The 72,089-nt window shown below is 35.1% G+C and overlaps 4 protein-coding genes across 5 annotated transcripts; 2 read left to right on the forward strand and 2 right to left on the reverse strand.

The window, feature by feature from the left end:
- The first annotated feature begins 2,325 nt into the window (after positions 1 to 2,325).
- On the forward strand, positions 2,326 to 3,693 carry LOC114170198. Its single transcript, XM_028055683.1, has 3 exons — positions 2,326 to 2,854; positions 2,932 to 3,050; positions 3,136 to 3,693. The coding sequence occupies exons 1-3, from the start codon at positions 2,326 to 2,328 to the stop codon at positions 3,691 to 3,693; spliced, it is 1,206 nt and encodes a 401-aa protein (XP_027911484.1).
- A 27,204-nt stretch (positions 3,694 to 30,897) lies between these two features.
- Positions 30,898 to 31,779, reverse strand: LOC114170199. The gene has a single exon (XM_028055684.1). The coding sequence runs from the start codon at positions 31,777 to 31,779 to the stop codon at positions 30,898 to 30,900; it is 882 nt and encodes a 293-aa protein (XP_027911485.1).
- A 1,111-nt stretch (positions 31,780 to 32,890) lies between these two features.
- LOC114170200 (serine/threonine-protein phosphatase 7 long form homolog) lies at positions 32,891 to 34,085 on the forward strand. The gene is made up of 3 exons (XM_028055685.1): positions 32,891 to 33,516; positions 33,579 to 33,588; positions 33,735 to 34,085. The coding sequence occupies exons 1-3, from the start codon at positions 32,891 to 32,893 to the stop codon at positions 34,083 to 34,085; spliced, it is 987 nt and encodes a 328-aa protein (XP_027911486.1).
- Positions 34,086 to 38,239: 4,154 nt separating this feature from the next.
- Positions 38,240 to 41,757, reverse strand: LOC114169332 (receptor-like protein kinase THESEUS 1). 2 transcript variants are annotated; one of them, XM_028054445.1, is made up of 2 exons: positions 41,324 to 41,757; positions 38,240 to 41,209 (listed from the first exon to the last, which is right to left on the reverse strand). In XM_028054445.1, the coding sequence occupies exon 2, from the start codon at positions 41,093 to 41,095 to the stop codon at positions 38,555 to 38,557; it is 2,541 nt and encodes an 846-aa protein (XP_027910246.1). In that variant the 5' UTR covers positions 41,096 to 41,209; positions 41,324 to 41,757; the 3' UTR covers positions 38,240 to 38,554. The 2 variants fall into 2 exon arrangements, with proteins under 2 accessions (XP_027910246.1, XP_027910245.1); XM_028054444.1 differs by having other exon boundaries at positions 41,424 to 41,755.
- Between the last annotated feature and the right edge of the window lie 30,332 nt (positions 41,758 to 72,089).

Genomic DNA, 72,089 nt, shown 5'->3' on the forward strand with positions numbered 1-72,089 from the left:
TTCCAAAGACCATCTCCCAAACTCACACACAGCACACAGAGGACCAAACATGAAAACAAACAAAGCATCGCAGAAATAGATTGGTGTATAGCACCATATAGTCCTCCGAGCTGAATTGAGGCTCGGACAGCCCTTCTAGAATGTTCTTCAGCTTCAAAATGCCCTTCTGCATTAAATGTGTTATCTATGTGACTAATACTAGTCCAGATATCACTTTTTTTGTCAATTATCTTATTTGTTTCCTAACCTATTGATCTACATCAATAGCTGTCAATAGGATTCTAATATATCTAAAAGGAAACACCGTGAAATGGCATTAACCGGTAGCCGACATGGCGGAAACTGGTAGCGGTTTTCCGGTCAGCCGCCATAACAAGGCGGGAGCGAATCGGAATTTGCATGGTGGCCACTTTGCGTGTGGTGGGTGACGATGGCGGAGCGCTCGTGGCGAAAATCTCGAACAGCAGGAGAAGAGAAGAAAGAGAAGAAAGGAGTTGTGCAGCGGCGTGTTGGTTGCAGGAAGAAAGAGAAGATAGCAAAAAACTAAAAACCTAAACCTAATTGGTTTGAAATTGGGCCTTGGCCCACTTCTCCATCCAAATTTCTTTATTCCACCCATTTAATATTCATTAATATTCAACCATGATCAAACGTCCATATTTTTTCACTGTTACCTCATTTCAACTCTGATTCTGTTTTTATTCTATTCTCAGATAATAAACTTAAAAATTTGATATCCAAATTACTTATTATTTTACATTGTCTTCTCTTATAATTTTATTTTTTTACCCTAATTTCAGTTACCATATTTATTTTTTAAAATCTAAGCCTGACCCATTAAACTAATATTTAACCTAACCTTGTGTAAAACTTTCTTCATTCTCCATTATTTTATTATATTCAACACTAAAAGTTTTTAAAGCTTTCCTACTTGTCGTTGCCACACCATTGCAACCAGCTGCCACCCGCTGCCACCAATTGCCACCGTCGCCGGCCGGCACCGCCACCGTCGCCGGCCACCGCCGTCAAGTTTGTTTTTTTTTCAATTTTTTTATTTATCTTTTCTATTTGTCTAATTTTACTATAATTATTTTTAAAAAAATATACCTATTTTTTAGCAATAATAATGGCCAATGATAATGATCCTTCAAGAACATCCCAAAGGAGTGATCCGGGATGGAAATATTGTCATCCGATGGATGAATCAAATTTAAATACAACTATTTGCAATTATTATGGAAAAATTATGAAAGGGGAAGTTACTAGAGCAAAAGAACATCTCATGGCAAAGAAGGACAATGTTGTTGCTTGCACCAAGACTTCGAAAAATGTGAGAGAAGAACTTTGGAAATTATATAAAGAAAAAGTAGATAGCTCCTCTATCAATCCTAGATATAATGCAACCAATGATAACCATGAGAGTGAAGATGAAGTTGAAATTTCCACGGCTAGCAATGATAAAGGGAAAAATAGCGGTGGAAGGAAAGGACCAATGGATATGTTCTGTAGAAATCCAGCCGCTGCGATAGAGAAGTGAAAAAAATAAAAACTAAGGCAAGCTAACATCAAAGAGGCATGTGACAAAAATTTAAAGGCCTCGGTTCATCATTATATTGCTCGATTTTGGTACCAAGCAGGCTTGTCATTCAACCTTGTGAAATTGAAAAGTTTTCAAAATATGATTGATGTCATAGGTGTTTATGGACCCAATTTACCCGCGCCTAGTTATCATGAAATCAGAGTTCCGCTTCTCAACAAGGAAGTTGAGTACACTGAGAAGTTGTTGCAAGATCATAAATTGCAATGGAGCAAACATGGTTGCTCTATTATGTCAGATGCATGGACTGATCGAAAGCAACGATGCTTGATTAACTTTTTGGTGAGCTCCCCTGTAGGGACAATGTTTGTCAAGTCCATTGATGGTTCAAACTTTGTGAAGACAGGAGAAAAACTATTTCAGATGCTTGATTCCCTTGTGGAGGAAATTGGAGAAGAAAATGTTGTTCAAGTTATAACAGATAATGGGAGCAATTATGTGTTGGCTGGTAAGTTGTTAGAAGAGAAAAGACCTCATCTTTATTGGACTCCTTGTGTTGCCCCTTGTATAGATTTGATGCTTGAGGATATTGGAAAGCTTCCTTTGATAAAGAAGACAATTCAAAGAGGAATTAGTCTTGTTGGCTTATCTATAGCCATTCTAGTACCTTGAGTTTGTTGAGACAATTTACAAATAAGAGGGAATTAGTAAGACATGCAGTTACAAGGTTTGCTACCTCCTATTTATCATTACAAAGGTTGCATCAAGAGAAGGGAAGTTTGAGAAAGATGTTCACTTCTGATGAATGGAGCAATAACAAGCTATCAAAGGAAGCCAAGGGGAGGGAGGCTACAAAAATTGTTCTTATGCCTTCATTTTGGAATCAAGTAGTATTTACTCTCAAAGTCATGGCTCCTCTTATTCATGTGCTTCGTTTAGTTGATGGGGAAAGAAAAGCAACTATGGGTTATATATATGAAGCAATGGAGAAAGCCAAGGAAACAATAGCGAAGTCATTCAACAAGGATGAAAGTAAATACAATGATATATTTACAATTATTGATAATAGATGGATATGTCAACTTCATCTCCCCTTGCATGCTGCTGGTCACTTTTTGAACCCAGAGTTCTTTTATTCCAACCCAAACATGGAATATGATTTGGAAGTTACAAATGGATTATATGATTGTATTAGGAGGTTGGTGCCAAGTAAAGATGTGCAACAAAAAATTTTAACTGAGTTGCCTCTTTATAAGAGTGCAAATGGACTCTTTGGTGATGATTTTGCCAAAGAATCAAGGAAAACCATAGCCCTAGGTGAGACACTTAAACACTTTTTAAATTGTGCTAAGATATAATGGTTACATTCTAAGCTACTTTTGTTGCTTGTGTAGCTCAATGGTGGAAGAATTATGGGCATGCAGCTCCCAACTTACAAAAACTAGATATCAAGATTTTAAGCTTGACATGTAGTTCATCGGGATGTGAGCGCAATTGGAGTGTTTTTGAGCAAGTAATAAGACAACTCATTTCATTATTATATTAGTTTGTAAGTTGTAGAAAGAAATTAATTTACATATTACTTATTCACATTGCAGATTCATTCAAAGAAAAGGAATAAACTGGACCACAAAAGGTTGCATGATTTGGTTTACATAAAGTATAATCAACAACTTGCTCAAAGATACAATATTAGGGATGAAATAGACCCTATTCTATTGAATGACATTGATGAATGTAATAACGATAATGAAGAGGGAGGTAATGATTTGGTTTTTCATGATGATCCCACTCTTAATTGGGCAACTATTTATGAAGCTTTGGGTATTGGAGAACTAGTAGTTTATACAAGGAGACAAGCAACTAATAAAAGAAAGCAACCATCAAGTGATGGTATTGTTATTGGATCTTCCCATGTTTCTAAGAAAGGTTCAGGTGCAACTCCAACTCCAACTCCAACACAACCTAAGAAGGGTAAAGAGAGGGCTCAAATTCAAGTTCAAAATGAATTGCATGATAGCTCTGATTTTGAGTTTGAAAGATTACTTAACTTTGACAAGAGTCTCTCAGAAGGGGAAGAGGAGGAGGGATATGCCCCATTGGATGATGACATTGAAGACAATTATGTTGGAGTTGAAGAAGAATATGATGATTAGAAAGAAACTTAAGACATACATTTAATGATTTGTTGCTATTTTATGTTTTGAACTTTAAATATGTAGTGTTTTGATATGATGTTATTATTAATTGAATTTTTATACATAGTATCATTACTTTTTCATTAAAATTATATGTGGTGGTATTATATTTTTTTTACCACAATACTTCCGCCATAATCCGTTATGGTTTCCGTTATAACTTTATAAAGGTTTTTGGGATCATCGATATTTTTCGTTATCCGATATCAATAACACTGATCTTACATATAAACATGAATAATATTTCTCTTTTCTTCATTCACCTCTTTTACGTTTTTTTCTCTTAATACTTGCTGCTTTTGTCGAACCTCTAGTTTACTCTTTTATCCTTTCCTATCATATATCTCAATTAACATGTTATTAGAAGGAGTGTGTTCACAGTGTAAACACTAATACATCAATAATGAATTAGTGGTAATTTTGGTTCCGAAAATATGAATAGGTATAGTTTTGTCTATAATAATATATAATGATGTTTTTTATTTCACATGTATAAATTATGTTTCTAATTTACTCTTATTTATAAAAAAAAAAACATATAGTGTGATAAGTTGTGGTCAATGATATCCATTATTATGATTATTATGTTTGTATATGACGAATTTTTTTTAATGTTAAATTTTACAAGGTAAACCATTTTATTTTTTTAAAAAAAAATATGAAAGTATAATTAATATAATTGTATCTTTTTGTGAGAATTAATCTGACATTAGATTCTAAAGTTTAAATAATATAATTTATTTATTAGTTTTAGCGTAGATCCTATACTATCTCAATTTTCTGTCAGATTTCAAACCCTTCCAATAGAAGAAATATGAATATCTCATTTCACTTCTCTTGACTTTGATTTTGGGGGTTTTCTTCCTACACACCCCACTACATCTCCAATTTTTTTTTTTTAAATTCAAAATTGCTCTTTGACCATTTTAAAATTTTAAATCAATCACTTCTCTCATTTATCTCTCTTAATGAAAACTACTCCTCATTTTCTTTTAACCTAAACCTAGTCATCGTCCACACCTCACCCCAAAATCCTCTGCCTCACTCTCCTCACTCTTTAAGGTCGCCCCTCAAGCCACACTCCTCACTGTTTTTTTTCTCTAGTCTCCCTCTTCCCTTTGTCATTCCTCTACATTAACATAGGAAATCATATCCCTTTTCTAGTTTTTCATTTTTTGTGTTGTTGCTGCCATGTTTGTCATGTATCTATAGGTATAAACATTTTTTGTGTTGATTGGAATATAGATATGTGAGTGAAACATAAACCACAAACCGGAAGTCAACTTCCGCAAATGATTTAATTCCGGAAGTCGACTTCCGTAAGCCATAAAATGACGGAAGTGGACTTTCGTAGACAAAAACAAGTTTTGGAAGTGGACTTCCATAGATCACTTTGAATAGCATGAAAATGACACGACCGGAAGTCGACTTTCGTAATTAAAACTGACTTCCGTAGTGGTGGTGACTTCCGTAGGTGTGACTTCCATGATTGTAGTTGTTGACTTCCGTAATTGAAAATGACTTCTGTAATTGGAAGTGACTTCCGCAAGAAGAGATGAGTGATTTAGTGACTTCCGTAAGAGACATGACTTCCGTAAGTATTGTGCTCGGAAGTGGACTTTCGTAGGTATGCAAAAAATATTACCGAAAGTCGACTTCCATAAGCACGTGGCGACTTTCGGTGAATGGCATTAGGCAACATTGACTTAATTCCAGATGTCGACTTCTGGAGATATTGGATTTTGGATGTCGACTTCCGATTGTTTTTTTTTTTTCAATATAAATGTTTTAATATTTATTATTTTATCATTATTGTTATGTAACTTTTCTAGGTTACGTTGTAATTTTTTTTATTTAATTATAATGTAAATAAGTTTTGATATTAATTAATTATAATTTTAATTAATTATAATTTAGAATAATTAAATTTTTAATTATTTACAAATAATTTTAATTTTGAACAAATTTATTTTAAATTTATTTTAATATTAATTTAATTAATTAAAATATTGATTAATTTTATTTATAATTAATTATAATTTTGAATAATAATAATAAATTATAATTTTGAATAATAATAATTATAATTAATTATTATTTTGAAAAATTATAATTATAATGATTTATAATTTTGGATAATTTTAATTAATTATATTGTTTGGATAATTTTATTTTTAATTAATTATAATTTTAATATGTTTTTAAATTTGTTAATTACAGACATGGCTAGGACAAGAGGAGCATTTGTACGTCATGGTGGCTCAAGTTCTTCACATGCCGAGGCTTCTGAGCAGAAGCTTAGGTAGAGACCTATTGCATATGTTCGTAGAAGAGGTAAGGGTCATCATAGAGAGAGTGGTCCATCATCTCATGGGGAAGCTGGTTCATCAGTCGTAAAATTATTTATATCTTTGTCACACATCTCAATTATAAAAGAAGATAAATATGAGATAAAACTCGAATTTACTTGTGATTCCATGAAAGTTAAAGGGAGATCGTCCATTTGAGATAACTTTAACCACCTATAATCTAACATTAGTAATCAATACCACTTTTTTCAAAATAAAAAAATATAAAAACAAAATTAAAATATTCCTCCGACAATAAAATAAATATAAAAAAATAAAATATACATAAACAATAAACCATAAAAAAATAAAATTAAATCAATAAAAAATAAAAATATTCATTCAAAAATATAAAACAAACAATAAATAAATAAATAAATAGTAAACTTAAACAAATAATAATTAAAACACACAAAAATATAACAATAAAAAATATAAACAAAAAATAAATATTCATGTAAATAAAAATTAAATAAAAAATATAAATAAATAATAAATAAAGCATAAGTTATTACTTAAACCCTAACAAAATTACAAAATAAAACAAAATAAAAAAATCACTTAGTCTATCTACATTACCAGGGAAGCATTCTAGGGAAGTGGAAAAAGAAAAGAAAAACCATGTTATCTTAGGTTCACACATCAGGAAGGAAAAAAAAGAAAAAAAAAACATATGCTACCACATCCGGAAAAACAAAAACAACTTACCACTTATGCAAGAAAAAAATTTACTCACCGGAAGTCGACATCCGTTAAATTTCATGTCCGGATGTTCACTTCCGTAATTGTGAAAAATTAACTTAATCGGAAGTCCACTTCCGTAAGACTCGAAAAAAACTTCACTTTTGTAACGGGAGTCCACTTCTGTTTTACACGGACACCGGATGTCCACTTTCGGAAGTTGGAATTTTTTTCATTGTGTTCCGGAAGTCGACTTCTGTATATGGGAAAAAAATAACTTCACTTCCATAAAGGAAGTCCACTTCCGTTTTACACATACACTTTCGGATGTCCACTTCCAAAAGTAGGATTTTTTTATTGTCTTATGGAAGTCGACTTTTGTATATGGCCAATGGATGAAAAATGACTTCCATAACATGCGTAGAACATTAAAAAGCCAGCTCATTTTTTTTTTATTTTTTTCATCTAACATTTACCTCAAACATAAACTTATCAAATATAAACTTATGCGTACCTTTTTTCTGAGAAGAAATGAAGCAAAGTGGTGAAATACCAGTGGACCCTGAACTGCAAAATTCACACTTCAGCCAGTAACAAAAGTTTTTTTACTACAAGTGGAAGTGGAAGTGAAAGTGAAAGAAGAGGGGGGTACAATGGTACATATAAAAACACTACTGTCAATTAATTCAGACAACCAAACTACCTATATCACTTCATAATTGTTTAATTATTACCTTTACCTAATTATTATTTTTTATTTATTTAATTTTTCAAGGGCATAAATGGAAGAGTATGAATTTTTGGAGTTGCAGAAAAAATATTGGGGTGCAGGAAGAAACCGCCTTGATTTTTCACGCGGACTTTATTTTTTGGGTCCAAATCATTTGATGTTACTCAACCCAATCTGTGTGAAAAGATTTTCCAAAGTCAGTCTTTTCCACTTTGCGTGTTGGCCGTATCAAATAGGGTTATTCCCTTCTCCACCAATAAATTCAACTCAAGCCAAATATTTGTGTTGGATAGTTTGAACGATTGAGTTAAATTCAACTCTATCCAATCAATCCAATGTTTATTAGGTTATACTGGATTTTGGTGTTTAAATTCACCCACCATCTCAACTCTTTTTCTATAAAACTCATTGGTCTTTAGTATCAAGTTTGACATTTTAGTAGATGATACTTTAAAATTTATTATCATTTTCTATTACATTAATTATATTATTAACAAATAAATAAATACATAAATATAAATATAAATAAAAGAAATCAAATTAAACTTATGACACTATAAAAAAAATACATTAAACTAATGAAATTTTTTTTAAAAAATTGTTGATAAAATAGTATACAAAATTTATTGGTCAAAAAAAATTACCCACCGATTTATGAATTTTAAATTACTCGTGAAAATGCCCTTTAATAATTCATAATTTTTATTATTGAGATGACATTAAAACTTGGTCGTAATGAATTTTCTATAAATATGTCAGTGATTAAAATTTTCAAAAATTTGTCGATAATTGAATATAAAAAATTAATCTATAGTTGTATTTTTAAAATATGTCAATAATTTTGTCAGTAAGTCTGACAGTAAAATCACTATTAATTTTTCTATCAAATTTGTCAAAATATTTGTTATAAGTTAAATGGAGATGAGTGAGAAGAATAGAAAAAGGAAGATGAGACAACAATGACGACAACGGTGGTGACAACAACAACAATGATGAAGGAGGAGAGGTGGAGCCAGAGGTGGTGGATACATTGCCAATGACAATGACGAACACGAGGCGGAGGATGAGGATGATGAGGATGAAGAAGAACCGGGAGAAAAAGAAAAAAAAAGGAAGAGGAATAACAGTGCATTACAAACTTTAGAAGGTAGATGTAGTCCGAAAAAAGTATGGCGATGCTCACGACTTTAAGTAGAAGGAAAGCTTGCACCCAACTAGGACAAACCATATTGCATTGCCAACTCCCTCTAGAATAGAGTCTACAAGCTAGAAGAACTTAATAGAAAGCTAATCACTGAGGTCACCTCAAGACAAATCTCAAAACGAAATAACTACAAGGATAAACATCAATTAATGAAATGCTTAAGACCCCACTTGCCTAACAAGGCAACATAGCGAAAGCTCAACAATGCAGACCAAGTTAAAGTAGAATACCAAGGACGATGACACTAATAAAACCACACACCTCTTTTTGGAATCACCTCTCCTCTTTCTTCCAAGAGACAAAGCAAGCACTCTACTTGGCCTTAATTAGTAAATAATTATATTTTTTCTGAACAAATGTGAGTCTCTTGGGAAAACGATATATGGACTGTCCATTTTATTATTTGTACAATTTGGTACATTTTCCAACATCATAACATGCAACACATATAAAGCCTGCTCAATCAACAACAAAAAACTTGCCTAAGACAGTAATACAAAGCCTCCCTAATATAACAATATATACAAAGCATGCATAAGACAACAACACATACAAAGTCTGCCTAAAATGACAACACATGCAAACCATGAGACGACAACACATACAAACCATGCCTAAGACGACAACACATGCAAAACATACCTAAGACGACATAACATAGAAAACCTGCCTAAGAAGGCATCACATACAATGAATGCCTAAGACAACATCACGAAGAAAAAAGCCTACCTTGTTAGGTTTTTTTAAGGAGGGGGTATCATAGGGGAGATACAAACACCAATGAGACCTGAGCCCAACCACATAAGGCACTGACACCACTCTCAACCCGAAACCTTAAGGCAATGGGTTTATGGGTCTTTATTCTTATATAGTGCTCCACTTTCTCATTTCTAACCAATGTGGTACTTAGAATCACACTTGGATTCCTAACAATCTCCCTATCAAGGGTGAGTCCCTTCAACCACATTGGTACACTCCCCCTCCAGCGGAAGCATCTCCAACCACGAGTACTCCTTTTTTGTACCGCCGTTCTTCTTAACGAGACACGCTTACCTGAAACCCTTGTCAGGAAGACTTTCGATACAAGGACCATACTGCACTCGTCTAAGCCAGTTTCAACCATCGGCTCTAATACCACTTATTAGGTTTTTTTTAAGGAGGGGGTGTCACAGGGGAGATACAAACACCAATGAGACCTGAGCCCAACCACATAAGGCATTAACACCACTCTTAACCCAAAACCTTAAGGCAATGGGTTTATGGGTCTTTATTCTTATATAGTGTTCCACTTTCTCATTTCTAGCCAATGTGGTACTTAGAATCACACTTGGATTCCTAACATACCTAAAACGACTGCACATGCAAAGTCAGCCTAAGACAATATGACATCACACACGAAGTCTACTTAAACAACATCACAAAACTTGCTTAAGATGACAGTACAAAGCCTGCCTAAGGTGGTAACATATACAAAGTCTACCTAAGATGACAACACATGCAAAGCTTGCCTAAGACATCATAACATATAAACCTACTTAAACACCAACACAAAACCTGCCTAAGACGCTAGTACAAAGTATGCCTAAGATTGCAACACATACAAAGCCTACTTAAATAGCTGCACAAAGCCTACTTCACAACAACACCAAGTTTGCCTAAACAACAACACAAAACTTGCCTAAGACGACAGTTCAAAATTCCTAAGATGGTATCAACGTCAATAAATCGACTACATCACGATAAAAAACGACCACCTACAGCCACAACAACTCAACCCACCTCCATACATAAGCCGACTACAACACTATCAATGACCATTTACAATCGCAGCAAGTTCGTTCTACATGCATATCAAACTTTCAAGCCTAGGAGAGCTTGTGCACCTACTCAGCCCAACAAATATGCTAATGAACAAGCACAACAAGGCCTATTCGACATTACTAGCCTAAATTGGTTAAATAATGTTAACTGAGATATTTATTTATTCTATTACCATATATATATTAACAGAATATATAGTCAAATCTCATATGTTTGATGATATATATTAATATCATAAGTATCATTTTGTATAATATATCAATAAAATATATGGCTAATACATAAATGGTATATCATTGCTATTTTATCACATATACAATAAGTTTTAATTATTTTTTTTATATTCTTTGATACTCTATTTTATAACAAATTTCATGAACCGGGAAATCTATAAATACACATGGTATTTTTCCTATTCAACAATCCAATTCATACTCATTACTTTATTCTTACATATCCTAATTCTTTTATTGACTTGTGCAAGAATCTTTTACAGATAAATTTTCCTCACCAAAACCATCAAGATCTTCAGGGTCGCTGCTTGAATCATGTCACCGGCTACACACCATATGGTAAGAACACATGCATTATGCATTAGAGATAACAAAAACGATAGATTTAAGAAGATTTTTAAATCTTAAAACCAAATATTTAGACATAGTGATATGGTTGGTTTGGCTTAATTGTAAGAAATACTAGTACTGGTACATTTTTCAACAATTATCTTAAAAAAAATTAAGTTGAGCTACTAAGCATGCACATAGGCGATGTCGAAAAAGTAAAAGTACGAGAAATAATTTATAACCGATCATAATGTGAATATTTAATTGCTGGAAGAATAAATGCATTAAAAAAAATAAGATGATAAATGTAAATAAAATTCGTTCCCGTTGTATATATGGTAGATCTTATAAATAGGGTTATTAAACAGTAAATCAAGTTCTAGAAGTTAGTATGTGAATTAAGATTTTTATCTTATTCGAATGAGTTTGTCTGATTATATTAGTAGCGAATATGGATCTTCAACAATTCTAGGAAAAAGAATTCATCACTTTACATATATATCTACGAACAATGATATTTTGACTACTAAATTTTGACAACTTTCTCTTACAATATGGGGTATCATCTTCTAAGTGGTTTTGAAATATTGAAAATGAGAAAATAAAAAGAACAATGATATTTTGACTAATAAATTTTGACAACTTTCTCTTACAATATGATGTGTTATCTTTTAAGTGGTTTTGAAATATTGAGAATGAGAAAATGGAGAAATTGAGTACCATTTAGAAGATGCCACCTAAGTTTGTAAGAGAAAGTTGTCAAAATTTAGTAGTCAAAAAATCATTTTCCAAATAAAAAAATGGAGAACGACTTAGAAGATACCACCTAAAATTGTAAGAGAAAGTTGTCAAAATCTAGTAGTCAAAAAACCATTTTCCTATAAAAACTGATATTTCGACAAAACTTTTTGACTCGTTTTTTACAATACTGACGTGGCAAGGGATTTTAAATTTTTTTATTGCAAATGCATTAATGAGACAAACCCTTACACGTGCGGGAATATTTCTTACGCAAAGTGAAAGAGAGAGATAATGAAATACAAAGAAAGAAGGAAGTGGTGGAGAGAGAGAGAAGGAATTGTTGCAAAGGAAGAAGCATTGCAGCCCTCTCTTTGGGTAACAAGAGACAGCGGCCACCTGAAGTGCTCGCCGGCAACCATTTGATAGTCCATAGGGAGGCCACTTCACCTATTCCCATTCAATAACATTCATCGAGACCGTTGCATTGTGACTTTCGCTGTGATTTTCCAGCGGTCTGTGTGGGTTTGCGGAGACTATAGTGATTTTCTAGAGTTGTGGCTCTTTGGAATATATGAAGAAAGCACATTTGGGGATATCCGTATTTGGGTGCTTGTAGTGGTCTCAATTAATTCGAGCGAAGTATGATATTTTGGTAAAGTTATTTGTTTTGTTGAGTAAAAACATATGGTAGATCCCCTGATTTTTTGTAATTGGTGCCCACATGAAGGACATAGGTGTTGTTGAAGTTCTGCTGAATATTAATTAGGAACTTTGTTGTTCATTTATATGTTGACAGTTTTTATAAATCTGCAATTGTATTGTAGAAATTGCAACAATACTCCCCACATTTTAATGCTTGAGTCCCCACTTATTTAAGCTTTGACGTAATTTATAATTTTGAAGGACCAAAAGCACCCACGTTAGTCAATATACATGTTCAAGTTATAGAAATTGTATGATGTAAAATGTGTGTAAATGAATGCATTATGTGATCACAAAACCATATTGAAATTTTTTTAAAAGATGCAATTGCAGTCCAGAATTTACAACACTAGTCCCCACATAATAATTCTTAACTTCCCACTTACTGATGAGTTGAGGATTTTGACAATTTTCAAGCAACATAAGCACGGACTATGGTGGATATGCAGTATTTCAGTTACTGAAATTGTATGAAGGACAATGCAATGTGTGTTATGTAACATCCCTAATAGATATTACTTATTTAAAATAAATAATTAAGAAAAGAACATTAAACTTTTATTGTTCCCAAACGCGATAAAATTCATGAATTATTCAAGCACTAAAAAAATCAATTAAAGCTATATAAAAAGAAATAGTCTTATTACAATTTCCAAAATTAAATAAAATTAACAAAAAACATAAATAGGTTCCTAGCTCGAATCCCAAGCTAGCCCCTCTCTCCATCTCAAGTGTTAGCAGCATCAACTGTATCATCAACTACTCCCGTGTAAATAATTACATGATCATCGCCAAGCACAAACAGAAAGGGTGAGCTTATAAATGATTAAATAGCATATAATATATCAGAAATAACAATAGTACACCCATTTGTTCTATTCTAGTTAGTTCTTGGCCAAAACCTTAATCCCTAAGGCTTTTCAACCTTCACAACACACAGCATAGTTAATCATGGACTCAGGATTTATGATGCTCACACCAACTTGCTCGCTCGTGGTCTTGCTTCTACGAACCTCCCTGCTCGTAGTCTTACTCTACGGACCTACCCGTCCGTAGTCCAACACACGTGATCCACCAGCTAGGTACCTCCTCGCACGCAAAATCTCTCAAGTGTGAGCTGAACCATACGAACATACCTCGCCCATATCCTCACACGAGAGTAACTGGATATGAGCCTCCCCACCCATATCATCACGTGTTCACCACCATCCATGAACCTACCCGCTCATGGCATAGCACCTCCTGACCCAAGTTCACATCCAATGCATCCAAACCACACCCACAAACCACAAATCTCACTTAGGCTAGAAGCTTAAGCTCAAGCGATCAGGCCTGACTCGCTTAAGCTAGGCTCTCTCGCCTGGGCGAGCAGGTGACAGTGACAGTGTACGAATTCTCGCTTAGGCAAGAATACACCTCGCCTAGAACACTCTTCCCTCGCCTAGGCAGTGAATCGACATCACCACACGAAACTTCACGATTTCTCGCTTAGGCGAGTAACTCTCGCCTAAGCGAGCTGGTTTGTCACCCAAAACCTGGTCTCTCCGCTTGAGCGAGACGCTCGAGCAATATCAAAGTTGAGTCTTTGCTATTTTCGCCTAGGCGAGCCTCACTTGCCTGAGCAAAAATATCAAATGTCTCCTCTGTTTACGCACAAAAACACCAGAAAAACCATACTCAAACCACATTCAATCATTACCAAGCAATCCAAAACAATGCACAAGTTCTATGGACATTATTTAGACCCAATTTGACCACAATTTTGAGATTGAACATAACATATCATACAACATAAATAATACCTCTATCATATTCATACCAGGGTATAAATACTTTTCAAACAATATAAAAAACAACCAACCTCAAACTCACATCAAATTGAGCACGAAAATTCATGACACATAAATATAAAATCATGCAATTCGTTCGCGAACATAGAAATCAAGCGTAAAGCTCCCCTAATCTGGAAATTCCTTGCTCCTAATGATCTTCTAACCCTTGCTTTAAGATTCCCAGAGCCTCCCTTTTTGGCTACTCACCACAGTTCAGCTCTCACACGTCTAACGCACACACAAGTTTTCTATAAAACCCTCTTTCCACTCAGAACTCGTGCTCCTCACCACTCTCTCAGTTTTCAGTCTCAAAAACTCTTCTAATTGCTTTATTTTGCCTTTTTATATGATCCCTATTTGTGGTTAATGAAAAAAAAAACGAAAATGCCCTTTTAATGTCTATAATTACCTTTCATAGACCATTATGGGTTGTTTTTCCCAACTCCCTTGGCTGCCCATTGCCTCTAGGGTTTCCCACCCTTTTATATTCAGACCACAATTATATTAGCAAAAAATAAAGAGGTTAATTTCATTCTAAGCAAGGTTTGAACACACACCCCTACAATTACAAAGTCAAGGCACAACCAATTCAACCAAGTCATGTTTTGTGATAATTCCTCTAATCTTAGAATTACATTATCACTAATCCCATTCAATATATAACAAAAAAATGCACCATAAAAAAACATACAATTAGCATACATAGGACCCGAACCCAAGTCTTTTCACACAACAAAGTACTTTCAATCACTTGAGCTAATACTTTTCCGTGTTAGTAAATGGAAATTGGATGATGAAAAATTTGTTAAAGTGAGTTAATTGTGTGATCCCAATAGCATATTAAAATATATTTTTAAGATGCAAGTGTAGTCCATAATTTACAACAACACTCCCCATATATTGAAACTTGACTCCCTTGTTATGGATGAGTTCACCATTTTTGCAACAGTCAAGTAAGACAAGCACCACGTCAATGAACAGAAATTGGATGATGAAAAATTTCTTAAAGTGGGTGAATTGTGTGATCCCAATACAATATTTAAGTTACTTTAAGAAAATCTGCAACCTCGAAACATAATGTCCAACTTAACTTCCCACATATTAATTCCTGACTTCCCACTTAAGTATTTTGGCAATTGTCAAGTAAAAAACATCCACGTCAGTGAATGGAAATTGGATGATTGAAAATTTGTTTAAGTCGGTGAATTGTGTGATCTCAATACGATATTTAAATTAGTTTTATTAAAATCTGCAACCTTGAAACTTAATGTTCAACTTAACTCCCCACATATTAATGCTTGACTCCCCACTTACATATGACTTGAATATTTTGTCAATTGTGAAGTAAGAAAACACCTACGTCAGTGAATGAAAATTAGATGATGGAAAATTTGTTTAAGTCGGTGAATTGTGTGATCCCAATAAGATATTTAAATTAGTTTTATAAAAATTTGCAACCTCGAAACTTAATGTTCAACTTAACTCCCCACATATTAATGCTTGAATCCCCACTTACGTATGACTTAAGTATTTTGTCAATTGTGAAGTAAGAAAACACCTATGTCAATGATTGGAAATTGGATGATGAAAATTTTGTTTAAGTCGATGAATTGTGTGATCTCAATATGATATTTAAATTAGTTTTATAAAAATCTGCAACCTTGAAACATAATGTTCAACTTAACTCCGCACATATTAATTTCTGACTCCCCACTTACGTATGACTTGAGTATTTTGTCAATTGTGAAGTAAGAAAGCACCCACGTTAGTGAATGGAAATTGGATGATGAAAAATTTGTTTAAGTCGGTGAATTGTGTGATCCTAATACGATATTTAAAATAGTTTTATAAAAATATGGAAGATTTGATGAATTGAACAATTTGAAAGAGCCACAAACACCCACAACGGTGAATATTCAATGTTTATTAAATGGACCTTGTATGGTGCAAAATTTGTGTAAGTGACTGCATTCTGTTATCACAAAACCATATTTTAGTTCTTGTAAAATCTGCAACTTCGCTCCACAATTTGTAACTTGACTCCCCATACATGTAGTCTTTACTCCCCACTAGGATGACATGACAAATATAACAATTTGAAACTGGCACAGACACCCAGTTTACTCAACAACCTATTCAAATATGAAATAACATACAATAGCAATAAACAAATTTTTGCATGTTCAAATTTTGGGTCCTCTGTTCCAAAAAATAAAATAGACAAAATAAGGTTTTTTTAGGAACACCTTTCAACAAATACGCAGGGGGAAATATGTGTAATGGACTCACAACAATGGTTCAATGCCATAGTGGGGACGATGAGATGGTTGCCATCAAGGACTTCCGGTAGCTGCTATCTCCGCTAACCCACACAAACGGGTGCAATGCTTCACACTTTCCAGCACTTCTCTCTCTGTATGTCTGCAATGCTTCACTTCTCTCTCTCTCTCTCTGCAATGGTTCTTCCTTTCCACCACTTCCTTCTTTCTTTGTATTTCATTCTCTCTCTCTTTCACTTTGCCTAAGAAATGTTCCCGTAAGTGTAAGGGTTTGTCTCATTAATGCATTTGCAATAAAAAAATTTAAAATCCCTTGCCACGTCAGTATTGTCAAAAATGAGTCAAAAAGTTTTGTCCAAAAAATAAATTACAGTAAAAAATTCCGAAATGAAAAATGAGAAGCGAAGATTAAATTGTAGAAATTTTGATAGGTAATTGTAGTACTTTTTATTTATTACATAAACAATTTATTTTTCATAAAATTTATTTAGTATTTTCCTAAAGTAGGAAAAAATATCAAGATGACTAAAAGGTTATGAAATGGCAAACTTTAGATAATTCTAATTAAATTACATGCATATAATTGTATTTAAATTTATGTCTACCTCATTGTATAATTGTAAAGAGTCTATCTTTTAAGTGCTTTTTAAGATTATTAATGTGTAGATGGACATAAAATTAAATGGAATGCATGGAGGATGGACTATATGGAGAATGGAAGAGTAGAGGAGTGCATAATGGTGGCATAACTATTATATCTCATGAATGTCATTAATTATGCCTTCGATTATACACTGTGTTCAATTCTCCGTGCAATTATTCCTAGCATTTATGTGAAATCAAAATCAAAGTAATCGGCTCAAATACGGAAGTTTTTTTTTAATTTAATTTTAATATACTTTTTTAGTTCAATTTGATTTTAATATATGTCAATTTTATTAATTTAGTTTTTCTTTTTCAATACCGTTCAAATAATTAACAATCATAAATAGTGACATGGTCACCTTGTAGTTTTCTTGAATTCTTTTATAATTTATTTATAATTTTTATTTTTATTTTTAAAATGTTCACGTGTTAGAGTAGAGTATCATATCAGGTTAGTGTACAGTCAGTTTTTTATATTTAATTTTGTTCTTATATTTGTTATTTTTATTTAATTTAGTTCCAATCTATTTTAAAATAGAGGAATATTTTTCTCTTTCTACATTGAGACCAAATTCAATTTTTATACAAATTTTGTACTGATATTTTATTAAAATTCACATTTTCATTAAATATTTTTTGTTTAGGGTTATAGTGGGAAATAGCTAGTTTAAAATTTTAAGAGGTTATAAATCACATAAAGTATTAAAAATCACATAAAAATGTCATACACAATTATATTAATCGATTATATTACATTATTTGATTTTTAACCTCTTAAAATTTTAAACCAATGGTATTATTCTCAACTTTTTAAATTTTTATTTTAATTTTAAATAAACTCTAAATTAAAAATATTTAATAAAAATATGAATTTTAAAATATCATTAAAAAATTTATATAAAAATTAAATTTGGTTTCAATTTGAAGATGGACAATATTGCTCAATTTAACAAAAAAATTGGGACGAAATTGAACAATAATAACAAATATCATAGCCAAATTGAAGATAGAAAAACTAACTCCGACACACATGACACGATATACTACCTTAACATGTAGACATTTTTTAAAAAAATAAAAATAAATAAATAATAACTAAAAAAATCACAAAATGACACATATTTGTCACCGTTTGTAAGGCTCGCTTTCCATTCTGCCCCTTTTCTTAGGGCAGCCTTAACCATTGGGCCTTAGGGCTGGCCCAGAAAGGGAAAACAGACCTAGTCCGCCCCAAACCCTAACCTAAGCTCACTTTTCGTAAAATAGAAACCCCACTTCCTAGAGCTACCGCTGCTACCGTCTTCTGCTAGGGTTCCAACGTTCTTCAGATCCACATTTAGCTTGGCCATTGTTCTACTCACGTAAGTACTTTTTCTCCTTATCGCCTCTGTCTAGTATAGCTTCGTAGTCACAGTGGGAAACTCTGTATTAACTCATTTTGTGAGTCGGGTTCCAGAGCTGTTGTGCTCCTTGATTCAGTGTCGAAGTCCTGTACAAACCCATTTCTAGGTAGGGAAGCTCTGGCTCATTCTCATATTTCGTTTCTTTCCTATCATGCAACTGTTGTTTTGAGGTTATGTGGCTGGTGTGATGTTGTGATAGCTGTGAATGTATGAATATATGTGGTTTAGGCTGGCGTGGGTAACTGTTGCAGGAAAATAGTGGTGGGACCTGCTAATCTCGCCCAAGCGAGCCAGTCTTGCCTAGGCGAGATGAACAGGGACTCGCCCTAACCCCATTACGCGAAAGGTCGCCCAGGCGACCCGTTCATTATTTTTTAGCGAGCGAGTATCTCGCCCAAGCGAGAGGGGTCTCGCCTAAGCGAGATCCGACGTTGGTTCCTGGTTCCTCTTTCGAGCCCTCGCCTAGGCGAAGGGGACTCGCCTGAGCGAGACCCTTTAGCCTGAGCGAGGGGCCGAACGGGACAGTGCTTTGTTTGGGTTCTTGGTTGTTCTTGGATGCTTGGTAATTGTTTGGGTATGATTGTTATGATGATATACATATATACATATAATGGGTTGCTATGTATGCGTGACAAAATTCATAAATGGTGAATGATGGATATCGTGGGAACTTGGCATGTGAAATTAATGAGTGAGTTGGAATTGATGGGACATGGGATTGATATGAGATGAGGCCCTACACTCATGGGGTGGTAATGACCAGTGGTAAGGATTCAACATGTGATATGAATGCGGAATTATTTTCAGAGGGTGGTATGAAATTGTAAGCATGATTAGTGTTCTCGTATTGTTGATTTATGCTTGGTTCATGTCAGTGCGTAAATCCTTGAGACCTCTAGGCGGGGTCTTAGGGTCGTGCTTCAGTGGTTGGGACGTAATTCTATGGCCCCTGTTAGTGGTTGTCTATGGTGGTGCCCCATCTGTATAACTAGGTAAGGATTCAAGGTAAGGATTGCATCATGACACTCTAAGGAGCCAGTTAGTTTCACTTAGAGCGGACTAACTCTTGTGGTGAGAGTAGCAGGAGGCCTGAAATTCATTAAGGGCTAACCTTGTGGTGAGGGAAATTGATTCATCGTAACATTTGTAACACATAGCTCGGGGGTGAGCAGCTCGGGGGTGAGCAGAGGTATCCACCACAAGTGCAAGCATCCGCTGAATCCGACCAGGCTATACGTATCCGGATGAGTCAAGTCGAGTCGTAGTGTATTGCCTGACAAGTCATAACATGCTTGGTTGAATTGAGTGTATGATATTGTGAAATTATATCTGATTTGATGGATGAAATCTTTTGTGCTTTAGCTTACCCTACTTTTGTTGTTGTGTGTTCTGCTGTGTGGTACTCTCTCTTGCGATGATCATCAACTTGTTGGTGTGAGCAGATGCGAGTAACACCCGTGGGCAACAGGGTGGTGATAGTTCTGTTGCATAGTTCGCGTAGACTGGAACTTATTTCTTGATGGGTTTTTCTTTAGGGCTTGGGCCCATGTATTATTTATGCTTAGTACTCTACTTTATTTGTTGACCTTTCAACTGTTTCCTGTTGGCATCGTGGTGTGCCTAGTCTTGTAGGGGTGACGTTAAGACCCCAGGACTGCGTTATTATACTCTCTATGTGTAGCGTTTCCTTTAATTGCGTTTATAAATTAAATGGGTCGTTACATTTATGGTATCAGAGCGGTCATTCCTTAGGTCTGTGGACTTGGATTGTCCGCTTAGCTTTCTCTGTGTGTCTTTGAGTGTTTAGTTAAAATCCTATCTTATCGAGCCTAACCAAGTGATTTTCTATGTTCCAGTGAGCTATGGCACCTCACCGTAGGAACGCTCAATCCTCCCAGGGCGATGCCCCGAACATCGCAAGAGCTATAGAAGCCATAGTAGCGGCTATGGTGCAGCAGAGTACTACGATGATGCAGCAACATGAGGCATCTATGCAGCGACAGGCGACGTCGCTTGAGCAGCAACAGGCAGTGATGCAGCAGATGGAAGCTGCAAGAATAGCTGCTGAGGATGCTCATCGACAGCATATGGAGGCCCTCCGTCAGCTGGAGGAGAACAGGGCGATTGCCCCTGTGTTTGGTCCTGAACCATAACCTGCAGTCAGGGAGTGGAGTTTGGAGGACTTTTGAAAGCACCACCCGGCGAAGTTTGACGGCAAGACTAGTCCTGACACCGCAGACCAATGGCTGAAGGACCTGGAGCGCATCTATGATGCAAAGATGTGCCCCGCAGAGAACAGGTTGGTGTTCTTTGTGTATATGCTCACGGGGGAGGAAGAGCATTGGTGGATGAGCACCAAATCTATCCTAGAGGAGAGGGAGGAGCTTGTGACATGGGGGGCTTTCAAGGAGAGATTCCTCTCCGAGTACTTTCCAGACAACATCCGGTACGCCAAGGAGGTTGAGTTCCTTCAAGGACTGTGTTAGAGTGTGCTGAGAAATTCAAGCACCTCAGCCGTTTCTACACCTTGTCACTTGATGAGGAGTGGCGATGCAGGAAGTTTGAGAATGGTCTTCGCGGTGATATCCGCTATATGGTGGCCCCCTTGTCCATCAAGGACTTTGTCGCTTTGGTGGAGAAGGCCAGAGTGATGGAGAAGATAAAGCGTGAGGTGGAAGGCCAACGCCCATAGTAGTCACAGCCGCCTCAAAGGATTGGTGGACCATCTGGGTCCAAGCCCATACACGATGAGTGGAGGAGACCATATGATAGGCCCCACCATCAGCCTCAGGGGTCTAGGAGCTTCTCCCCTCAGCAGGGTCGAGTACAGTACTACATATGTGGAGGCCCTCACCTGAGGAATGTTTGCCCACGTATGGAGGGTTATCGCTGGTGCAACAATTGTGGCAAGGAAGGCCACTATGGGAAGGATTGTCCCAATCTTGCCAGGTCAGTGACACGCCCTCCAGTTCAGACTCCCTATCAACATCAACGGAGAGATAGAGGCAATAGGCCTCAGGCGACGGGCAGAGTCTACGCCATGACCGGAGTAGAGGCGGCAAGTTCAGGTAACCTCGTTATGGGTTATTATGTGATTTCTGGGATGAGATGTTGTGTGTTATATGATTCTGGAGCGACACACTCCTTTGTGTCAAATGCATGTGTTGAACGGTTGGGTCTGCCGGTGTGCGAGCTGCAATATGAGCTTGCGGTGTCTACTCTAGCGTCGGATTTAGTCAGTACGTCATCCTTATGTGTGAGGTGTCCAGTGGAGGTAGAGGGACGCAGGTACAAAGTGAACCTAATCTGCCTGCCTCTACAAGAGTTAGAGGTAATCTTAGGGATGGATTGGCTCTCTGCCAATCGCATTCTTATAGATTGCCGAGAGAAGAGACTGTTATTCCGAGACTCGAAGGAACCTGAGTTGTTATATCGTCCCAAGGGGTTCTGAAGGAACTGCGAGGTGGTGCACAGTGCTTCGTGATCTTCACGCATCTAGAGGTGGAAGGAGGAAGGATAGAGTCTGCCATACCAGTAGTGCAAGAGTTCGAGGATGTATTCCCAGAGGAAGTGTCAAGGCTACCTCCCCACAGAGAGGTGGAGTTCTCTATTGATCTAGTGCCAAGGACGGGTCCGGTATCGATGGCTCCATACCGCATGGCTCTAGCAGAGTTGGTTGAACATAAGAAACAGATAGAGGAACTGATGGCGAAGCATTTTATCCGACCCAGCACTTCGCCTTGGGGAGCACCAGTGTTGTTAGTGAAAAAGAAGGATGTGAGTTCACGTCTGTGTGTGGACAACAGATAGTTGAACAAAATGACTATCAAGAATAAGTACCCTCTTCCAAGAATCGACGACTTGATGGATCAGCTACATGGGTCATCATTGTTCTCGAAGATTGATCTACGATTAGGATACCATCAGATTTTGGTAAAGGCGGATGATGTACAGAAGATGGCTTTCAGGTCCAGGTATGGCCACTACGAGTATGTGGTTATGCCTTTTGGGGTGACCAACGCTCCGGCGGTGTTTATGGACTACATGAACAGGATCTTCCGGCCCTTCCTAGATAAGTTTGTCGTAGTCTTCATAGATGACATCCTTATCTATTCCAGAACTCAAGAGGAGCACGCAGAACACCTGAGGTTGGTGCTTGGTGTTTTGAGAGAGAAGCAGTTGTATGCCAAGTTGTCCAAGTGTGAGTTCTGGATGGATGAGGTTCAGTTTTTGGGGCATGTGATATCCGCCTAGGGGATTGCAGTGGATCCAGCGAAAGTCGAGGAAGTGGTCAAGTGGAAAAGTCCTAAGTCGGCCACAGAGATCAGGAGCTTTGTAGGGTTGGCAGGCTATTATAGGAGGTTCATAGAGGGATTCTCCAAGATAGCGGCGCCTCTGACTTTACTTACTCGGAAGGACCAACCTTTCACTTAGACGGACAAGTGTGAGGAGAGCTTTCAGGAGCTAAAGAGAAGGTTGACAAGTGCTTCTATATTGGTAATTCCGGATGTGGGGAAACCGTTTGAAGTCTACCATGACGCATCTCATCTTGGGCTCGGTTGTGTTATAATGCAAGAGAAGAAGGCGGTGGCGTACGCTTCGAGGCAACTTAAGGTGCATGAGCGTAACTACCCCACTCATGACCTGGAGTTGGCAACGATAGTATTTGCCTTAAAGATCTGGAGGCACTATCTCTATGGTGCTCAGTTTTGTGTGTTCAGCGATCATAAGAGCCTCAAGTATCTATTTGACCAGAAAGAGCTGAACATAAGGCAGAGGAGGTGGATGGAGTTTCTTAAGGACTATGATTTTGAACTGTTGTATCACCCGGGGAAGGCAAACATGGTACCGGATGCCTTGAGTAGGAAGACTGTACATACGACACATCTCATGATAAAGGAGGTGGAACTGCTAGAAAAGTTCAAAGACATGAGACTATAGGTGGAGTTGGGGTCCGAATCCATTAGGTGTAGTACCCTTACTATATCTACTGCCTTTTTGGACTCAGTCGGAGAGAGGCAGTTATTGGACGCCAGTCTAAACAGAGTTAGAGAACAACTTGGGTCGAATGAGGTCAGGGACTTTGCTTTAGGTAATGATGGTATACTGAGATTTTAGGGTAGAATCTGTGTACCTAATGATGCAGAGGTGAAGAAGTTTATTCTTGAGGAGGGGCACAAAAGTCGTCTTAGCTTGCATCCTGGCATGACTAATATGTATCAGGACCTCAAGGAGACCTTCTGGTAGTAAGGGATGAAGAAGGGTGTGGCCCTTTTCGTATTAGCATGTCTGACCTGTCAGAAGGCGAAGGTGGAGCACTAGAGGCCCGGTGGGATTCTACAACCTTTGGTGATACCGGTGTGGAAATGGGACAACATCTCCATGGACTTTGTGACCCATCTGCCACGGACTTTTAGAGGACATGACACCATTTGGGTGATAGTGGATCGATTGACCAAGAGTGCCCACTTCTTGGCGATGAACTTGAGAATGTCCATGGCCAAGTTGGCCCAGTTGTACGTCAAGGAAATCGTGAGATTGCATGGAGTACCTTCGAGCATAGATTCCGACAGAGACCCACGTTTTACGTCTCGGTTCTGACAAACCTTACAAGAGGCTTTGGGGACCAAGTTGACTATGAGCTCAGCCTACCATCCCCAAATTGATGGTCAATCAAAAAGGACCATTCAATCACTTGAGGACTTGCTACGGACGTGTATATTGGATCACCTGGGGGCTTGGGATGAGGTGTTACCGTTAATCGAGTTTACCTACAACAACAGCTTTCATGCGAGCATTGGCATGGCGCCATACGAGGCTTTTTATGGCAAGAGGTGTAGGACTCCTCTCTGTTGGTATCAGGATGGAGAAGCGGTATTGGTTGGACCAGAATTGTTAGAGCAGACCACTAAGAAAGTGAGGATGGTGAGGAACAGAATGCAGGCTTCTCAGAGTAGGCAGAAGGCCTATGCAGACCGTAGGAGAAGGCCCTTGGAGTTCGCAGTCGGTGACCATGTGTTCTTGAGGGTGACCCGAACCATTGATGTGGGAAGGGCTCTCTGCTCAAGGAAACTTTCTCCTAAATTCCTTGGCCCATATCAGATCACGAGGAGGATTGGGCCGGTGGCTTATGAGATAGCTTTACCCCCTCAATTGGCAAACTTTCATTCGGTGTTTCATGTGTCACAGCTAAGGAAGTATGTGTTCGATCCGGCTCACGTATTGGAAGTTGAGGATATACATAACAGAAAGGATCTTACTGTGGAAGTACCACTGATAACGCTGTCGTTGACGCGTTCAAATTAATACTACTTATCTATAACAACTTCAGTATTGTTAAGAAAGTAGTCAACAAAATAGAAAGGGTAAAGTAACCAAAGTCGTCTCCCAACGAACACGGAATTGATTTTTAACAAATTAGTTCTTATAAAACTATACAAAGCGGTTAGTCAAATAAAATAAAAAATATAGGGGATTCAGGTAAACAAAGATAGAAATAAAATTTAAAAGATAAAAAGAAATAAAAACAATAGTAAAGAAAATAGATTGATTCCATTGCTTTTTCAAAATAGATTCATCATTGGTTATCTAAAGATTATTGCTCAATTAATTATTGTTGTAGATTTGCAAATTAATCAATGTAAAGTCTTAATTAATTTGTTGGCGTTCTCACTTTTAACCAAAGTACAGTCTCAATTAAAAGTGAGAACTTTAGATTATCCATAGTGAATTCAATCAAAGTACAGTCTCAATCAAATTTTACTATGCCTAATCATGTCTATTCTTTTATCTCCTCACCAAATAAAAAGCTTAATTAATCAAAGTAAAGTCTCGATTAATTTTCATTAGAGTAAATACCTTTAACCAAAGTAAAGTCTCAATTATTGTTAAAAACTCATTTAATCACATGAAAGTTTCTAAATAAAATCAAAGTAAAGTCTCAATTAAATTTAAAAACCCTTGAACTCATATGATCAACATGCATATAGATTTAAAATCATTACTTTTTACGAGATTAAAAGATAAAAGACATAGATGAATTAAAACCCTCAACAATAATAAAAAGAACAAAGAATTTAATTCATTCTAACCTCAAAATCCATAATGAAATTACAATGGAATCAACCCAAGAAGTTTAGCAATCCATGGAATACAAAAGAAGAATAGAGAGAAGAAAAGAGAGAGAAAGGAAACGAAATTAGGCACTCCTAAGGGTTCCAAAACTCCGAAGTCCCGAGCTTGTTGTTTCTGTTTCTCCCTTGGTCTCTTTATATAGGAATTGGACTAGGCTTTTCTGTTGCTAAAATCTCTCAAATATCTTTTAAAATAAAGATAAATATAAATATTTAAAAATATTTAGAGAGGTATATACTATTTGACAAATATAGTTGGTTGATAATATCAATATCTAATATAATTAAATTAATTAATTACTTAAAGATATATGATAAATTATCACCAATTAGTATTTGTATTAATTTTCCAAATTAACCCTTTGCAATCTCCTTAAATTATCTTCTAAATAATCCAATATCTTCAAGATATATTTGTTTGTTGTGGAACTAAAAAGATTCAAGAAGATCTTGTCATATTTAAAAAGATTTGGTAGTTATTATCTTTTAATATTTTATGATATAATTAAATAAGATAATTATTTAAAAATATCAAATAAAATATCTAAAGATATATTTTCCCAAATTATCTTCTATCATAAAGATAAAGAAAACCACAAGGTCCAATTTTTCTTTCCTCTCTTCTTGGTTTAGCCAAACTTCTTCACTTTTTCAAGCTTTTCTTGCCGTCTTCATGTAATGCTTGGCCTGAATTTTTGTGCTTTTGATAATTTCTTATTCTTTGATTTATCTTTAAGGTGTCATGAAGCTTTAATCAATTTATTTCCACACCTCTAAATGAGCTTAAAACTTAACTTCAGCTGCATCAACAAATGTTAAAATATCCAAAAATAATTTATGCAGCTAAAAATCACTTTTTAAAACATTTTTATCACACAAGCTCAAACAACCTAATTATCAGAATTATCAATTAAATCACTCTTTAGGCACACAAATTCAATTAAATACCCAGAATTAAACATTAAATGAGGGTAAAAATACACATTCATCATACCCACACACTTATCCTTTTGCACTCCTGGGCAAAATCAAACAATTTCAAAACTTAATCTGAGGTATTTTATTTCACATCAACATTGGATCAAAGGAATGAACATCACTGGAGACAAATCAATACTCTAGAGATCAAATTATCATGTATATACAAACAGAAAGGTTCTATTTTTCACACATGAGTTAATCTTTTGAATTCACAAGACAATCAATTATGAAAGAAAGCACTCAAGTTAAATGTGTATTTTCTCACCAAAATCAATCATAATTCACCAAAATTATCACACAAGCTCAAACAACCTAATTATCAGAATTATCAATTAAATCACTCTTTAGGCACACAAATTCAATTAAATACCCAGAATTAAACATTAAATGAGGGTAAAAATACGCACTCATCAACCACTCATCGCTTTAGAGGATAGCAAGGTTGAGGAACGCCGAGGGAAGGCCGTCATTCTTGTTAAAGTCATCTGGGATCGGAGTACGGGTGACTTGACTAGGGAGTTGGAGGAGGACATGAGAAAATCACATCCACATCTGTTTACTTGGTGAGTCTTTATTTTCGAGGTCAAAAATTCTTTTATTGGGGAGAATGTAAGGCCCACTTTCCATTCTGCCCCTTTTCTTAGGGCTGCCTTAACCATTGGGCCTTAGGGCTGGCCTAGAAAGGGAAAACAGACCTAGTCCGCCCCAAACCCTAACCTAAGCTCACTTTTCGTAAAACAGAAACCCCACTTCCTAGAGTTGCTGCTGCTGCCGTCTTCTGCTAGGGTTCCAATGTTCTTCAGATTCACATTTAGCTTGGCCATTGTTCTGCTCACGTAAGTACTTTTTCTCCTTATCGCCTCTGTCTAGTATAGTTTCGTAGTCACAATGGGAGACTCTGTATTAACTCGTTTTACCCACTGTTCCAGTTTGCGAGTCGGGTTCTAGAGCTGTTGTGCTTCTTGATTCAGTGTCGAAGTCCCGTACAAACCCATTTCTAGGTAGGGAAGCTCTGGCTCATTCTCGTGTTTCGTTTCTTTCCTGTCATGCAACTATTGTTTTGAGGTTATGTGGCTGGTGTGATGTTGTGATAGTTGTGAATGTATGAATATATGTGGTTTGGGCTGCCATGGGTAACTATTGCAGGAAAATAGTGGTGAGACCTGCTAATCTCGCCCAAGCGAGCCAGTCTCGCCTAGGCGAGATGAACAGGGACTCGCCCAAACCCCATTACGCGAAAGGTCGCCCAGGCGACCCGTTCATTATTTTTTAGCGAGCGAGTATCTCGCCCAGCCGAGAGGGGTCTCGCCTAAGCGAGATCCGACGTTGGTTCCTGGTTCCTCTTTCGAGCCCTCGCCTAGGCGAAGGGGACTCGCCTGAGCGAGACCTTTCAGCCTGAGCGAGGGGCTGAGCGGGACAGTGCTTTGTTTGGTTGTTTGGTTGTTCTTGGATGCTTGGTAATTGTTTGGGTATGATTGTTATGATGATATACATATATACATATAATGGGTTGCTATGTATGCGTGACAAAATTCATAAATGGTGAATGATGGATATCGTGGGAACTTGGCATGTGAAATTAATGAGTGAGTTGGAATTGATGGGACATGGCATTGATATGAGATGAGGCCCTACACTCATGGGGTGGTAATGACCAGTGGTAAGAATTCAACATGTGATATGAATGCGGTTTCAGAGGGTGGTATGAAATTGTAAGCATGATTAGTGTTCTCGTATTGTTGATTTATGCTTAGTTCATGTCAGTGCGTAAATCCTTGAGACCTCTAGGTGGGGTCTTAGGGTCGTGCTTCAGTGGTCGGGACGTAATTCCATCGCCCCTGTTAGTGATTGTCTATGGTGGTGCACCGTCTGTATAACTAGGTACGGATTCAAGGTAAGGATTGCATCATGACACTCTAAGGAGCCAGTTAGTCTCACTTAGAGCGGACTGACTCCTGTGGTGAGAGTAGCAGGAGGCCTGAAATTCATTAAGGGCTAACCTTGTGGTGAGGGAAATTGATTCATCGTAACATTTGTAACACATAGCTCGGGGTGAGCAGAGGTATCCACCACAAGTGCAAGCATCCGCTGAATCCGACCAGGCTATACGTATCCGGATGAGTCGAGTCGAGTCGTAGTGTATTGCCTGACAAGTCATAACATGCTTGGTTGAATTGAGTGTATGATATTGTGAAATTATATCTGATATGATGGATGAAATCTTTTGTACTTTAGCTTACCCTACTTTTGTTGTTGTGTGTTCTGCTGTGTGGTACTCTCTCTTGCGATGATCATCAACTTGTTGGTGTGAGCAGATGCGAGGAACACCCGTGGGCAACAGGGTGATGATAGTTCTGCTGCATAGTCTGCGTAGACTAGATCTTATTTCTTGATGGGTTTTTCTTTAGGGCTTGGGCTCATGTATTATTTATGGGTTTTTTTGTAAATATGGGTCATTTTGACCAATAATTTGTAAATATGGGTCCTTTGAAATTTTTTTTGTAAATCTGGGTCATGTCGTCAGGGGGGAGGACGACATTCAAGAAGAAGTCGCGTCCTCCCAAAGGTCGGTTTCCTTTTTCTTTTCTTTTTTTTAAATTGAAGTCGTTAGGCGGGAGACCGATTTCTGCACTGAAGTCGTCAGGCAAAAGACCGGTTTCGGTTTTTTTTTTTTTAACGTTGCATTTTATTTTATTTTTTAAAAATTTTCAGTTTTTTTTAACCTTATTTTACACAATTTTCTTAAGAGTAGTTATTACATTTAATTTATTGGGAATTAATTTTGTTATTGGTAAAATAAAGTAATTTTAATAAATACACAAATAACATAATTTAAATGCGCAACCTAAATGATACGTAATAAAAATAACATAATAAAAATTACATAATAAAAGTAACAAAATAAAAATTACATAATAAAAATAACAGAATAAAAATTACATAATAAAAATAACAGAATAAAAATTACATAATAAAATTACTGACGATAGGGACAGTTGCCCCTATGATGTCCTTCATTTCTACAATATGAACATTTGCTTCGTATATTTGGATTTGGTTCATCCATCTCATTATGGATTCTATTAGTTGGTGGTCTTCCCCTTACCCTACGACGCATGTTTGGGTCTGGAATGAAATTTGGTCCGGTGTATGGTGACCAATATTCTTTATTCCTAACCGGATGAAATTGTATTTCATATGCTTTATTGATGTTGTAGAGGCTATAAACTGGATGAATGTATGAGGTTAGGTCTATATGCGAGAAAGAGCAAACAATTATTACGTGATGACAAAGCAGTCGAAGAGCTTGAAAATGACCACAATCACACCACCAATCATTTAATCTAACTGTAAAAGACATTGGTAGGCGGTGATCATGTGGAGAAAACATCTCTTGAACTTGAAATTCATTATTTTCTCTTGAGTATCGATGAACTTGACACATTCTCGCTTGTTGTTGATTTTTTCTAATGATAGCATTAATTTCCTCTGTATATTGGTGGCCTGCTCGTAACATGGAGTCTGCCTTAACCCCTCTCTCAACAAACCATGTTGCGGTCCTTTCAAATGTTGCCTTAATTAGAGCACAAATTGGTAATGAACGAGCTCTTTTTAAAACAGAATTCATACATTCTATCAGGTTTGTTGTCATGTGCCCAAATCTACTACCTCCATCGTAGGCCTGAGTCCATTTTTGTAGTGATATCCTGTCAATCCAAGATGCCACTTCTGGTGAATAGGATCTCAAAGCTGCCAATTTAGCATCCAATATGGGTTGTTTCACCTCGTAAGTTGTAAAAATACAATTATATTAGTTAGTTTAATTATTGAATGTGGTGAATGAAAGAAAAAAATTATTACCCATGTTCTTTAACCGGTTCTTCAATTCGTGATTCTTGAATTTTTTGTTGAAATTTGAAGCAATATGATGTATGCAGTATACTGATTGCAGTCTATCTGCTTCCCATTGTACTTCTTCAGATTGTAGGGCTGTCAATATGCCTTTCCCCCTGTCTGTTATCAAGCAGAGGTTTGATTGTGGTGTAACATGCTCCATTAAGAGTTGAAAAAACCATATTAAGGCCTCCTTTGTTTCTCCTTATACTATTGCGAAGGCCAAAGGGAATATGTTATGTGACCCATCTTGAGCTAGTGTTGTTAGCAATGTCCCTTGATATCTTCTTGTCAGAAATGTCCCATCTACTTGGACAACTGGCTTGCAATAGTTAAACCCTTGGATGCATGGTCCAAAAGACCAAAATATGCGTTCCATAATATAGCAAGAAGGGTCAGGTTGGCCACTTACTTGTACAGGAGATCCAGTGCATTGAATTATTGTGCCGGGATTGCTTTGTTGTACAGCTTCATACCACCTGGGAAGTTCATTGTAAGACTCTTCCCAATCTCCGAACTCCTTAGCAAGCACTTTTTGCTTACCATTCCAGGCTTTGTCATATGAAACTGAATATCCGAAACGATTTTTAATTTTAGCTACCAAACTTTTGATAGGTATGGAAGGATTTTCCTTTACAGAGTTCATCACAATAGAAGCAATTTGGTTGGAATCAAGGTTGACATGATCTGCAGGTTGCATGGTTGACAAACAGGTGTGTGATCCGTCAATCTTTCTAATTTCCCAATTCAAACTTCGCTTGCTATAAGCAGCTCGTAAACACCACGGGCAGCCTTTTTTGTAGTCGACACATCGACATATAAATTTTTCAGATTTGCTCTCAACAACAGCAAATCTATAACCATTGTCAATATGATATTGCTTGATACATGACACTGTGGACTCTTTTGTGTCAAAAGACATGCCAACACATAGTGAATTTTCAGTCACTAGATTTGAAGCTTGAAGTGAGGTGTGACTTGATGACCCACTATGATCCGTTGTATGGACTGTATATTGGTCGGTAACCAGCTCATCTTCACTAAAATCAGACAAAATATCTGGATATTGATTCAACTGATCTGCCATTTGTGTATAAATTTGAATAAGGTACGAACAAAACAAAGTGAACAAGTCTTTCCTGAATGATTCTGAAATGAGTATAAATTTTAACCACCCTGCTTCCTATAAATATTAACTTTTAAGAGACCCTGCTTCCTACCCACGAGCACATTTACTATGGCTGCTTCCCACCCACGAGCACATTTACTATGGCTGAAGCCGCTTTTAATTACAATGAGCGACTTCATTAATTAAACCACCCACTTCATTAAACACATGTCAGCACGGATTTCCCACTTCATTAAACACAAACCCGTGCATGTCGTCCACGTGGCTGACGACTTTAATGAGTTGGTGGCATTAAATGGAAACCGTTAGGCCACCTAACGACTTCAAGTGCATGTCGTCCGCGTGGCTGACGACTTTAATGAGGTGTCATCCGCGTGAGTGATGACTTTGGCTTCACTCGCCTGACACCATCACGCGCACGCAATTATTGCTTGACGATTGTGCTGTTGACTGTGTAATTAATGGAGTGGCAGAGATTCTCCTACTCCCTATGCCATGCACAGCTAGAAATTTGCATGCATTCGTCCAAAATGGTGGCAGCCTTTACCCCTTTAATTGAATGCTCTCACAACCACAAGCCACGACCAACTTTTAAAATTGATGGACAGTGCATTGTGGAAAATCACGTGAAGAGATTTCGAGTATTGGTTCAAATGCTCTCAAGTTGCACATATTCATCACTTTGTGCATTCAGCTTGGATTAGCAGTTTGAGGTTGCGCGCATCGGGAGAGTTTTCAGCACTTCACCACACATTTCTAAGCTTCTACTTTCGAGGTTCTACTATCTTTAATATTTTGTTGTCAATTATTTTTCAGATTATGTTCTAATTTTTATTTTCAATTTCTAAACACGTTTAGCATGGCACAAAATGGACGTCTACCCCGGGATATGTCACTACTTCGGCTTCAACACTAACATATCACTCACGACTTATGGGAAGGACGGGAACGAGTTCTTAGACAGAGAAAAGCTGGAGTTTGGATACTAAACAACCAAGACATACTTGATCCCCGTGTCATAAATTTAATTCAACGGACTGGATTCGGACACGCCTTATATATCCCGGACATGGATGTCAACCACTTCCTCATCAGTTCTTTATTAGAAAGGTGGAGATCAGAAACTCACACATTTCACTTCCCCTATGGAGAGACTACTATGACACTAGAGGATGTAGTTGTCCTCCTTGGCCTACCGATAGACGGAGATGTGGTCACTGGTCCCACTACGGTTCAGGACATATTCGCCACCTTCCATGAACACCTAGGTGTCATCCCACCACCGACGGTGATAAGAGGGAACTCAATAAGAGTTTCTTGGTTAAACTCTACTTTCCAACAGCTTCCACCGAATGCAAACAATGAGGTTATTGCTCAATATGTGAGAGCGTACATTCTCACATTGATTGAAAGCATTTTAATGCCAGACACGTCTGCAGCTAGGGTACATGTCATGTATCTACTTAGGTTAGCTGACTTAAATGTAGTCAGGAATTATAGTTGGGGGTCTGCAGTTTTGTCTTGCCTATATCGTTGCCTAGATCATGGCATTCACCTACGCCAAGAAAATATTCGTGGATGCATGATCTTGTTACAATGTTGGGCTTGGGAGAGGATTACTACTATAGCCCCACAACTTCAACCTTTAAGTGATCAGGAGGTGGCTGATGGGGATGGTTTCCCTGTCTGTAGAAGGTAAAAAGCTAACTTTTAATTTTTTTTTCATTTAACTAACTTGAAATTGCTACATTTTTTAGGTGGATGAATGTAACACATCGGATAAATCCAGTTTCAATTTCAGTTACTGAATTTCGGTTGAGATTTGATTAACTACGTACAAGACAGGTAATACTTAAGGTAAATCAAAGCTTTTTTTTTAACATTTCAAACTAATGTCTACAATTTTGTTTCAGTTCTTGTGGAGGCCTTACACTCGACAAGAAGTTAGTCGATTGATTGTGGTTGACATCCCTCCGGTATCCAGAGCAACAGTCCCAATAATTTGCTTCGCCACAGTAGAAATCCATCAGGCGGATAGGGTGATGCGTCAGTTTGGTTTAAGACAAAACATTCCGCCTGAGCCGGTTAACCTGGATCAAGTTCACAGGGATGACTTGAGGGGGAGAAACGACAGAGATTGGGTAGGACATCATCACCAGTGGATTGCAATTTGGAATGATCGAGAAAATCGGATCGTTCAAGGTACACCTTTAGCGGAAACGGCCATTTGCGTGATGAAACATCGTATATGCAGTGGTACATAAACCACACTATCCGCTATATATCTTCATCGACAGAATCTTCCGACGATGAGGTTATTTATACTACAATGTTGTACATCTATTTATCATACATACTTATTCATAACAATAACCATGTTATTTATTTTACAGTACGATATGTCACAAGAACCTTCCCAGCCTGCTTCACAACCCTACACTGGCCATGTTGGGTCTTCTCCAAATTTCATACATCATCCCCAACCCTTTTTCGGACAGTCGCCTATGGGTTAAGGTCAAATGTTTGGACATTCACATCCTCAATTTGGCAACCCATCAAACACCTCATTCCAACACGTCCCTTCTCCATATGGTTTCTTTCCGCATCAGTCAAGTTATGGTGCTGGTCCATCACATATGTTTGGCACCCCAACCATGACACCACCATCTGCCTATTATCCAGGATCTTCATCATCAATGCCATTTTATCCTCCGCCAATGCCTTCCCAATCACCACAAATTCCGCAAACTGTCCAAAGTCATCAAGATGAAGATGATGATGATGATGGTGATGATGATGAACCACAACAACAACCTCCAACACGTCCCAACAGACCCAGAAGAAGACCAACATGTGGAACTGGAGGACATAGATGACTGTTTTATTATTTTCTAGTAACTAAATTATTGTATTTTAATTTTTAATCAATTTAAAAATATATTAATGTTTATTTTTATTTTTATTTTTATTTATTATATTTATTGTGAAAGAAAAACTCAAAATGAAGTCGTCATCTCCAAAGACGACTTCACAACGCGCCAAATGGAAATCGTTACCCTACCTGACGACTTTGTTTTTTTAAAAAAAAAATAAACCGTTACCATGGAAGACGACTTCAGCCTCAAAGTCGTCCTCCCTCCTAGCGACATAACCCACTTTTGGAAAAAAAAAAATTGAGGGACCCTTTTTTACAAATTCGAGTGAAAAGGGACCCCAATATACAAAAAAGCCATTATTTATGCTTAGTACTCTACTTCATCTGTTGACCTTTTAACTGTTTTCTGTTGACATCGTGGTGTGCCTAATCCTGTAGGGGTGACATTAAGACCCCAGGGCTGCGTTATTATACTCTCTATGTGTAGCATTTCCTTTAATTGCGTTTATAAATTAAATGGGACGTTACACTGTTCATGGTTCATTAATTATTTAAACGGTTTTAGAAAAAATGACCAAATTAAATAAAAATAACCAAGAAAAAAAATATTGATCAAATTAAAAAATTATACAAAAATTAGTACAAAATTATTATTTAAGCCACTTATTTTCATATTTTAATTTTAATTGCCAAAGGTATAATGGAAATGTTGATTGTTAATGATTGATTCTGCGTAACATAAAATTGCTTAAAATTATTGACCGTATGCAATGAGCATATGCAGAATTTAGATGCCACATACTTTTACAAATTATAACATTCCAATATATCCTTGTTAAGTGGCAAATCTTAGGAATTAAAATGACGTAATTAAACAAAATGTAATTTAAATATCTAATTTCTATACAAAATTATTAGAATTTACTTTTAATCGGTTGCAAGATGGCGTGAATGTTATTCTACGTTACATTTATTATATACATGAATAAATAATATGCAAAAATTGTGTTCTCTCTAATCACCAATTATATTAACTCATGAGACTATTCAAAAAAGTATAAAAAGAATTCGATTAGTAATTTGGTTTGTATATTTATTGAGTATGATTCACTTGCATTCTTATATTTTTCGCTCAATTGAGTTTTTATTTTTATTTTTTTAAATAGAAATCAATGTGGTCTCATCCTTTTAATCAGCGTTAACACCAATTTTTTTTATTGTTTTCTCCCTTCACCTTCTTCCATCTTCCTCCACCATTTACAAGGAATTACCACGCCTCGTTTCATCCTCCTAAATATCACAAAAAACAACCTCAAATACCTCGTGCGCATCTCCCACAAAGCTAATAACCAACGTACGGCTAACAAACACATTCAATTTCAACCCAAGTTTGAACAACAATCCATAAATCATATAAATCCTAAGAGAGAGAAAGGAGAAAAGGAGAAAAAGATGGTGGAGAAGAGAATATGAAATGAAAAAAAAAAAAAAGGATGGTGGAAGATGGAAGATGGAGAAGAGAAGGAGAAATGAAAATGGAGAAAAAGAGGTGAAAATGATGAGAAGGGATGCATAATAATATTAATACTAATTTAATAGTTAACTCAATTTAAAAAAGAAAATAAACATAATCAAATAAAAAAAATAAGAACATAAATAAATTTAAAACTAAATTACTAATTAAATCTAAAAATAATAAATATTACAATGTAATCCTACAATTCGAGCTCTTCAATTCTTATGAAGAGTACAAGTTCTCTCCGAAAAGTTCAAAAGGAAAATAATTTTTGCGCCGGTCAAATTAAGCATGGACACATGAGTTCATAAAACAAATAAAAAAGGAAGAAAAAGAAACACACCATGTGGAAAGAGAAAAGTACAAGAAAAAAAATGGAGTTCACTTAACTAATGGTAACCAACCTGTAATATTCCAGAAAATCTCATGTCCTCACTCCAAGTGGGTTTCATTTCATATCTTTCACACACACGCTCTCTGGTTTCCAGTAGTAGCTTGTTTCCTAGAAGTTTCTACGTTGATCCATCATATTTTTCACTAAAACTGGAATAAGTAACAAATTCTAAACTTGAAATCAAATCACGCTAGCATATCAAATATGGCTGAAAAACTAACGATGTTATTTATGTGAAAATACAACTCTGACATGAATTTATCGAGATAGTATTAAGATTAATTACTCTATTGAAAACATTATTTATTTTAAATCTGTCACAGTTTTGTTTTTAAGAATTATTTTATGTCTTAGAGAATTGAAAAATAAAATATATTTAGACTGTATTTAAGTCACATGAAAGTATTAGATATCAAATATCAAATGAGTGAAAAAGTAATCTGAAATATGTAATTTATGTGAAAATTAGTGTAACATTTTTTAGAATTAAATTTGCACTTCCTAAACTTTAATATATGTTAGTACTCAAAGTTTCAAACTTTAAAAATAATGTATATAATTATTTTGATTCAATTGCTTTGAATAATTTTTATATGTCAGAAGACGTCTTAGACTGATATTTAAACTGAAATTTATTGAATAATATAAATGTTTATATATCAAAACAATTTAATTTATGAGAATTATATTTATTCAATTTTAAAATTTAAAAACCAAATTATATTAAAATTTGGAACCGGGTCAAATTTCAATTTTACTTTTTAAGGATTAAAATCGTATTAACATCACTTTTAAAACACAAAAGTAAATATTAGAATTGTGTTTTTTTTAATTAAATATGTTTTTACTCCTTGAACTTTGACACAAATTTGAAACTCGTTCCTGCAAAAAATTTTGATACATTTTGATCCTCACACTTTAAAAACGAATAGATATAATCTTTTTAATCCAATTACGTTAACTTTTTTTTTTAACGTGTTAAATACGTTCCATACTAGCTTTTCAATTGTTTACACCATTTCACATATTCCTGCTTAAATATATGTTGAAAACGCATTTTATGCATAAAAAAAATAATTATAATTGAGTTAAAAAGACTACATTGTTCATTCTTAAAGTTTAGAGTCTAAAATATATCAAAGTTGTAGATAGTGACGAATTCTAATTTTGCGTCAAAGTTCAGGAACTAAAAACATATTTAATCCTTATTTTATTTTTTTGACTGTCATTTGTTTTTTCTAATCCATTTGGTAAGAAACTAATCCTATTTACATATGATGTCTAACACTAAGTTTTTGCACATAAATTAAACTATAAATGTTTAGAATATAGTGGACTCTTAGTGGGGATTTTTTCCATTCACACTGCTTGAAGATGCATGGTTTAAATTCAAAACCAAGTTTAAGGAAAATTAAGCATTCACTAGTAAAATAAACAATATCTAAAACTTCTTGTTACCAAATGTTTGCTAAATTATGTTCAACTCATTAAAGTTTGGCATTGATCACACCAATGTCAAGAAGTCATGAAACTTTTTAAACTTCATTTTGGAACCCATGTCAAAATAGTGAACAGCATCTAAAAATTTTGCTTGAAAAGTGAAAAGGAAAGGAATTAAACTGACCATGCAGTATTCAAGTCCAGAAGAAAGAACTTATATAACCTTCATATATTGTAAGGTGTGAGAAGAACTTGAGGAGCAGAACTCCAAATTGGTTTTATACTTAGTACAACAGAGTTTTATGGTGTACCTTGCATGCAATTAGTGACCAGCATAACGGCAACCATCACTATGATTCAAGTATATTACACAGTAAATTGATTTCGTGGAGAAAAAATGGATTACAAAAAGCAGTAACTAAACAAGAAACAACCTTCATTCACGAATGAATCCAGAATGGCCACTTACTTTGATGGCCTTTGGCCAGAATCGTGGAAACACAAGATCTCATCTTCCACGAGGATTTACCAATTGTGAGAACACTGCACTTGTAGCAGCATCTTCTGCATCATCATCAGTGCAAGAATTTCCCCCATCAATCATACTCACACTGTTATCAAAATGGTCTGGTGGTGTCAACTGAATTCCAGTGATGTGGTTTGTGCTGTTATCTTCTGGCTCCATGAGCGCTGATGATGTCTCTTGAAGCTGCAATGCATACTCAAGATTCCACAAAACATCTCCCATAGACGGCCGGTCCACGCCGTGCTCGGCCAAGCACTTCTCGGCGGTCTCCCCGAACTTCTTCAGGGATGCAGGATTCACCTTGCCAACAAGATTCTGATCCATGATTTGATCAAGCATACCCTTTTTCTGCCATGTCATTGCCCATTCAGCTATGTTTACCTGCTCCCTTGGAAGAACAGGGTTCAAGGCTGGTCTTGTGCATAACACTTCCATCAACACTACCCCAAATGAATACACATCTGATTTTTCAGTAAGCTGTTGCCTTCTGAAGTATTCAGGATCAAGATAACCAAAACTACCCTTCACAGCAGTGCTCACATGGGTCTGATCAAGAGAAGGACCGGTCTTGGAGAGGCCAAAATCAGCAACTTTGGCAACAAAGTTCTCATCTAAGAGGATATTTGTTGTCTTCACATCTCGGTGGATTATGCTTTGAGCTGCTCCTGTGTGGAGATAATGAAGGCCTCTTGCAGCTCCAATGCAAATCTCCAGCCGCTGCTTCCATGAGAGAGGTGGTAACTCTGTTCCATACAAATGACTCCTGAGAGGTCCGTTAGCCATGTATTCATACACAAGAATCATTTCTGACCTCTCATCACAATAACCAATGAGGGACACAAGATGGCGATGGCGTAGCTTGGATAACATTTCAATTTCTGTTCTAAATTCTGCAAGGCCTTGCTCAGATCTTGGATTACCCCTTTTCACAGCTACATTGGTCCCATCTTCAAGCGTTCCTTTGTAAACCCTTCCAAAACCACCAACACCCAGAAGTAGCTTCTCATCAAATTTGTTGGTAGCATCTAGGATTTCCTGGAAATTGAAGAACCGTCCGAGATTTGATGAAGCTAAAGAAATGCAGCTTGCGGTTCCACTCTTCTGTGAAAGTGTTGAATTTTTCGTCATGGTGAGAGAGTTTCCATAAAGGGGCAGAGGCAGCCATGAATGGCCCTGTTGAGTGGATGACTTTGATTTGCGTCCCACCAAGCAGCAATAACACAAACCAGCTATTGCTAAAGCTGCTATAGCACCAACAGCAGAACCAACAATTACTCCTACCATGCTTTTTTTTGAATGTGAACCTGGAAGAAGACTGTGAACTGAATAAAGCCCATCCAAGCTCTTTAACGAGTTGCTGATCTTCATTATCTCCAACCCATTCATGGTGGCATTTGGAAAGTCTGCCACAGGATCTGGACCAACACTCACAGTCAAAGTGTTGGAGTCTGCAGAGGCATTGGCAACAAAGTCCTTGAAGTAAGGCACAGCCAAGTCATTAGTCATGGTTGAGAGATCAAGGCTTTGAAGAGCTATGTCAGAATTTATGAACATATTGAAGACTAAAGTGTTGAGTGACTTGCTCATAATATCACAGAAGTGCACCCGGATGAAATAGGAGAAATTTGGATCCACATTGAAGACCCAAGTGATGTTGAAATTTGGATCATTTACATTAGCATCCCCCATTGCTTCAGCAGTGGCATAGACCCAATTTGGGGCAGTCTCAGGTGTAACAGCCACGGGATACTTAATGCTTGAAGGATTCACCGATACATTAAGGACGGAGCTGTTCACATGAAGGTATTTTCTATCATTCAGCCAAGTCCTACCCAGGGTGTCATTTTCAGAAGTAATCAAAGGACCCCCCATATTCAACCGATAAACAGTTTCAAAGGCAAGGTCAGAAAGTCCGTTGAATGGTGCTGGCGGGTTAACAGCAAGTGCTTGATCAACAAAAACCTCATTTGGCATTGACACAACTTCAATTCCATTCACAAAGGCCACCGAGCCATTGGAAGGAATGAAGGTCACAACCAATGTATCAGAGGTTACATTCACTGCATACTCCTTGAACATATAAGAACCATTGTATTTCCTAAAGGTGAAGTTGCTCAAGAGTACAAAATCATCAGTAACCACTGTTAAAGAAGCTGAAGTCAAGTTGTGGCTGGAGTTTGGAATAGGGGAAAAGTATAGCCTAACCCAGTGCCTACCTTCTTGCTGAATCTCAAACCTATAAGAAGCCTTCTCGGTGAAAACCCGAGCCGATTGGTAAATGGGGAAAGGGGCACTACTAGAATTGGTGCTAGCAACAAAAGAATTCCCAGTTTTCATTACAAGTGAAGAATGCTGTGAGTCAGGGACAAAAGTGCGACCTTGAAAGGTGATGTTTTGAGAAGAACCACATGCAATTAGATAGCTATCAGTAGGAGTATATAAGGAAAACGACCCATTAACCAAAAATAGAAAAACAACAACCAAAACCCAGGGAACCCATCTCATAAGTTCCATCTTCACCATTGTAGCTTCTTCAATAGTCCATAAACCGCCTTATGAAATCACCAGAAAGCGTTCTTTCAAAACCCAGATCCGAATGGACCCCAAGAATGCAAATCTCAAATCCCACAACAAAACCTGCAACAAGCACGGATCTATCAGGAGCAATGCACAGAACAAAACATTTCCACTACAGCAAGAGACAAAGTACGAAGTTTCCAACGTCACAAAACAGAATAGAAAGACACAAACCTTAGCTCCACTGCCACAACCCACAGGAGAATTAAATCTAGTATTCTGACGTAAGTAGATTGAGCAAAGGTTAAAAACAAATAATGGTACCAAGACTTACCTTAATGTGAATAAGCTGGTGCAAAAAGGAACAAGGATTGAAACATTGGAGGGAGACCCCTTTTGAGATTACATTACATACATGAAAATGAAATGAAGTAACGAAGCACCCATCACCGTAAACTCATCAAGTTGAGCTTTTTAGTGTGGTTGCTAACACCCTTTTCCAGGCTGGTGATTAGGCTGTCACTTACTGAGGAAAAAAGAGGACCCCACAGTGAAGAAGAAAAGGGGTACGAAACTTCAAACTGTTACTACTACTCCTACACCTCCCCATAAAACCAGCTGTTCCTTCAAGATTTTGTGGTATTGTGATTTTTGAAATCAGAATCTTTGAGAAGAAATGAATAATTTAAGCCCAAAAAAAGAACTATATAAACATCACAGAAGTTAACCATTGTTTTCTTAGATAGGAAAGTTAGGCTTTGTTTAATTCATTCTTACTGTGTAAACCTTTGTAAAGTAAGAACTAATAGATGACATTTAAAGTAACTAATGGAAAAACTAATGCGTTTATTATATATTTTGTTAGCTTAATAATGGCTGTTTTAGCTTTATTAATTGCCCAAAATTCATGTGTATGTATTTATTTTAATAGCTGGTAATTTATACTAAAAATAATAGTGTAAAAAGAGTACAAACTAGTATATTTATATTAAATTGTTTTTGTGCAACCAGATTGTACATATTTTTATAGTTATTTAATTGTAAATTGTATATATGAAAATTATTGACTTTTCATAAATTTTATAATTTTGTAATTTAACTTAAAAATAAATGTATTATATAAGCTTTTAAAGTGTAATCTAATTATGAAAATTATTTCAAACGTATAATTTGGTTTTGTATGTGTCGTAAATTAGCCACTTGGTTCTTGCATGGAAAATATGTTGATATGTATGAATAAAAAGTGTTAAATGGATTCTTTTTATGTACATCAAATTTAAGAAGGTTTTATATATTGAATAATTAAATTAAAAATTTATTTCATACATAAGAATTAAATAAAAAATACATTAGAAACTATTGATAATAAAGACAAAAAACAGTAACATTTAACATATATATGTGAACTAACTTAATATTTGTTTACATGTAAGGATCAAGTTAAGTACTATAGGTTGTGCATACACTAATTAAATCATAAATTTAACCAAAAAAAATTATAAAAAATGTTATACTTTAACAAAATAAACTAATTTCCACTATCATTTAATTATAAATTATTTGTAATATATAAGATAATTGTTATAAAATTCATCCCATTTACTATACATATGCATGACAATTTTTGAATGCATGCGTCTTCATCTTTTAATATTTATATATAATAGTAAAAACTAACAAATTTATTATGTATAATAATATTTTTTAATGCACATCTATTAAATTTTTAATATTTATAATATTACTGCTTTTCTAATATAAAAGAAGCTACAGAAGTACATAATTATACATTATTATTATTATTATTATTATTATTATTATTATTATTATTATTATATATATATATATATATATATATATATATATAACTTGTACTATGTATAATAATTAGATAATTTGTAAAATTGTTCCAAGTTCAAGTAAATTGAAATTAACATTAAAATTTTATCTCTTTAAAAGTTTTAAGGAACTAATTGTATTTAAACAGTCTTTAATTTCATTTAAGGTTGAACGATTTATCAACTAATTTCAATTCATTGATATAATATCTTGTGATCCATCACTATATTTAAAATATTTAAAGTATTGTTGATTTTGAAATTTGGGATTCTGTAATGATTTCATCTTTAGAACACATTTAGAACACATCTCAAATAATTTAAGAAAAAGGATGTTTTCAAATTATTATTAATTTCAACTTCTAAACCATGTAAAATTATTAAGAGCATTAAAATAATAATAATAATTATCTTAAAACTAATATGAGTTATATTTTTTTGGGTTAAATATGTTTTTGGTCCCTCAAATTTGAGCGAAATTTGGGTTTAGTCCCTCATCAAAACTTTTGACCAATTTAGTCCTTCATCTTCCAAAATGCGTGAATTTAGTCATTTTAACTAAATTTTGTTAAGTTTATCTGTCATTTCAAGCGCATTTCATGATAGTATTTAAATTATTTATATTGTTTGACACATTTTTACTTCAATGTTAACTTAAATACTATCATGAAATGCGTTCGAAACAGTCAGACTAAATTGGTCAAAAATCCAAATTTCGCTAAAACTTAAGGGACCAAAAACATATTTAACCCTATTTTTTAATTAATTGACAGTAATGTAATTTATACTAATAAGTGCATGTCTTGTAAACCTTGTAACCAAAGGTAGAGTTGAAAGAATTGATAATAGATATGTAGGATTACATGTTGTATTCATGAATAGAAATAACAGAAAATACAATTGATGGTTGAGAAGAATGGTTGTTGTCCTGGGTGTGCTGTGCTGTTTTGAACGATCTGTGGGACCCACATTAACGCGGCTTTAAGATACTTACAGAGCAGAAGGATGTATGGCCCCTCTGTCTATGCATGCATCAACTTCCTTCAATTTTAGTCTCATGGAACTAATTATAGTATTAACAAGATTATATTTATAATAATTATTAAAATTATTTTTCTTTAATTAATATTAATTAAATATAATTAATAATCTGTCCATAATATAAGCTGCAAAACTTATCAATAAGCTCAGTAGTGGACTTCAAAAATAATGGAAACAACAAGGAATCTGCATTTGGCAGTAGTGTTAAGTAAACTGAAAGAACTGATAAGTAAAAGAAAAAGTAAAAATCTAAAATGAAAGAGACTTAAGAAAAAGAAACATATGATATTTGGAAAGAAAACTTTATTGTGTCGTAACATGACTCCTCTAGAATACTTTTTAAGATTCTTGATACCCAATATCTAATAAATACGTTTATTGAATGTTAAAATTAACTTCATTATCTTAAATTAACATGTTAACATTTTTTGTAGATATATATAGAAAACAACACTATTCAAAAGTAACATTTTTATTAAATATTACATGCATAAAAAACATTTAATATAATTTAAACAAAAATATCAGTGAATAAAATATTAATTTATTATCATTGATGATTACATGGGTATTAGAAAAAGTAGTAAAAAGAAAAGTTGTTAACAGTGTGATGGAAATAGAAATGGGAAAATGAAGAGCAATAAAGAAGATGGTGGAAGAGAATCCGAGACAAAGGCTTGGTTTGAAGTTTGACATTAATGTGTGTACCTAAACAACTCGACATTTTTAAATAACCGCCGCATTGTAGCACATGGCCTTGCACACGACACACACAAACGTCTCATCTCCAACTATTTTTCTCATCTACTTTATATTATAATAATATAATATTATAATATATTCCATTCCCATATAAATCCATGTGCTTGTACCTTTCAAAGTCAAGTAGATTTTTGAAAACGATTTTTCATAACGACTAATAAAAATAGCACCAGTAGCAAATCCCATATTTAAATTTGTGGATAAAAAATGATTGGGAGAAAAAAGAGAGACTATAATAAAGGAAAGCCGTTAGGTTCTCCTATAAATACTAGTAGATGAATGTTTTGCAACATAATTAAAAAGATTGTGACTAATTATTATTATTTAATTCTTCAAATATTAAATAGCATAGTTAATTTAAAGAAAAATTCTAAAAAGTATAATAAAATATACTTTGAAATTACAAAATATAGTAAAACCAATTTGAAACACTGTGACATAGTTGATCCAAACTAATTAGGGGTAAGTTGGATTTGATTGAATCTAATAAAAATATGAAAAAAAATAAACTTAACTCGTTTCAATTTATTTTGGATTTTTTTTTATTAGATTAAGTGTATTAAATTTTAGAGATTGGATTTAAGAGATTATGAGCTGAAATTTTACAAAATTTTATAAATAAAGAATGAAAAACTTTATTAGATCTTTGAACACAAAATTTAAGATAACAATGATATATTATCAATTCAAATCGGTAAAATATTAAGGAAAATAACGTAGATAAAAGATTAACACAAAATGTTTGTAATTTGTTCGTTCTGTAATAAAAGTTACATTTGGTTGTTCGGTCACACTAGTCAAAGTCTACATTATATATTTTCGAGGTTTACATACGTTTAACAAAACAATGAAAGAAAAAAACATACAATAACCAAGGTCTTGAACCCTTTCCACACCTTATAATATCCTATTACAATATCAACGTACAAAGCATATCCAAAACACTACATAGAAATTGAAAAACACAATAAAACAAGAATAATATCATACAATAATATCACATGTACAAAAAATAAGAACAATTGTGGTAATATACATTAACCATCATTTGTTTTTTCTCTAATCAAGATATTGATCACTTTTTCCCTAAAGAAAGCTCCGAGGATATTGTACTCAATACAATTTTTTCTTAGAAGTAGAAATGAATTTAGAAATATAACAATTGATTTTTCACTATTTTAGATTTGAAAAGAGAATATAGAATCACAATATTTTAGTCAATAAAAAACTCTTTAATAGATTAAAATAGAATTCCAAAGAAAACACTCATAATTTAATATATCATAACTTTATTTTAATATGTTAAAATCAATTATAAGTGATTTTAATCAATTCATATAGTGCTTCAATTGATAATAACAAGAGGATTCAAACGATAAAAAAATATTAAATATTTAATCGATTAACAACTCAATTTTATCGATTGAAATAGGAAGATCAAATACAAACAAATTATTAAGTGACTTTAATTGATTAAAACGATACTTTAGTGGAATATAATTTTTATTGTACCTTATCATGCTAACCAAGAACTTTTAATGAATTAAAAATACATTTCAATATATTAAAATGATGTTCATCGTCAAGAATATTCTTTATGATTTGGAGAAGTTTTCTAAATGCAATAGTAGATTCTATAAAAATTACAATAGTCATTTTATACATTATAGACAATACAATAACATTATATATCTTTATGAATCAATGTAATTCTTCAAGTGACTTCAAGAGATCTTTAGATATTTTTCATGAGTGTAAAATAGTTGAATTCATCATATAATGTAATCATAGATTCAACAAATTGACGAATTTATCCAAACCGACCCAAACTAATATTTACCCACCCTATCTAATATTATTTTAATTTAGAATTATTATCATTATTATAAGTGTCTTTAAAATAATAATAAAAGTTAATTATTAGATAAAATTTAATTATTTTAGTAAGTGCTATTTGGACGAATTCATTTTTAAAGATTAAATACTAATTAAAATATATGTAACCACACACACACACATATATATATATATATATATATATATATATATATATATATATATATATATATATATATATATATATATATAAAATTTAATATATTAGGTTTTTTTTATTGCTTATAGTAATCAGTTTACAAATAATAGCTATGTTGAAAGAAAAATAATACTTTTTAAGTGAGAGAAAAGGCCGTAAACATTTAAGAAGAAAAAAAGATTATCAATAATTTTTAATCATTATTAAATAGCACTCATTGATCATTAGATGAAAAAAAATTATACTAAAGTTTTCGTAAAAAATAAATAAAAACTAAAAATAAGAACTAGAGAAAATGTCATCACTATTCAATAAAATTATAAAATATCTATTATCACTCAATTATATTTCTGAGTTAACATCTATACAAATGTAATATGATGATGAGAGTACAAGAAGAGCTCAAATTATGCTCGTTGTAGTTATTTAGACATCATGAGGATACATTCGTGATCTTAGATTAAAATATTAAAATATTTTTTCTTTATTAAAAAATAATTTTAATTCTAATTCTAATAATTGTATTGTATAAAATTTATAATTTTTCCTTTAATCTTTTTTGTGAATTTTAATTACTTAATTTAAAAATATTCTTTTAATCGTTCGTAGTTTCTTAGTTTTCATTTAGACTTTGAGTACACAAAATATTTGTAACTCGTTCGGATAGAGACTTATTATTAAATATAATTCAATAGTGCTTTAATATATTTTTAAAATTAAAAATTAAACAAAATTATGGATAATTAACACGTAAATGACCAAAATTGTGTAAAAATTTTAAATAAAACATTATGGACAGTTTAAAAATAAAAAAAAAAACTGTATAAAATAATTAAGAATAAAAAATAAACGTTTTACAAAACATAGAAAAGTTACAATTAAAAGTGAAAAAAAAAAATCTATAACCTGACCACTATCACTATTCAAGACTGCTTTAGAAAAAAAAAAATATATTTGGAGAAAATCATTATCAATCTATAAGATCTCCACCAGTACTTGAGCTCCATAAGCACAGAAAGTAACAGAATCAAAGGTTATGACTTTATAAAACAGTGTAAAGTTTATTCATCAAACTCCTCTAATCTCGGATAACTACTACTTAGATGATTGCAAATCATAACAACTAAAAAAATCATGCACTTTCTGGGTCTGAGTCAAATCTCGTGTATTCGGTGGTGCAACTTGCATGTATCATATGCATTATTAATTAATAATTCATTAATAATGGTCAGAATGAAAGTGGATTTTCATGTGAGGAAACATATTTATCTTATCAATATATTTGCCAAGTCTATGTCTATGTCAATTTCAGTTTTGTTTATTCTTGCGCCTCAAATCCTGCACTTGGTGGATGAGGTTTAATTGCTTAGAGTAGTCAGTTTACAAAATCTTCAAAGATAACCAAAAATACGTTTTTTAAAATGATAAAAAGAAAATCATATTTTAAATTTTCTTACGAAAAATTCATTGTAAGATTTATAAGAAATTATTATAGTTAAGATCTTAAATTAAAATCTATTATTAACACAAGATTAGATGAAATTTGAATATCAAGAGTTATTAAGAATTAGTGCAAGATTTTAACATAAATCTTGCATTACATATATTCTCCGTTATTTTATTACCAATAATTAAGTTATATTAGTGTAGAGAATATATAGTCATTGTACCCTAGAGATATTTATACATTTCTCATAATTTTTTAAGATGTTTGTGTATTCATTATAACTTGAAGAATTGTCTACTTGAGTAACTTAAAAAGGTTTGTGAATTTGTAATCAATTGATTTTATTAGTGGAACCTCTTAAACTAGAAGCTTAAAGCTTAAGTGAGAAATGGATGTAGTTTAGATAAATTGGTATAAGCTTTTCTTTATGTTTGATTTTTTTTTTTAAAGTACAAAAAAGAGTTTGTGGTTCTATTCAAACCCCCCTTCTAGAGTCAAAGACAAATTTAATTCTGAATTTGTTAGACTATTTGAGATTTATCAACATTTGACTCACGTATTTCCGTAAATAATGGCGGATTTTGATAAAAAAGTTTGGAGTGGTCAAAATAATATACTCAAATCTTATATATTTAATTATCATTACTAATATAACAAAAGTATATATAATTTAGTATTGAAATTGTACCACACTTAGCCAATTCGACCAAGTAATAATAATAAACGTCCACCATATCTACACGCGAAGTTATTCAGGTTACCGGCCTAGGCTGACCTAATCCTAACCGGCCTAAACCGGTAACCTAAGACACTAAATACCAACCTAAGACCACGTATTAGCGATAGCGGCACGAGCCGCCAAAGAGGTAATCGGCTTATGCCGACCACCCTGGTATGCTTAATGAAATCAAAGCACTCCTAAAATTCAGTAAGCCCGTAATAATCAGACTAAGGGCCTGGGCCACCTATGGCCCAAGCCAGCGCCCGACCCATGAATGGTCAGACATAATTAATAATCTATAAATATACATGGACCCCACGAATTAAAGGTACGCATTCATTACTCCATTAATCACCTGATTTGACTTTTTGAGAGCTTTGGCTGACTTGAGCTTCGGAGTCCCTTCTGTAGGTAACCCCACCCAGGTCCAAGCCAATATATGCCAAAGGGGAAGAAGCCAACCGAGGAGATAGCGGATATGGGTAAGGTGATACTTATGCCTAACTGATCTTATTTGTTCTCTGCAGGAACAATTGGCACCCACCGTGGGGCACGAGATAACACATTACTACCTGTTTTTCTCCGAAGATGGTTTCAACCCGTAGCAGAGTTGGAGCTAACAAGCAAGCTGACGCTAGCCGTTCAGGACCCGCTAACATCACCCCGGATCTGGCTGCCATCCTTGACGGTCAAGCCAAGATGCAACAGGAGCTGGCTGATCTGAAGAAGCGCAGCGTTGATGAAATGGAGGCACTACGGCAGGAAAACTCTCGCCTCAGGCGAAAGATCGAGGTCGATCCCACTCAAAAGGGAAAGGCCAAGGAGGCATATGAAACTGCAAGGTCCCCGACCTTCTAGCCCACGGAAGAAGAAAGCGAGTACAATCCCACCCCACACACCTTCACCACCACCCAACAAACACCCATCCCCTCAACCCATCCCACTCACTTCCCCTCCACCCTACCAGGGCACACCGCAGCCTCTACCCCTGCCGCCACCCTCCACGCCACCTTCCACACCACCCAGGTCCCCTACAATATACCCACCACCCTACACACTACTCATATCCCACCACCCTACAACCCCTACTACCTCCCTACAACCCACATCCCCCTCACAACTTCACCTCCACCTTTCCCACCCTTGTCCACCATCCCATTCCCCCCCACCCACTCCCACCCCACCAATCCAAACGTCGCCACCCCTTCACCGACTTTATTTCCAACACCTCCCTTCCCACCCAGTGGAAACCCTTCACACTAAAACGTTACACTGGTGAAACCGACCCCGACGAACACCTTAAGGTCTACATCGCCCACGTCGCCCTATACACTTCCCAAGACGCCGTCTTCTGCAAAGCCTTTCTCACCATCCTCAAAGGCCCCGTTCTCGAATGGTTCACAACCCTACCACCTTACTCTATCGACAGCTTCGACATCCTCTCCCACATGTTCACAACTCATTTTGCTGGCAGCCACCCACATCAAACTACTACAATCTCCCTCCTCGACATCAGGCAAGAACAGGGTGAGCCGCTTCGGGCATTCATCGATCGCTTCAGCAAGGCTGCCCTTTGCACCCCACACCTCAACCAGGAAATGATTCTCCAGTGTATGGCCCTCACCCTTCAATCCGGCCCCTTCGCCAACAACGTTTACCTTCATCCACCTACCTCTATGCACGAGCTAAAGTAGCGGGCCGCCGACTATGTTCGCATGGAGGAGATACAGACCCTCCACACCAAATTCTGCAATGACTATGCAGCCACCGCCGCCAACCCCACCCCACCACCCCCCGCCCTGATCCCAGACCACGAGAGCCCCGACAACCCCGCTTTACTAGATATGCTCCCCTCAATGTCCCTAGATCCCGCCTCCTTGATGAGGCCTTACAAGCTTACCTCATCCTGCCACCACGCAAGACGACCACTCCCCCCAATGCTGATATGACCAAATATTGCCACTATCACCACAACCATAGCCACACTACAGAGGACTGCAAAGCACTCCAGGATAAAATTGAAGAACTGGTGCGTGTTGGTCACTTTCACCACTTTATCTGCAGAGATGATCATCCCTCTCGAGCCCATAATCCTCCTCACTCCGACCATAGACGCCCTTCCCATGACTCTCGTCACGATACACACCCTACCCAACCCACCAACCAAGACCCCCAATCGGCTCGCACCGATGTTACCCCTGCCGACCCTCCCTTATGCGGCACTATCAACACCATCTCTGGTGGTTTCGCTAGTGGAGGATCCACCTCTTCTGCCAGAAAGAAATACCTCCGTCATATCCAATCCATCAATCACATTACCCATTCCCATCACAGACGCCGCATGCCTCCCATCACCTTCACGAACGACGACTTCCACGGCCTCGATCACCAACAAGACGACCCCATGGTCATCACTGTTGAAATCGAAAACTACGCAGTCAAGAAAGTCCTTGTCGACCAGGGCAGCTCCGTTGACATCCTCTACTGGGCAACATATCAGAAACTCCAACTCCTAGATACTGTCATGGTCCCGTATGATGAACCAATTTATGGCTTTACTAGAGAACAAGTTTCCACCCGCGGCTGCATTGACCTTCACACCGTCTTTCGTGACGGAGCCCGAACCAAAACCCTTCCCATCCGCTTCCTTATCATTTACGCACCCACATCTTATAATGTCCTCCTTGGCCGTCCCTCACTCAACACCCTTAGTGCCGTTGTCTCCACCCCTCACCTGGCCATGAAATTTCCCTCCCCTTCTGGCGACATCCTCACCGTCCATTGTGACCAACGCTTGGCACGCCAATGCTACATGGCCAGCCTACGCCCACAACTCCCTATCCAGCAAACCAATCACATCGAGCGGTCACCTGGCTCTAGGATCGCTCTATCGGGTGACGATCTAGACCCTAGAGTGGGCCGAGATGTTCGTCTTGAACTTATCAAAGAAACCACCCCCCTAGAACTTCCGAATGGCCACTCCATCAACCTTGACACCGGATTAAACTCTGACGAGCGTGCCATCATCACACCCGTTCTAGTCGGCGACACGGACCTTTTTGCTTGGTCAACTGTTGACTTACCTGGAGTAGACCCTCTGGTAACATCCCACAAGTTATCCATCTACAAAAAAGCCCGCTATATCTCCCAGAAAAAATGCAAACTCGACGAAGAACGACGCCTAGCGGCTAAAGCTGGGGCCGATAAGTTACTGAGCGCATGATTCATTGAAGAAGCTCATTACACCACTTGGCTTTCTAACGTAGTCCTGGTGAAGAAGGCCAACGGCAAGTGGCAGATGTGTGTCGATTACAAAGATCTAAACAAAGCCTGTCCTCGAGATGCCAACCCCTTACCCAACATTGACCGACTTGTTGACGACGCGGTGGGAAACAAAGTCCTCAGTTTTCTTGACGCATATTCCGGTTACAATCAAATCCCCATGGCCGCATCCGACATGAACAAGACCGCTTTCATCACAGACGACACCAATTATTTTTACAGAGTTATGCCTTTTGGCCTCAAAAATGCTGGAGCGACCTACCAACAGTTGATGGACAAAGTTTTCAGTCATTTGATGGGAAAATGTGTCGAAGTATACGTCGATGACATGGTTGTCAAATCTCCAAGCCATCACCAACACGCGCAGGACCTCTTAGCAGTCTTCTCCGCATTACGTCAATACAACCTTCACCTCAATCCCGACAAGTGCGTATTTGGCGTGGACCGCGGTAAATTCCTCGGATTCATGCTAACCCAGCGCGGCATAAAGACCAACCCTGAAAAGTGCAAAGCGATTATCGAAATGCGTAGTCCCACCAACATCAAAGAAGTCCAATGCCTTATTGGCCACCTTACAGCCATTTCCCGCTTCCTGCCCAAACTAGCTGAACAAACCCAACCCATCATACAACTCCTCAAAAAATCCGCCAGGTTCACGTGGATTGACGACTTTGAACAAATTTTCCAAAAGCTGGAAACCACCCTCACCTCACCACCTATCCTCCACAAACCGGATACTCATCAACCCTTACTAGTTTATCGATCACACCGTCAACGCCATGCTGGTTCAGGATGTAGGCGACACTCAGCATCCTGTTTACTTCGTCAGCAGAATGCTGCAAGATCCTGAAACCAGATATCAGATGGTGGAAAAGTTGGCCCTATCCTTGGTACACGCAGCCTGCCGCCTGCGCCCATACTTCCAAAACCACAACATCATCGTCAAAACCGATTACCCAATTCAAAAGATATTGCAAAAACCAAACCTGGCAAGACGGATGTCGTCCTAGGCCGCTGAGTTGTCCGAATTTAACATTCGTTATGAACCTCATGGCCCCATAAAAGCTCAATGCCTCCTAAACTTCGTTAATGACCTCCAACAGACACCCACAGAGGACCCGTGGACACTTCACGTAGATGGTTCGTCAAATCCGAAAGGTGCCGGTGCTGGCATCGTGTTGGAAGGCCCCAACGATATCCTCATTGAGAAATCCCTCCACTTCGCCTTCAAAACATCAAACAACCGAGCCGAATACAAAGCCATCCTTGTCGGCCTACCCCTGGCCCGCGAGGTTGGCGTCAAATCCTTAACATGCAAAACCGATTCCAAGCTTATTGTGGGCCACCTGAATGACGAGTTCCAAATCAAAGACCCAACCCTTTTACAATATTACCATCTAGTCCGTGCAGTCATTCAATCCGCCTTTGACCAAGTCCGCATCGAACACATTCCTAGGACCGACAACATCAGAGCCGACATCCTATCCAAATTAGCCAGCACCAAATTAAAAAGCCGCCACCGATCCCTATTGCAACAGACACTATCCACCCCTTCCATCACAAATACTTGCCACAACCTCACCCATTCCCAAGCCGACAATTGGACCACTCCTTATATCCGATATCTCCAAACTGGTAACCCCCCACCAGATACTGACAAAACTTGGTTAGCTAAAGCCGCCAGATATACCATGATAGGTGATGATCTTTACAAACACGGATATGGCCAACCGCTTATCAAATGTGTCACTGTAGAACAAGCCTAGTACATCATTAAGGAATTGCATGAAGGCATTTGCGGCTACCATTCCGGCGCATACACCATGGCTACCAAAATCCTTCGCGCCGGTTACTTTTGGCCGACTATAGAAGCGGATTGCCAGGACTTCGTCAAAAAATGCAAACCATGCCAAAAACATGGCAACCTCATCCACCAGAAATAAGAACAACTTCATTCCATACTATTCCCGTGGCCCTTCGCTAAATGGAGGATGGACATCCTCAGGTCACTTAAGCTACCTACTTAACTACTTGAGTGACTCACACGGTACTTGAACATTTTATAGTGTTAAATAATTGATTGAGTCTTTTTCTCGCATGAGCATCCAAGAAAGTGTTTAAGCTCATAATTCCTCAAACGAGAGATAATTGTCTTGATTTCGTCCTTGTTCGAACTATAAGCTATGGTTTGAATAATGAACTTTGTCACTTGAGTGACCATGTGTATGTTTGAACAATAATGCTTTATCATCACATTAAATACCATCAATTAAGTCTCTCAAGCAAGTCTCTTATCACTTGAGTAACATAATCAATAATTATAACCTTGATTGATTTCCAAATCAACAAAGACATGTTTCCTTTTAATTATAAACATTTCTTTCTTAGGACAAATGATATAAAATAAGTGAGATTCATTTTTTAAATAAGTTTGCACATGGAAGAACAAATTCCGGCCCATACACATGAAAAAAGAAAGGACCTACGATTTGAGAAAGAAAATCTGTTCAATAATAATAACCTAATAATTTTAGTCGTCTTCAAGACGAAAAAACAATCAAATATAGAAAAAAATATTTCTCAAAATGTTAGAGAAACGAAAAAAATAACAAGTTTTAAGACATAAATATATTTCAGAAATAAAAGATAAAATACTTAATTATTATTTATAACTTTTTAAAATAATCGATTATTCATTCTTAATTTATTTTATACCCATTTTTCTAAACTTATAAAAATTATTCCTTGTACATCAACTAGCTTCTACCCTCGTTATTATGAGTTTCAAGTACACTATTGAATATCATTTGATTTGAGAATTGATTACTACTAATCAAACTTTTTCAAGGACTTATTTTTTTCTTTTCCTTTTTATAGATTTCTGCATAAAAAAATTAGAAAAAAAAGTTGAAATAACTTGTTCTAAAATGTTAAAATTTACTTAACTATGAATTAACTTGTACAAGTTCTTTCATATAGATTCTTTTCTTTTTAATTTTTTTAACTTATGGGAAAGATCTTTTTGATTTGTAGAGAATTTCAGCTTTATTTTTTAATTATTTAAAATTATTTCTAATTTTTTCGGTAGAAATATTTAGAAAAAAAAACAAATATCAGTATATGTTTTTACCAAAGTACTTCCCTTATAGCTCTCGTATTCAAGTTGGAAATTATAGATATTTACTTTTTAATGTAGAGATAAATTGTTTGGATAAATGTGAAGAACTTTCTATTAGAATTTATTTTACATTAACAAGTATTTTTAACTCGTAGAAACATATATTTATTAATTCTATTATATTTGGTATCTCTTTGTGTTTATTATTCAGTTCACACACTACAAGAAAATATTTCATTAATAATTATTTTAGTGATAAAAAATTGTTAGTCCTGTAGTAATCAATTTAGATACTATTTACAAAATAAAAAAATATTTGTTATCCCATTTAAATAATAACCTTAATTAAATGAAATGTTACACAAGATAATATAAGAAACAAAATCGTGGAGTATAAATGCTACTCTTTACAATTATCCAAGGTAATTAAAACGAATTACTAAGGCACACCACGATGCCTAAAACCAAACGAAGTAAAAGATAGACATTATTCAAAATAATTGCCACAGGGGCAGATAATTACATGGGCTACGACCTTAAAAGAAACTCAAAAAGCGGAATCCGACCCCAGACAGCCTAAGCAACGAAATCTCAATTACCCTGTTGACCACGAGGTGCTCTCGCATATGCTTACATCAATAAATTGATGATCATCGCAAAAAGAGAAAACCACACACAGAACATACAACAAGCAAAAGGGTAAGCTAGAGTAGAAAAACGTTTCATCATGCAATTACATACATTTTCATAGTCAAATATACATACATCAACCAATCATCTGATGGCTCGCAACCAATACACTAAGACTCAAGACATGACGTATTCGGATACATATAATTAGTCAGATTCACCAGATGCTTGCTTGGGCGAAATCGTGAAAACAGTATCAAGGCAAGTCAAAAATTAAAGTAAACAAGCAAGCCCTAGCTTCCCTTACCTGGACGGATGCTAGCGGAAGGTACAGGAACATAATAGAGGATTACTACAGATCTAGGAACTGATTTGCGAGCTGGAATACTGACACTAGAACCAAAAACGAGATTACTACAAGAGCTCTAGTTGGAACCACAACAATAGAGCTAGAAAAGAGGAAGTGTCAGTTGGGGATTGACTTACGTGGAATAAATGGAGTTCTCCTAGCTCAAACGAAGAATGAGAGCCAAACCCTAACAAAGCTCTGTTGGAGGGAGAAGAGAGAGGGAAACTGTTGTTTTTTTATAGGTGCAGAGAATGGGAGGGATAAGGCTGATTTAGGGGTTTTGGATATCCTATGGGTCAGCCTTTAGGCCCTTTAACATAAGATCAGAAAAGTGGGTCTTACAAAAATAGTTATTATTAGAATAAAAAATTATAATTGATCTCTAAATTGATTTCTAAAATTTAACTACCAAAGAAAATTAATCACTAAACATTAAATATCAATGCTTTTGCCACCAAAGAAATTGATTTCTAAATTAGTCTCTAATTAATTAGTGACCAATTTAACAATTAATTATAATTTTTTATGCATAATAGTGACTATTTTAATAATTAATAATATTTTATTTTGTAAATTGGTCGCTATAGTGATTAGGAACTTTTAATTATTAAAAATAGTTATTAATGAAGTATTTTTGTAGTGACATTATAGAGAATTATAGAAAATGGTATTAAGAGTAAATTTTTTTTAACCTAATATTTAATGAATTATTCATATTTAATAGCTAAACTAAGAAAATTGAAAAGTGGGGTTGGTTCATAAAACGTTCCCATAAACCCAACATGAATGATGAGTTGGGCTAACTTGGTGACATTTAGTATAAGACTATTTTTTTTATCATGATTTCAGGTAATAATGAATTTTGGAAATTATGATTTTTATGAATAATTATATTTTATTTGATTGAAGAAAGTATTGTTGGAAATATTAAATGGATTTTTTTAATTATAATATTTATCTTGTTACAATCCTAAATAATTGAATAAAGGGTTAAATATAGTTTTAATCTCTAAATTTTGACGCGAAATTGAGATTCGTTTTTGTTTTAAATTTTAAAAAATAAATAAATACAATCTTTTTAATCTAATTGTATTTTTTTCTTTTATATGTCAATTGGTGTTTTAAGCTTAAAATTGAGCTATTTATACCAATCAACACATTTAAGTTTAAATGACAATCTATAATACTATAGTTGGGTTGAAACAACTATATTTATATTTATTAATTTTTTAAAGTTTGTGGATCAAAATATATTAAAATTTGAAACAAGAATAAATTATAATTTTGTATCCAAATTTAAATACACAAAACATAATAAAAATAATGAGATGGTTTTTTCACTAATACTTTTATTTTAATTTGGAATTTAATTTCTCTTGCTTAGATAAGGAATTTTGTTTTATTCTTGAGCAAAATTATTTTCTACAAACATTATTATTAAAAGGGTTAAATATGTTTTCAATCCATTTTCGAAGCTTTGATCCAATTTAGTCTCCAACTTTAGAGACACATGAATTTAACCATTTTAACCAAATTTTGTTAACATAACTTTATCTGGCATTTCAAACGTGTTTTATAAAAATATTTGAGTTATTTACACTGTTTGACACATTTTCACTTCAATATAAACTGAGAAATCCGTTTGAAACGTCAAATAAATTTAACAAAATTTGGTTAAAAAAATTAAATCCATGCATTTCTAGATATGAGGAATAATTTGATCCAAAATTTTAAAGAGAAACTAATTTCAATTTTTACTAAAAAAAATTGAAAAACTTAAAACATATTTAAGCCTTTTGAAAATAGAAATTGAGCATAAAAAACATATTTTTCAAACTTTTGATATGCAGAAAAGTAAAAGTGTTGATAGATTTGGTAAACGTGACATTATTGCGAAATATTGTGTGCTAAAACAGTACACACGAATAATCAATCCTAAAGTCACGGTAGCCACACCACTGATTTTAACCTGCTTGAGAGCAACCAATCGTGGTGAGTTATGAGAATTCCAAACACACAACTTTTAATATCAATGAATGTGCCCTCACCCATAGGCAACACCACTTAAAAAAGCTACAACATAATATATGAGATATATAATTACAAAAATATATAACATAATTGCATGGATATTTTTACGTTGTTTTTTTCTTTTATTTTAATTTACATTTTGTTTTTTGTGTGGTCCGTGTTCGCTATGCGTTTTTCTCCGCAGAACATGCAAAATTTGTGTGGGTTATGAATGATGCGGAACGTTTTTCCGAGATTTTCTTTAAATATAATTTATTTCGTTTTTTCGAAATTATTTTAAAATATATTACACATTTCGTAAGTTTCTTGAAATTATAAATGCTTTTAAATGATTTTGAGAAAGTATATCGGAAAAGAGAAATCACTTTTTATGTTATTTTTAAATATCTTTCTTTAAAGTTTTTCTTTGGTTATTTTTAAGTTGTACCATCATTATGGAGCGTTCACCGACCACCATTTTATTTTGAAAGGATGTTTCTTTGCATGATTCATTAAGACACATACGAAATTAGTTGTAATAAAACTCAGGTCTATAATCAAAGTCAGGTTTACGAGACTTATATTTTGATAATAACCAAAAAGAAAAACAATTTTAATACATATGATGTGAAACATATATTAGATGAAAGCAGAAGAAGTTACATAAGCAATAAAAGCACATTCTACTAGTCAATAAATACAAGACCAGAAGAGTCTTAAGCGCTAGAAGAAGATGAAAATCCAGAAGCAAGTCAAATGAATCAAGCAAAACTCACAAGTGTCAAGCCCTAGAAACATCCTATAAAGCAAAAGGTAAAAGAAAAAGTTATTTTCAAATGTTTGCTCATTTATTTTTTCCTTCAACCTTTTTTCTATATTAGTCTTCATTTGCTTTAGTCTTATTACATCTTTTATGTCAATTGAAATCGTAATGAAATGAAAAATAATAATAGAGATATGATAAGAACTCGGTCTGTAAAACTAAATTTTGAGTTTGAAAATCGATTACAATTAAAAAAGAGATATGTTAGCACCTACAACATCCATCTAAAAATGGTACGTCTAACTAAATATTCAAAAAGAAATATAATTTTCTTAAATGTTTATTTTTCCTCAAAAGAAAAAAAGAAAAAGTTATACAAAAGAAACATTTTTTTTAATTTGAAATTTGACAAAGATAGATATCGGTCTTACATATTTCTATTTATCTATTTACAATAAAAATGAGGGATGATGTAGTTCTTATTGTAAAAGTTGTTTCATTGTTATTTTTTAGTTTTGAAAATTTTATATTTTTTGATATATGAAAAGTGCAGCCCAAAACTTGAAAAGTAGAAAAAATAGAAAATGGAGTGTATAAGTAAAACCACAGGGTGCAAAGAAACAAGAACAGCCCAGCCCAATAACAATATTAAAAATTAAACATGTGCGAAAATGGAAATGCTGGGTGCAACATGAAAATAGAGATGTGTAGAATGTAAGTTGTGAGTGCAATTAACTATCGCCGAAAATAAAACATTGAGGTGCGTTGTCACAAAAAAAAAGGGGGGGGATAATTACTTACTGCACCCCATCAAACTTCTTCTCCTACTCATCAAAATGCTTCCAGAAAATATTTTCGGAATTATTTATTATATTCCAAAAAATAAATTTCGAAAAGAAAGGTACAACGATGTGGTTCGAGGAAGTAATTGCCAATGGAGGTGCTAATACTAAATACGGCCCAACAAATAAACAAAGAATGGAAGTGTGGCTATTGCTTTCTGCACTCCATCAATTTCTAACTACACTTCATAAGTTTTTATATCTATTTTTATCCTTGTTTATTTTATTTAAATTTTTCTTCTACGTAGATACACAAGCTTTGTTTTCTTCATGATGAGTTTCTCTATAGCTTTAGGTTGTGTTCCTAGGGCTGGGCAAAATAAACCAAACTGCACTGCACTACCAAAAACTGCACTGAACTAAAAAACTGTTTGCATGAACTGCACTGAACTGAAAAACAATTCAGATGAACTGAACTGAACTGTTAGTTTTAAAAATAAACTAGACTGAACTGCACTGCACTGAACTGCACTCCACTATAATATAAACTGTAAACTGAACTGTTATAAACTGAACTGTTTTATGAACTACACTACATCAGAACTGAACTGCACTATTTTTGGACTGAACTGCACTAATTTTTAACTTAACTACACTGTTTTTGAACCGTTTTTGAACCGAATTGTACTGATTTTGAATAAACTTCACTCTTTTTGAACTGAATTGTACTATTTTTGAACCGGATTGCATTGATTTTGAATTTAATTACACTATTTTTGAAATGAATTACACTATTTTGAATCGAATTGCACTAATTACATATGATTGTACTACACAATAATAATTTAAAGTTTATAATTTGAAAGTGCTTAGAAAATAATACTTGAAATATGCATCATACTTCAATACACCAATTAACATTTTTATAATTTTTTTATTTATATTAAAGTTTTCCGTAACTTAAAATGTAATTAAAATATTAAAATTAATATACTAAATATAAATATCGGTATTAAATTATTTTTTATATTTTAAAATCTTATGTAATATTACTTTTTACTTTTACAATGTTTATTATGTTGTGTAAAATTTTTTAAAAGAATTTATTTTAGAAAATTCTGAAAATTAATATTTTTTTTAACATTTGTATTCATTAATATTTGTGTGAAAAATGTTATAGAAATTTTATGAAGTTCTAAAATTAATATTTTAAGAATTTTTTAAAATAAATTCTCTTTAAAAAAATTAATGCCACATAATAAATATTTTAAAACTAAAAAATAATATTACATAAGATTTTAAAATAAAAAATACGTTAGTACCAATATTTATATTTATTATACTAATTTCAATATTTAAGTTACAAAAAACTTTAATATAAATAAAAAATTATAAAAATGTTAGCTGTCACAAAATTTAATTTTTAAAAATAACTTCTGTAAAATCATAGCATAAAAATAACATTACATAGTAAAATTCTTTCAAAATAAAATAAGATATTGAATTAATTTATAATTTTTTTTAATAAATTAATTATAAATATTTTATATTTTCTCAAAGAAAGAGTAAAGAAAAAAATTAAGACAAAATAAAATAAATATTTCAATATGAAAGAGAAAGAATAGAACGTAAGACATAAAACACATAAGTTCAATTCTTATCCTAATACCAATATTTTATTTGAGGTATTTTGCCCTTTTAATCTACTATAGTTCAATAGTTAACTTAGTTAACTTAGTTAACTTAACATAAGTTTAGTTTCTTAAAACTGAACTATTTTATAGTACAGTTCAATTATTATTATGAATAGTTTAGTATATTTTAGTTTAATATAGTACAATTAACTATAGTTTAGTATAGTTTAGTAAATTATGCCCAACCCTATGTGTTCCTATATGATGATTTGATGTATGGACAATTTTGTTATGATGGATTAGCAGGTGTGGATGGTATTCCTTTACACTTATTTACGAGCAAATAATGATAAGGACTTATGAGATACAACAACACTATTCCCATCTCTCCAAAATTTTGTGAATAACATGTTATTTTATCATAATGTCTTTATCTTTAGTGAACAACACACTTTCCAAGCGAGAAATTTCATGTATGTGAGTGTGACTATTGTGTGTGAGTAAGGATGCCAATGTAGGCTAGTTCGACCCATTTAGGCTCGATCCGTATTTGGCCTGCAAAATTCGGGCCGGGCTGGCCCACTCCGCATTTTCAATGTGTATTGAAAATTTTGGTCTGCCTTGCATAAGTGCAGGCTTGCGGGCCAGCCTGCCTTTTTTTTTTTTTATAAAAATAATATTATGATAAAGCTTTCAATATTCAACAAATTGAGAAACTTTAATAAGTTCACAAAATTAAGTAAAGATTTTGGGAAGTTTGATGCTAAATTAATAATTCAGCATTTTCATCATATTCATATTTGTACTTTGACATACATGATATATTATTCAAATTTTAGCACATTCAAAAATACATAATAGTTGTCGTTTCTAGTCATACAAGAATTTGGAACGGTAATGGAGAAGTGCAGAAGAAAAGTAAGTGATATACACAAGTGCAAGTTTTTTTTTTTCCTTTTACGCGGGCCAACGAGCCGCGGGCCAACCCGCATGAATTACGGGCTTCTACGGACCAGTCCGCACGGGCTACGGGCTTATAAGGACCAGCCCGCACGGGCTATAGGCTTATGCAGACCAACCCGCACGAGCTGCGGGCCAGGCTCCTACGGGCAATGTCTTGGTCCGCCCCACGTTTTAAAGAATATATATATATATATATATATATATATATATATATATATATATATATATATATATATATATATATATATATATATATATATATATATATATATATATATATATATATATATATATATATATATATATATATATCATAAAGCAAAAGTAAAAAAAAAAGTTATTTTCAAATGTTTGCTCCTTTATTCTTTCCTTTAATCTTTTCATATATTTGTCTACACATGCCTTAGCTTTATTACATCCTTTATGTCAACCGAAAATCACGAGATAACGAAAAAAAAGGTAAAAAATAGAAAGACATATGATAAGAATCTGGTTTGTGAAACTAAATTTTGAGTTTGAGAATCAATTACATATAAATTACATATACGAAGAGAACATGTTAGCACCTACAATGTTCATCTAAAAACAGAACATCTAATTAAACATACCAAAGAAATGTAATTTTCTTAAGTGTTTATTTTTTCCAAAAATAAGAAGAAAAAGTTGTACAAAAGGAACAATTTTTTCTTTTAAATTTGGGATTTGACAATGATAGACATTGGTCTTCCATATTTTTTTTTCAGAACGAAAAATCAAGGATGATGTAATTGTGATAGTGAAAGTTGTTTGAGTGTTGATATTTTAGTCATGAAAATTTTATATTTTTTGGTATATGAAAAGTAAAACAAGCATTGTAAAAAGTAAAAGTGCAGCCTAAACCTTGAAAAGTATAAAAAATAGAAAATGGAGTGAAGAAGTAAAACCTCTGGGTGCAAAGAAACAAGAACAACCCAGCCCAATAACAATATTAAAAATTAAACATGTGCAAAAATGGAAATGGTGGGTGCCCGATGAAATCAAAACACGCCCCAAGCAGATAAAAAATCAAGGGGGCTTCTCCCTACACCTCCAACGGTTTCTCCTGTACCCCCAAAAACATATATAATTCCATCTTTGCCCATAGTAAAAAGTGAAAAAAGTAAAAAAGTAATTGTCTCTCTCTGCATTTACCAGACCCCTGCTTTCTTATATTATTGCAACACACTCTCCTTCCATGCATGCACCACTTTCTTCACAATCCTCACATCACACTCACAGATACAACACCCACAGTGCATCACCTCCAGCCCTCACTCACCACACTCACTAAACACTCCACTCAAACCCTCAAACCTGATGCACACAAACCCACGCCACTCATGTTCATGACACACACACTAATTTCACTCCCCACACTCATTTCTTTTCTCTCATTCACTATCACTCACCTGCATCACTCTAACTTCACACACTAATATAATCACACACCTCACAAACTCACGCACAGTACACACAAAAACAAAACACTCTCCCATGGAGTTGCTATATCTACAATACCTGGTTCCAACGTTGTACTCATGTTTTCTTATATGGAAAATATTGGAGGAGAGAGGCGATAGAGAGTGTTACATCTTGAACTACCAAAGATACAAGCCCCCCAACGACCCTTGTCGGCAAACAAACCAGAAACGTCATATCCATTGCAATCCACGCACCAAAAACTTGCAATCACGACGATGTTAACAGCCACTTCGAGCAGCACCACTCACCTACAGTACCGTTAACGCCACCATTCCAATCGTGCCAACCACAAAATCGGCATGAGGTAGACGATCTTCTCCACTGCAGCGTTCAATCTCGTGCCACCATCTTTATCAACATAACCACCGTTGACGCTCAGTCATGAAACAATGGAAGCCACTACAGCTTCCTCTGTCCTCTTTGCACCATTGCAGTGAAACGCTTGGGAGAGAAAATGCAACAGCGAATGCACCATCCTTTCTCCTCGTGCACCAGCGGAATTCACATTTTAAAATTTCAGAAACGAAATTCGTGATCCGTTTTAGAAAAGTATGAAACAGATCCCGAAATCCATTTCATAAAAAAACATGAAAATTTATGAAACGGATTTTGGGATCCGTTTCATACTTTTCTGAAATGGATCATGAATTCCGTTTCTGGAAAAAAATTTAAAATTTGTGAAACGGAATTCGTAATCCGTTTCAGAAAAGTATGAAATGGATCCCAAAAGTCGTTTCATAAAAAAAAACATGGAAACTTATGAAATGGATTTCTAGATCCGTTTCATACTTTTCTGAAACGGATTATGAATTCCGTTTCTAGAGAAAAAATTAAAAATTACCAAACGGATTTTGAAATCCATTTCGCTTTTTCTTGAAATGAATCACGAAATCCGTTTCACAGAATAAAAAGGAAAAAAATACAAAACTGATATTAACATTCCAACCATTCAAATCAAATTCCAAAACATTCTGGAAGGAGGATAACCTACCAGCAGAGAAGACAAGAGGAGAGCTTTCCAAAACAAAATGAATGAAATTGAACCTCAGATGCATGTTAGGTGTGTGCTGCGAGAGAGAAAAGCGAGTGTGCACTGTGCATGTGTGTGTATACATAAAAAGTTTTAGGTGTGAGTGTAATTTGATGTTTTTGTGGTGAGTGAAATGTTGTGTGCACCATGAGCGTGAGTGAGTGAGAAAAATGTAAAATCGTGAGTGTTTTGTGCTTGAATTAGGTGAGTGAAGTGAGTGATGAGTGATTTAGGAAGGTGAGTGAATCGTGAGTGAAAAGGGTGAGTGAAGTGAGGTAGGAGAATGGAGTGTGGGTCCCACTACTGTGTGTGAGGAGAAAAGGCTCATTTTTGGGGGTACAGGAGAATCCTTTGGGGTGCAGGGAGAACCCCCCAAAATCAAAGCCAAATTGGAGATTTGTAGATTGTAAGCTGAAAGTGCAAATAGCTATGGCCGAAAATAAAACATTGAGATGCGTTGGCAAGAAAAAAAGGGGCAATTACTTTATGCACCCCATCAAACTTCTTCTCTCACCCATCCAAATGCTTCCAGAAAATACTTTTCGCAAAAAGAAAAATCTTTGCTTTCTGGAAAAATATTTCCGAAATTTCATTGTATTCTGAAAAATAAATTTCAGAATGAAGGGTGCAACAATATGGTTCATAAAATAATTGCCAATGGAGGTGCTAATACTAAAGACAACCCAACAAATAATCTTCCATGTTTTCTGCACCCTATCAATTTCCAACTACACCCCATAAGTTTTTAAATTTTGTTTTTACCCTTGTTATTTTATTTAAAGTTGTCTTCCCCATAGAGACACAAGTTTTGTTTCCTTTGTGGCGAGTTTCTTGTGTTTGCATGCGATGATTTGGTGTATGGACATATTTGCTAGGATAGATTTGTAGGTGTAGATGGTGTTTTTTTGCACTGATTTTCGAGCAGGTGATGTCACGGACTTGTGGGTTACAACATTATTCCCACCTTCCCCAAGTTGAGAGGATTTGTGCGAATATCATGTTATTTTACCATAATGTCTCTGTCATTGGTGAAGAACACACTTTCCAAGCTGAGAAATTTCATGCATGTGCTTGTGAGTATTGTGTGTAACTGTAGGAGAATCAGTTATGGAATATTAATAACAACAATAATAAATATAATATATCAATTTTTACTGTAAGGACAAAATTATAATCTTATATTTTAGTTTATTAATTCTTTTTCTAGCATATCAGTCAAATCACTTACAAACTCTCACAAACTTCACCTCCAAATTCACTCACTTTTACCTCAAAATCTCTTTGAAGAAGCAACACAAACTTTACCTCAAAATACAATCAAATCCATTTTCTTAGTCTCCCTCAAATCAAATCTCTCAACGAGGTCTGGAGAGGTACTAATGATTTGCGAAATCAGTCAAGTAGTGACTGACATATTATTATGGTATGAGTTATACTTTTCACGATATACAATAATTGGAATGGTGAAGGGAAGATCATCAGAAATCAGAATATGTAAATAAGCTATCGAAAAGTATGATCCAGAAAGTTGTAGGAAGTAGAAAATGAATTTTCAGATTTTTGTTCTTGAAAATGTAATGTATAATTTCAGAAAATTAAATTCGTAAGAGTATTGTTGAGTCTCCTCCAGAAAGATACTTCTATAATAAACCAAGTGTAAGTATTAAGCCCCATGCTTCTTCATGATAGGCAGCTACTGAACTAAGAGTGGCAGATAGACGCAGATACAAAAAACAATGAAAAATAGAGAGATGTGTGAGAAAGGAACTTTACTATATTTGTGAAAATTCAAAACTTACAGAGAAAAGTGATTAGAAGGGATCACTATGTAGAAAAGGGAAAATAAAGGATAGGCCCAAGGCCCACTAACACAATTCTAATACACAAAGAATGAAAAACTGAATACAATAAGTTTTAAACAAAGGTCTATGAACTCCCCCCCTCCCTGCAAGTTGATAGTATATATTGTGAGTGCCAAGCTTGGAGTTTAGCTTAGAAAAGATGTCAGGAGGTAACACTTTAGTTAAAATGTCTACAAGTTGATGGTTGGTACGAACAGAAAGGAGTTTGACTAATGCTTGTTGAATATTGTCACATATGGTGTGGCAATCAAGCTCTATGTGCTTGGTTCTTTCCAAGAAGACATGATTCTTGGAAATCTTGATAGTGAAGCATTATCACAATATATTATAGCAGGTTGGGTCATATGAATATCCAGATCTTGCATGAGGTGAGATATCCATTAAATTTCACAAACAGTTTGAGTAAAGACCATGTACTTAGCCTTTAATGAACTCCTTGAAATGGTGGTTTGCTTCTTCAATCTCCAAGTAATAAGAGCATTTCAAAGATAAATAAGATATCCCATGACAGATCTCCTCATGTCAATGCATCCAGACCAATCAGAGTCACTATATGCCTTTAAGTTTGTGTTGTTTTCTGCAAAAAATAATATGCCTCAGCCAATGGTTCCTTTTAATTATCACAATACCTTGAAAGCAACTTGATAATGATCTTTAGTAGGAGAGGAAAGATATTGACTTAAATGGTTTACAACATAAGTAATATCAGGTCATGTGTTAGTCAAGTATATAATTTTTCCAATTAATTTTCTGTAAGCAGTGGGTTTAGATATAAGATCACCTTCAACATGCAATTTTGTAGAAAGTTTATGGGGGTGCTGACAATAAAAGGGTTTAACATACCAGTTTCAAAAAGCAAGTCTAATATGTATTTTCTTTGAGAGATAATAACCCCTTACTACTTCTAGTAATTTCAAAGCCTAAGAAATAAGTCAAATCTCCTAGATTTTTAAGTTTAAATCTCATATCAAGTAAAATAGTCACATTGTGAATGCAATCAGGATCATTTCCCATTATGATAATGTCATCTACGTAAACTAGAAGGATGATAATTGGGCATACCATTGTCTGTTAGCCTGACGTAAACCATACAATGACTTGTGTAAAAGATAGACTTGTCCCGGTTTAATATTCCTCATTCCAGAAGAAAGGTCCATCTATATTGTTTCATAAAGTTGTCTATGCAGAAAAGTATTGTTGACATCTAATTGGGTCAACTTTCAGCTTTTGGCAACAGTAATAGTAATGATAAACCTGACAATAAGAAGCTTAGCAACAAGAGCAAAAGTATCATGAAAATCCATACCTTCTAATTGGGTAAATCCTTTTGACACCAACCATGTTTTTATGTCTTTCTATGGATCCATCAACTCTATGTTTCAATTTATAAACCCACTTACATCCTATAGAGTTATGGTTGGGAGGAAGATCAACAATGGTTCATGTTTTATTTTTCTCTAATGTTGCATGTTCAGCTTCCCTTACTTTAGTCCAACACTTATATCCTATAGAGTTGTGGTTGGGAGGAAGATCAACAATGGTCCATGTTTTGTTTTTCTCTAATGTTGCATGTTCAGCTTCCATTGCACTTTAGTCCAATTTTTATCTTGTGCAGCCTCTTTGTATGATATAGGCACATGGTTGCTATCAATATTCAAGGTAACCTGCTAAAAACGAGAAGAAAGGCTGGACAAGGAAACAAAAGACTTAATAGGATATTTTTTTGTCTTTATACAAGCTAAATCAGTTTCATAATCTTTAAGATAGGTTGGTATACTTTTAATTATGTTAGACCTTTTTGCAGTATTTTGTTCAGTGTGACTGGAGTCATTGTTGGGAATCAAATTATCATGCTAATTGGAATTGACATCAGTATCAAAATTTATATCATGTTGACCTAAATAAGAAATAGGATTATAAGATTCATTAATAGGTAAGTAGATATTATAATCAGGATTAAGTTTCTCATCAATGTCATGACAGTTGAAGAAAATGCTTTCATAAAGCAACACGTTTCAAGAGATCTTGATATATTGATGTTTTAAACCAAAAACTATATACCCTTTAGTATGATAGGGAAATCCAAGAAAAATACCAGACTTGACTCGTGGTTCAAACTTGGACCTTTTTATATATAAGGTTTGCATATAACACAAACAACCAAACACTTTTAAATTCTAAAAATTATAGGAGTTATTGAATAATTTTTCATGAGGCGTGTTATTTTCTAGAAAAGGAGTAGGAGTTATATTGATAAAAAAAGCAAGATGTGTCAAAGCATAAGACCAAATCATGGGTTTCAACATAGTTGGTTTGGTATATTATACCTTTTAAGTTGAGAAAATCATGCATCTTAAGCTCATTATTGTTTCTGCGGAAACAATAATAAAATATCAGGGAACACAAATCATATCTTATCCCAATCACTGACTTCTCAGTTTGGATGTGTCTTCTTCTAATGTTAGCGGTTTGGACCCAAGTCCTGCGCTAGTGATATGACATTAGAAGCCCCACTGTAATTTCCTAAGTTTGGGGTTGGCGACTTTTGCTTATGTGCTAGTTTTTGGAGTACGCGGCCTTAGTCGTTATGTGTGTTGTTGGCTTGTTCATTTAACTATCCATCTATTTTATGATAGGACTAGTTGTAGGCGGTTCAGACCGGGTAGTTAGCCATGTCGATCCTGACCACCTAGGTATAGTACAATTACCATTATCACTTGTAATGATTTTCACCTTGGATTTAAATTGATTTTCAATGAGGTTAAGAAAATCCATGAAATGTTTCTTAGTCTCAGACTTATTATGTATGAAATAAATCCAAGTAAACATGTTGAAATCGTCAACAATAGTTAAAAAATAGCAATGATCATGCAAGGAAGGAACAAGTGAGGGACCCCTTATATCAATATGCAACATGTCAAAGCATTTAACAGTACAAGATTCACTATTTTGAAATGAAAGTTTTCTTTGTTTAGCCGTATGGCACAAATCACAATGTTCATTCCTAGAGTCTATATAATTGAATCTTTCCTGTAAATCACAAAGCATCCTATCAGACAAGTGTCCAAGCCTTTGATTCTAGATATTGCTATCTTTACCATTAACAACATTAACATAACACATATTATCAGAATGAATATATGGGCTTTTTTGCAAATTAATTAAACTAATCATCGTTTTCCTTTTTGATCCTAAACAAAGTAGCCATTATTAGTGAAAACAATATGTAATTGAGAATCATTGAAAAGCTTGGAAATTGATATCAGATTATTTTTGAAGTTAGGTATGAACAAAATATTATTCAAACTAATATGACTTTGTTGGCGGCTTCCGTTTGTCCGTTGGTTTGTAGATGTTCTACTGAGCTGGTGATATGTTTGATCCCTAGGCCGATATAGAATTTGGCGAGTTCCTTATCTATGAACTGTCGTCCATTGTCAGTTATGATAGTGTGCGACACCCCATACCGGTATATTATATTCTTCCATACAAATTGTTGGACCTGTTGTGCTATGATTGTGGCTAATGGTCTAACCTCTATCTACTTTGTGAAGTAATCAATTCCTACAATGAGGAACTTGACTTGCCCCTTTCTGGGGGTAAACAGTCCCAAAATATCCATCCCCCACTTTGCGAATGGTCACGGGGAGAGTATGGAGTGCAATTGTTCTTGTTTCTGGTGAATGAGGTTGCCATGTTTCTGACATGGTATACATTTCTTGATGAAGACACGACAATTTGCTTCCATGGTTGGCCAGAAGTAATCGGCTCTGAGTATTCTAGTCATCATGGTCTGTGATCCCGAGTGGTATTTGCATATCCCTTCATGGATTTCTCTGATTATGTAATCTGTTTGTTCCTTCGTAATGCACTTAAGTAGGGGTTATTTGTATCCACGTTTGTATAAATCGTCATCGACCATTGTGTACTTTGTTGCTTTTGATGGCCATCCCTTGTCGGCGTTTGCTGGGGGGTTTCCGATTTTCAGATATTGGATGTAAGGAGTCATCCAATTGTCGTTCTTGTCTAAGTTTAGGCATATGTTTGTTGTTGAGGGTGCCGCTAACGTATGTTGTAGGAGGGACTTGTGTCGTCCCTTTTGCTTTGTACTTGCCAATTTGGATAAGGCATCTGCTCGCGTATTATCCCCTCTTGGTATATGTTATATCTTTACTTCTTCAAAGCCGGATTTCATGATGTTGCGGAGCAGGTGGTAGTATTGGAGCAGAGTTGCATCTTTAATCTGAAACTCATCATTGAGGTGGCCCACTCGTTAACACATGTACTTCGACTTCTCGTGCCAAGGATAGTCTGGTCAGGATGACTTCATATTCGGCCTGATTGTTGGAGGTTTTGAAGGCAAACTGTAAGGATTTTTCGATGAGTATATGGTTTGGGCCTTCTAGAACGATGTCAACGCCTGCTCCTTTTGGGTTGGAGGAACCATCAACATATATTGTCCATTTTTCATCCTTCGGGGTGTGTTGAAGGTCCTTGACGAAGTCGAGTAGGTATTGGGCTTTGATTGGGCCGTGTGGTTAATAACGGATGTTGAATTCAGATAGCTCTACGGCCTAAGACGACATTTGTCCTACTAGATCAGGTTTTTGGACGATCTTTTGAGTGAGGTAGTTTGTTTTGACGATATTTTGGTGGTTCTAGAATTAGGGACGGAGCCTTCTTGCTGCATTTACCAAAGACAAGGCTAGTTTTTCCACAATCTGATATCTGGTTTCCCTTGTCTTGTAAAAATCGACTGACAAAGTACATTAGATATTGAACACCGGCTGACTCCTGAATCAAGGCAGCACTAACTATATTGTTAGTGGTTGTGATGTATACTAGTAAAGGGAGGTTTATGTCTGGTTTGCGGAGGATTAGAGGGGATGTCAGGGTGGTTTTAAGGTTCTGGAAAATGCACTCACAATCTTCACTCCAAGAGAACTTCACGGATTTTTTAAGGAGTTGGATGATGGGTCGAGTTTGATCCGCTAACTTTGGTAGGAATCTGGATATAGCGGTGAGATGACCCACTAAGCGTTGTACTTCTTTGACATTGGTTGGGCTGCGCATTTCGATCATGGCCTTGCATTTCTCGGGATTTGCCTCGATTCCTCGTTGTGTTAGCATGAAGCCTAAAAATTTCCCGCTATCTACGCCGAAAACACATTTTTCCGGGTTAAGTATGAGGTTATATTTTCGTAGTGTGAAAAATACTTTGGATAGGTCCTTT

Source organism: Vigna unguiculata, chromosome 11, assembly GCF_004118075.2.
Source record: "Vigna unguiculata cultivar IT97K-499-35 chromosome 11, ASM411807v1, whole genome shotgun sequence".
Taxonomy (NCBI): domain Eukaryota; kingdom Viridiplantae; phylum Streptophyta; class Magnoliopsida; order Fabales; family Fabaceae; genus Vigna; species Vigna unguiculata.

What these genes read in the sequence shown, in the direction of transcription:
- LOC114170200 (XM_028055685.1), top strand. Translation starts at nt 32,891, where the DNA reads ATGGATGTCAACCACTTCCTCATCAGTTCTTTATTAGAAAGGTGGAGA.
- LOC114169332 (XM_028054445.1), bottom strand. Translation starts at nt 41,095, where the DNA reads ATGGTGAAGATGGAACTTATGAGATGGGTTCCCTGGGTTTTGGTTGTT.
- LOC114170199 (XM_028055684.1), bottom strand. Translation starts at nt 31,779, where the DNA reads ATGGCAGATCAGTTGAATCAATATCCAGATATTTTGTCTGATTTTAGT.
- LOC114170198 (XM_028055683.1), top strand. Translation starts at nt 2,326, where the DNA reads ATGTTCACTTCTGATGAATGGAGCAATAACAAGCTATCAAAGGAAGCC. An exon ending in AAGGAAAACCATAGCCCTAG is followed by an intron (nt 2,855 to 2,931) that starts GTGAGACACTTA and finishes TTGCTTGTGTAG; the next exon opens with CTCAATGGTGGAAGAATTAT. An exon ending in ATTGGAGTGTTTTTGAGCAA is followed by an intron (nt 3,051 to 3,135) that starts GTAATAAGACAA and finishes TTCACATTGCAG; the next exon opens with ATTCATTCAAAGAAAAGGAA.